This window comes from Entelurus aequoreus, linkage group LG14 (assembly GCF_033978785.1).
Source record: "Entelurus aequoreus isolate RoL-2023_Sb linkage group LG14, RoL_Eaeq_v1.1, whole genome shotgun sequence".
NCBI classification, from domain to species: Eukaryota; Metazoa; Chordata; class Actinopteri; order Syngnathiformes; family Syngnathidae; genus Entelurus; species Entelurus aequoreus.
Window position 1 is genome coordinate 59,699,993 of NC_084744.1, and position 72,089 is coordinate 59,772,081.

General features: G+C 39.7%; 1 protein-coding gene across 2 annotated transcripts; it reads left to right on the forward strand.

The window, feature by feature from the left end:
* The first annotated feature begins 768 nt into the window (after positions 1-768).
* On the forward strand, positions 769-36,075 carry LOC133665144 (myosin-7-like). 2 transcript variants are annotated; one of them, XM_062070367.1, is made up of 38 exons: positions 769-870; positions 1,362-1,573; positions 1,654-1,797; positions 1,871-2,027; positions 2,109-2,136; positions 2,215-2,326; positions 6,056-6,148; positions 6,230-6,293; positions 11,471-11,569; positions 11,650-11,753; positions 11,830-11,968; positions 15,092-15,210; positions 17,397-17,546; positions 17,657-17,827; positions 17,901-18,210; positions 18,307-18,383; positions 18,706-18,911; positions 19,008-19,131; positions 22,397-22,533; positions 22,633-22,888; positions 22,964-23,206; positions 24,526-24,702; positions 24,782-24,927; positions 26,187-26,277; positions 29,736-30,125; positions 30,971-31,097; positions 31,172-31,290; positions 31,361-31,557; positions 31,628-31,811; positions 31,893-32,058; positions 32,143-32,267; positions 32,600-32,908; positions 32,988-33,191; positions 33,274-33,570; positions 33,702-33,806; positions 33,881-33,976; positions 34,170-34,304; positions 35,971-36,075. In XM_062070367.1, the coding sequence occupies exons 2-38, from the start codon at positions 1,373-1,375 to the stop codon at positions 35,989-35,991; spliced, it is 5,823 nt and encodes a 1,940-aa protein (XP_061926351.1). In that variant the 5' UTR covers positions 769-870; positions 1,362-1,372; the 3' UTR covers positions 35,992-36,075. The 2 variants fall into 2 exon arrangements, with proteins under 2 accessions (XP_061926351.1, XP_061926350.1); XM_062070366.1 differs by lacking the exons at positions 769-870; positions 1,362-1,573; positions 1,654-1,797; ... (3 more) ...; positions 6,056-6,148; positions 6,230-6,293 and having other exon boundaries at positions 11,485-11,568; positions 11,641-11,753.
* The last annotated feature ends 36,014 nt before the right edge of the window (positions 36,076-72,089 follow it).

Here is a 72,089-nt window from a genome sequence, read left to right on the forward strand (position 1 = left end):
TCAGTATCATGCTTCAAACCCTGCTTGGAAAAACCGTGCACTACAAAATGTGTTTGTAGCCATTAATCCATGAATTCATCAAATTAATAATAAAATCAGCACAAATCGTTTTTGTTTTGTCAGCTAAACTATTTTATATATTGTGTTAATGTTACGGATATTATTGATATGTATTGAGTTTATTCAAATTTAGTAACAGATGTTTCAAGTTGGTCAAAATATTTTTGAAGTTTAAATAAGGATTTTCGAATTTTGCATTTTTTTCCACTTTAAATCTTTTCTTTTACAGTTAAAAAAACATTAAAAGTTATTCTTTGTTGTAAGTTGATCTAAATTTCTTTTTTCTTTTGTTTCATGGTGATAAGGATGCAATGTTATGCAGAGGCGTACTTATTATAACAATTTTATTGACAAATGATGCTATTTGTTAGGCGTGCACAACAAAATGAATTTGCATCAGAATCGCAATCCCGATTCATCCTGATTCTAAATCTATTAATTTCTCAATAAGAATCCATTTTGAAAAATATGTTTTTTAAAAAACCAGAACGAGCTTTTCTAACATGAATGATTTGAATTGTTGTACCAAATATTACATTGTGAGAATCGGTTTTGATATAAGAATCGGTTTATCGTCACCCAAGGAATCGGAATTGGATGGAATTGTTTAGGGACCAAAGATTCCCAACCCAACTATTTATAGTCGGGGCTGGAAATGTCTTCTACTCCTGTTGTATATTGGATGGTGGTGTGATGGGTGATGAGCCAAGGAATCGTGGAACAAAAAGCTGTATTTGTTTCAGCGAGCCTCCGACTAGAACTGCAGCTCTAGGAGAAGAAGTGTGCCAACTCTCTTCATTCTGCTGTCCTGTGAAATAGCATTCTTGTAGACCTCCTCTCCTTGTGGCTCTAATCTTGATGCCAGACCGCCTGCATACCACTCACTTTATTTACTTGTGAAATAGCATTCTTGTAGACCTCCTCTCCTTGTGGCTCTAATCTTCATGCCAGACAGCCTGCATACCACTCACTTTATTTACTTGACTAGTCAACCTGTGATCCATTTGGGTCCGGTGACCTCCGACCCCTATCCCCTGATCCTATGTGTGGACCTTCTACCAGATGTTACTTTCCTGCAGCGCCGCAGATGGACACGTGCACTTTGACCTTAGTAGCAGAATGCTTTTAAAGGATTATTACACACACATGCTACGTCCAATCATAGAAGAAAATGATACATGATATAATTAACCACACTCCCTCGGGGGCGTGACAAGCACTGGCTAAATGTCTTTTTTACCTGACATACTTTGAAAAAAGCTGGAATATACTATACTGTACTACCATGTTTCTCTTCTCAGAAGGCAGGAAAATGGGTGACGCGGTAATGGCGGAGTTTGGGCCAGCTGCTCCTTTTTTGAGGAAGTCGGATAAGGAGCGTTTGGAAGCTCAAACTCGTATTTTCGACATGAAGAAGGAGTGCTTTGTTTCTGACCCGGTGGTGGAGTACGTGAAAGCGTCTATAACCAGTCGAGATGGTGACAAGGTCACGGCTGAGACTGAGTTTGGAAAGGTAGCTCCCTTTCTTTAAAGGTCCAATGAAAACACAAAGTCCAGATCTTCATCCAATTGTCCGTCATTTTGGTTCGACAGACGGTGACGGTGAAGGAGTGTGACGTGCACCCTCAGAACCCGCCAAAGTTTGATAAAATTGAAGACATGGCCATGTTCACCTTCCTCCATGAGCCCGCGGTGCTGTTCAACCTCAAAGAGCGTTATGCAGCATGGATGATCTACGTAAGAACCGCTTGCGATCCATGGAATGCTCTGAGAATTCATGGTGATGTCTCAAACATTTTGTCTTTGGCAGACGTACTCTGGGCTGTTCTGTGTCACCATCAACCCCTACAAGGGTCTGCCAGTCTACAACCAGGAGGTGGTTGTTGCCTACAGAGGAAAGAAGAGGAGTGAAGCTCCTCCTCACATCTTCTCCATCTCTGACAACGCCTACCAGTACATGCTGGCAGGTAGCAAACATTCTCTCTCCTATTTCAATAGTTCCAATGTCAAAGTTTGTAATTGCATCATTTTCAACTTTAAACTTGCAGACAGAGAGAATCAGTCAATTCTTATCACGTAAGAAACGAAGAAAAAGCACACTTCCATGTTGTTCTAGATCTTTGTCTAAAAGGGTGTTGTCTCCCTTGTACTCAGCGGAGAATCTGGTGCTGGAAAGACTGTCAACACCAAGAGAGTTATTCAGTACTTTGCCAGCATTGCTGCAGTTCCAAGTGCTGGAAAGAAAGATGCAGCCATTGAGAAAAAGGTGAGTAACACTTTGGTTTTGGAAGACCCAACACAATCCATCCAACACTCCTCCACCTTCCCCAAATCAAACAAGGTCAATGGAAATACAATCAATTGGTCACAGAATCCAACTGTCGCCATCATAGAGTTCAAACGTTCTCGGTAAAAGACAGTTTCAACATTTTAAAAAAGCAGTTCCCACTTTTAAAATGTCATTTCAACATGTAAAAGAGGAGCGGAGAGTGAATCCTCTTACATGAAGTTAGAGCAGGGCAGTTAGAGCAGGGCAGTTAGAGCAGGGCAGTTAGAGCAGGGCAGTTAGAGCAGGGCAGTTAGAGCAGGGCAGTTAGAGCAGGGCAGTTAGAGCAGGGCAGGGTGATTCAGGGTACGTTCAGGGTATTATGACATGATGTTATGCAGGGGTGTCTAAAGTACAGCCCGCATCTAGTCTTCACATCTAGTCTTAGACTTAGATTGCTCACATCTAGTCTTAGACTTTGATTGCTCACATCTAGTCTTAGACTTTGATTGCTCACATCTAGTCTTAGACTTTGATTGCTCACATCTAGTCTTAGACTTTGATTGGTACGATCTAGTCTTAGACTTAGATTGGTACGATCTAGTCTTAGACTTAGATTGCTCACATCTAGTCTTAGACTTTGATTGCTCACATCTAGTCTTAGACTTTGATTGCTCACATCTAGGCTTAGACTTTGATTGGTACGATCTAGTCTTAGACTTAGATTGGTACGATCTAGTCTTAGACTTAGATTGCTCACATCTAGTCTTAGACTTTGATTGCTCACATCTAGTCTTAGACTTTGATTGCTCACATCTAGTCTTAGACTTTGATTGGTACGATCTAGTCTTAGACTTAGATTGGTCACATCTAGTCTTAGACATAGATTGGTCACATCTAGTCTTAAACTTTGATTGGTCACATCTAGTCTTAGACTTTGATTGGTCACATCTAGTCTTAGACTTTGATTGGTCACATCTAGTCTTAGACTTTTATTGGTACGATGTGGTCTTAGACTTTGATTGGTACGATCTAGTCTTAGACTTAGATTGATCACATCTAGTCTTAGACTTACATTGGTCACATCTAGTCTTAGACTTAGATTGGTCACATCTAGTCTTAGACTTTTATTAGTACGATCTAGTCTTGGACTTAGATTGTTCACATCTAGTCTTAGACTTTGATTGGTCACATCTAGTCTTAAACTTTGATTGGTCACATCTAGTCTTAGACTTTAATTGGTACGATATGGTCTTAGACTTTGATTGGTACGATCTAGTGTTAGACTTAGATTGGTCACATCTAGTCTTAGACTTTAATTGGTACGATATGGTCTTAGACTTTGATTGGTACGATCTAGTGTTAGACTTAGATTGGTCACATCTAGTCTTAGACTTTGATTGGTCACATCTAGTCTTAGACTTTGATTGGTCACATCTAGTCTTAGACTTTTATTGGTACGATGTGGTCTTAGACTTTGATTGGTACGATCTAGTCTTAGACTTAGATTGATCACATCTAGTCTTAGACTTACATTGGTCACATCTAGTCTTAGACTTAGATTGGTCACATCTAGTCTTAGACTTTTATTAGTACGATCTAGTCTTGGACTTAGATTGTTCACATCTAGTCTTAGACTTTGATTGGTCACATCTAGTCTTAAACTTTGATTGGTCACATCTAGTCTTAGACTTTAATTGGTACGATATGGTCTTAGACTTTGATTGGTACGATCTAGTGTTAGACTTAGATTGGTCACATCTAGTCTTAGACTTTAATTGGTACGATATGGTCTTAGACTTTGATTGGTACGATCTAGTGTTAGACTTAGATTGGTCACATCTAGTCTTAGAGCGGTATGGCGTAGTGGGTAGAGCAACCGTGCCAGAAACCTGAGGGTTGCAGGTTCGCTCCCCGCCTCTTACCATCCAAAAAAAAAAAAAATCGCTGCCGTTGTGTCCTTGGGCAGGACACTTCACCCTTGCCCCCGGTGCCGCTCACACCGGAGAATGAATGATGAATGAATGAGTTGTAAATATGAATGATGGGTTCTCACTTCTCTGTGAAGCGCTTTGAGTGTCTAGAAAAGCGCTATATAAATCTAATCCATTATTATTATTATTATTATTATTAGATTTTGATTGGTACGATCTAGTCTTAGACTTTAATTGGTACGATATGGTCTTAGACTTTGATTGGTACGATCTAGTGTTAGACTTAGATTGGTCACATCTAGTCTTAGATTTTGATTGGTACGATCTAGTGTTAGACTTTGATTGGTCACATCTAGTCTTAGACTTTAATTGGTACGATATGGTCTTAGACTTTGATTGGTACGATCTAGTGTTAGACTTAGATTGGTCACATCTTCAGCCTGACCCACGAGACATGACAAGTTTAGTCATAAATCTGGCCCGTGTGGAGCCTCCAGCCGATTCTTCAATATTTTACGATGTAATTGCTGTAAATGTGACGCCATCTTGTGGACAACATGAGTAAATCAATTCACTGACCATGAATTTGTCTTCAAAGTCTACACAGCACACCATGTACCTATATGATCCAATGCCACAAAGAAAGTGCAACCATCACAGAAAGTCAACACAAATGGCCATTCTTAACACAACCTGCTCACTGAACTTTGTGGATATTATAAAAGATGTCCAATCACCAAACATCATTCCAAAATGCACCCATTTAAAAGCACTACAATGCATGATGGGACAAACACTGTCCACACTTATCCATGTTTGGCGCGTTTCAGCTGCTTGATATTTCTAATTGACTACACAACTTTAAAAAGGTCGTCCTGGAAGTAAACAAGGTGGTAGTTACTTTACATGCAGTCCACTTTTGGCCCCGGCCATATTTTCTTAGCTTAATGCGGCCCCCGAGTCAAAAAGTTTGGACTCCCCTGAGTTGGACATATACTTGTCTCCCCCTTGTTCAAATCATTGAAGTTGTACACAAATAGGGACAAGGTTTGGATTTTTGAAGTAGAGAGGGCATGTTTTGAGGGGGCGTGGTTTAAAGGATTGTTATGTTTGTAAAAGTATTTCAGAACTGTTTGAGTCCAACTTGAATTGACTTAGATGCATGTTTTACATGGTTAGGAACACATGATCAACAATTTGTGTGCAAAATAACATATCCAATAAAAGAAAGAGTTGTGGGCAAGACACAATGAACTTATTTTCTGCCTTTGACAGCATTTGAACCCAGAACCATCCAATCAACATCATGATTATGTACATTAACTGATAAACCGCCACGGTCTAGGTCTGAAATGTCATTTATCAACATGAAGTTGAAAAGAAATCCTAATGGTCCCTGTAATCTGCTCTCTTCCTGGTACTGGAAACTACACCCGTAATATTACAAAAGCAGTGCTTGAAAAGGTTTATGATCCCACTCACCAGTTTTAACAGCACCTGTTTTTAAATCAGTTCTATCCTAAATATCTCTATCCTGTGAAAGATTTCCCCTCGCATCTGACCGCTGATTGGTCAGATTGCCAGAAGGCAGCCCTAAGAAGCCAATCAATGCAGGCGGTCTAAAGGGACAGGCAGCAATCTGAGCTGTGCTTTTCCGCCTGGCACAAGTGTTTGACTTCCCTCCATTCAATAGTGTTAGATTATTTAAGGACATTAAAAAGCACAGGGCACAAAAATTGTCGGAAAAACCGCTGAACTGAAGGAACAACAGGAATGTTTTCTTTTTTGTCTTCAGGGGACCCTGGAGGACCAAATCATCCAGGCGAACCCTGCTCTGGAGGCCTTTGGTAACGCCAAGACCATCAGAAATGACAACTCTTCCAGATTCGTGAGTGTATTTTTACATTCCTTTTGGCCAATTTTCTGCCCACATGAATACTATATGTTCAATGTTTGCTTTCCTTCTCAGGGAAAATTCATCAGAATTCATTTTGACAACCGAGGGAAGCTGGCTTCTGCTGATATCGAGACTTGTAAGTGAATCCTGACTTCTCCACCAACATGTTGCCAATTTCAAGTGTTTGTAAGCTGCTCTCCATACAATAAGGGAAAGTTGTAAGACAAGACGTCTACAGTCTAGTGACTGCGATAGCAACCTAGGAGAGGGTTGGACTTGTCAGTCATGAGGTTACCACAGACCTTCACCCTCACATGTTCTGTTCTTCAACTGACCTCACATACTCTACATGTAGGGAAGGCTGCCCTTCACCTTTCATCCAATACAGTACCAATTCCCTGTACCTGAGAATCCATACCAGTACTCAACATCATCAATTTCCCGTACTTTTGTGAGTGTTGATAAATATTGTTTTTGATTGTAAAATATTTTTTTCTTTGAAAATAAGCTGATTATGATAACGGCTGTCCAGGTGTTGTATCTTACTATCACAATTCCAAGATGTTTGATGGCAGTAGTGTATGCTTTATGGTGTGTTGGATAGTCACGTTGCATCCTACAACAAGTCATCAATCAATGTTTATTTATATAGCCCTAGATCACAAGTGTCTCAAAGGGCTGTACAAGCCACAACGACATCCTCGGTACAGAGCCCACATAAAAAGTATTGTACTTATTGTTGCTCACCAGCTGTTTGATTGTAACACGCATCTTAGTTGTCATCCTCATTAACACATGTGAAGGCCTTGAAATCGCCATGTAAAATTGCTAATGCTAATTAGTAGCATGTCAATAGCAAAGCCAATGTACAAACTACAAAAGCAGTGAAGTTGTGTAAATGGTAAATAAAAAGAGAATACAACAAATCCTTTTCAACTTCTATTCAATAGAATAGACTGCAAGGACAAGATATTTCATGTTCACTCTGACAAACTTCATTTTTTTTTGGCAAGTAATCATGAACTTAGAACTTAATGGCAGCAACACATTGTAAAAAAGTTGGCACGGGGGCATTTTTACCACTGTGTTACATGGCCTTTCCTTTTAACAACACTCAGTAAACTTTTGGGAAATGAAGAGACCAACTTTTGAAGCTTTTCAGCTGGAATTCTTTCCCATTCTTGCTTGATGTACAGCTTAAGTTGTTCAACAGTCTCCCTTCTCATATTTTAGCTGCCACACATTTTCAATGTCTGGACTACAGGCAGGCCAGTCTAGTACCCACACTCTTTTACTATGAAGCCACGTTGATGGAACACCTGGCTTGGCATTGTCTTGCTGAAATAAGCAGGGGCGTCCATGGTAACGTTGCTTGGATGGCAACATATGTTGCTCCAAAAGCTGTATGTACCTTTCAGCATTAATGGTGCCTTCACAGATGTGTAAGTTACCCATGTCTTGGCCACTAATACACCCCCATACCATCACACATGCTGCCTTTTACACTTTCACCCTAGAACAGTCCGGATGGTTCTTTTCCGGCAGCACAGTGGCAGAGGGGTTAGTGCGTCTGCCTCACAATAAGAAGGTCCTGGGTTTGATCCTGCGCTCGGGATCTTTCTGTGTGGAGTTTGCATGTTCTCCCCGTGACTGCGTGGCTTCCCTCTGGGTACTCCGACTTCCTCCCACTTCCTAAGACATGCACCTGGGTATAGGCCCCTCCCACCTCCAAAGACATGCACCTGGGGATAGGCCCCTTAAGGCTCAGCGAAGCCGACGGCGTTTCTGGGTGTTGTTGATAAACGGTGTTCGCCTTGCATAGGAGAGTTTTAACTTGCACTTACAGATGTAGCGACCAACTGTAGTTACTGACAGTGGTTTTCTGAAGTGTTCCTAAGCCCATGTGGTGATATCCTTTACACACTGATGTGGCTTTTTGATGCAGTAGCGCCTGAGGGATCCAAGGTGTGTAATATCATGGCTTACCTGCAGTGATTTCTCCACATTCTCTCAACCTTTTGATGATATTACGGAGCGTAGATGGTGAAATCCCTCAATTCCTTGTTGAGAAATGTTGTTCTTCAACAATTTGCTCAGGCATTTGTTGACAAAGTGGTGACCCTCGACCTGTGACCCTTGACCTGTGACCCTCGACCCGTCCTTCTTTGTGAATGACTGAGCATTTCATGGAAGCTGCTTTTATACCAATCATGGCACCCACCTGTTCCCAATTAGCCTGTGGGATGTTCCAAATAAGTCTTTGATGAGCATTCCTCAACTTTATCACTCTTTTTTGCCACTTGTGCCAGCTTTTTTGAAACATGTTGCAGCCATCAAATTCCAAATGAGCTAATATTTGCAAATAATAACTAAGTTTACCAGTGTCTATATTGGCTATATTAGCCTACTATCAAAATGACTTTAAAAGTCTTATATAAGTGTTATAATGAAGACAACACATGATGTAAGTGTCTATATTAATTATATTAGCCTACTATCAAAATGTATAAGTGTTATAATGAAGACAACACATGATGTAAGTGTCTATATTAGTTATATTAGCCTACTATCAAAATGACTGTGTCGCACGCTGATGCAAATATTCGTTGACAGTAATGTTCAAATATAATATTTATTCTACACATTTTTACAACATTGGAAAACATGAGTAAAATGGAGGCTTCTCAGAGTTTGAGATAACTCCTGGAAATGACCGGCCCAGAATGACCAAAAGTATAGATGTGTGTGTCCAAGTTAAAGGTATAGATGTGTGTGTCCAAGTTAAAGGTATAGATGTGTGTGTCCAAGTTAAAGGTATAGATGTGTGTGTCCAAGTTAAAGGTATAGATGTGTGTGTCCAAGTTAAAGGTATAGATGTGTGTGTCCAAGTTAAAGGTATAGATGTGTGTGTCCAAGTTAAAGGTATAGATGTGTGTGTGTCCAAGTTAAAGGTATAGATGTGTGTGTCCAAGTTAAAGGCATAGATGTGTGTGTCCAAGTTAAAGGTATAGATGTGTGTGTCCAAGTTAAAAGTATAGATGTGTGTGTCCAAGTTAAAGGCATAGATGTGTGTGTCCAAGTTAAAGGTATAGATGTGTGTGTGTCCAAGTTAAAGGTATAGATGTGTGTGTCCAAGTTAAAGGTATAGATGTGTGTGTGCAAGTTAAAGGTATAGATGTGTGTGTGCAAGTTAAAGGTATAGATGTGTGTGTCCAAGTTAAAGGTATAGATGTGTGTGTGTCCAAGTTAAAGGTATAGATGTGTGTGTCCAAGTTAAAGGTATAGATGTGTGTGTCCAAGTTAAAGGTATAGATGTGTGTGTCCAAGTTAAAGGTATAGATGTGTGTGTCCAAGTTAAAGGTATAGATGTGTGTGTGTCCAAGTTAAAGGTATAGATGTGTGTGTCCAAGTTAAAGGTATAGATGTGTGTGTCCAAGTTAAAGGTATAGATGTGTGTGTCCAAGTTAAAGGTATAGATGTGTGTGTCCAAGTTAAAGGTATAGATGTGTGTGTGCAAGTTAAAGGTATAGATGTGTGTGTCCAAGTTAAAGGTATAGATGTGTGTGTGTGCAAGTTAAAGGTATAGATGTGTGTGTCCAAGTTAAAGGTATAGATGTGTGTGTGCAAGTTAAAGGTATAGATGTGTGTCTCCAAGTTAAAGGTATAGATGTGTGTGTCCAAGTTAAAGGTATAGATGTGTGTGTCCAAGTTAAAGGTATAGATGTGTGTGTCCAAGTTAAAGGTATAGATGTGTGTGTCCAAGTTAAAAGTATAGATGTGTGTGTCCAAGTTAAAGGTATAGATGTGTGTGTCCAAGTTAAAGTATAGATGTGTGTGTGTCCAAGTTAAAGGTATAGATGTGTGTGTCCAAGTTAAAGGTATAGATGTGTGTGTCCAAGTTAAAGGTATAGATGTGTGTGTCCAAGTTAAAGGTATAGATGTGTGTGTGTCCAAGTTAAAGGTATAGATGTGTGTGTGTCCAAGTTAAAGGTATAGATGTGTGTGTGTCCAAGTTAAAGGTATAGATGTGTGTGTGTCCAAGTTAAAGGTATAGATGTGTGTGTCCAAGTTAAAGGTATAGATGTGTGTGTCCAAGTTAAAGGTATAGATGTGTGTGTCCAAGTTAAAGGTATAGATGTGTGTGTCCAAGTTAAAGGTATAGATGTGTGTGTCCAAGTTAAAGGTATAGATGTGTGTGTCCAAGTTAAAGGTATAGATGTGTGTGTGTCCAAGTTAAAGGTATAGATGTGTGTGTCCAAGTTAAAGGTATAGATGTGTGTGTCCAAGTTAAAGGTATAGATGTGTGTGTGTCCAAGTTAAAGGTATAGATGTGTGTGTCCAAGTTAAAGGTATAGATGTGTGTGTCCAAGTTAAAGGTATAGATGTGTGTGTCCAAGTTAAAGGTATAGATGTGTGTGTGTCCAAGTTAAAGGTATAGATGTGTGTGTCCAAGTTAAAGGTATAGATGTGTGTGTCCAAGTTAAAGGTATAGATGTGTGTGTCCAAGTTAAAGGTATAGATGTGTGTGTCCAAGTTAAAGGTATAGATGTGTGTGTGCAAGTTAAAGGTATAGATGTGTGTGTCCAAGTTAAAAGTATAGATGTGTGTGTGCAAGTTAAAGGTATAGATGTGTGTGTCCAAGTTAAAAGTATAGATGTGTGTGTGCAAGTTAAAGGTATAGATGTGTGTGTCCAAGTTAAAGGTATAGATGTGTGTGTGCAAGTTAAAGGTATAGATGTGTGTGTGTCCAAGTTAAAGGTATAGATGTGTGTGTCCAAGTTAAAGGTATAGATGTGTGTGTCCAAGTTAAAGGTATAGATGTGTGTGTCCAAGTTAAAGGTATAGATGTGTGTGTCCAAGTTAAAGGTATAGATGTGTGTGTCCAAGTTAAAGGTATAGATGTGTGTGTCCAAGTTAAAGGTATAGATGTGTGTGTCCAAGTTAAAGGTATAGATGTGTGTGTCCAAGTTAAAGGTATAGATGTGTGTGTCCAAGTTAAAGGTATAGATGTGTGTGTCCAAGTTAAAGGTATAGATGTGTGTGTCCAAGTTAAAGGTATAGATGTGTGTGTCCAAGTTAAAGGTATAGATGTGTGTGTGTGTCCAAGTTAAAGGTATAGATGTGTGTGTCCAAGTTAAAGGTATAGATGTGTGTGTCCAAGTTAAAGGTATAGATGTGTGTGTCCAAGTTAAAGGTATAGATGTGTGTGTCCAAGTTAAAGGTATAGATGTGTGTGTCCAAGTTAAAGGTATAGAAAGCTTTATTTCATTGACTATTTTACTGTATAACTTAGCTTGGTTGTACATTGAACAGACCTTCTAGAAAAGTCTCGTGTGACCTACCAGCTCAAAGCTGAGAGGGACTATCACATCTTCTACCAGATCTTGTCCCAGGTGAAGCCTGAACTTCTGGGTGAGTAGAACTACTCAGTTAACTCAGCACATTCAGTACAGAAAATGTCTAAGTGATATATTTCAATAATTGTATTTGAGAAATGTTGCTGATCACCAACAACCCCTACGACTACGCCTTCATCTCCCAAGGAGAGACAACCGTGGCCTCCATCAACGACTCCGAGGAACTCATGGCCACTGATGTGGGCGCATTTGAAGGCCAACCATGGTGAAAGACGACAAGTGCCTTCATTATTCTTTGTTTTTGCTTCATACAAGGACGCCTTCGATGTGCTGGGCTTCACTCAGGAGGAGAAGAACAGCATCTATAAGATGATTGGAGCCATCATGCACAACGGAAACATGAAGTTCAAGCAGAAGCAAAGAGAGGAGCAGGCCGAGGCTGATGGAACTGAAGGTGAGGAGGATTTCATGTCGTCACATCCTTCATTCACTCATCTGTCTACTTTTTCATCCACACAAAGCTCTCTTGAAGTCGCCCAGAAGGTTCTCTACAGGCTTTAGATCTGGGCTCAAGCTAGGCGTTTTATGTCAAAACAAATCCCAATTGACCTTAAACACATCTATAAATCACATTTGATACACATTACAGATGGGCTGTTCCAACTACGGCCCGCCAGCATCGCACCGTCAATTGACCTTAAACACATCTATAAATCACATTTGATACACATTACAGATGGGGTGTTCCAACTACGGCCCGCCAGCATCGCACCGTCAATTGACCTTAAACACATCTATAAATCACATTTGATACACATTACAGATGGGGTGTTCCAACTACGGCCCGCCAGCATCGCACCGTCAATTGACCTTAAACACATCTATGAATCACATTTGATACACATTACAGATGGGCTGTTCCAACTACGGCCCGCCAGCATCGCACCGTCAATTGACCTTAAACACATCTATAAATCACATTTGATACACATTACAGATGGGGTGTTCCAACTACGGCCCGCCAGCATCGCACCGTCAATTGACCTTAAACACATCTATAAATCACATTTGATACACATTACAGATGGGGTGTTCCAACTACGGCCCGCCAGCATCGCACCGTCAATTGACCTTAAACACATCTATGAATCACATTTGATACACATTACAGATGGGCTGTTCCAACTACGGCCCGCCAGCATCGCACCGTCAATTGACCTTAAACACATCTATAAATCACATTTGATACACATTACAGATGGGGTGTTCCAACTACGGCCCGCCAGCATCGCACCGTCAATTGACCTTAAACACATCTATGAATCACATTTGATACACATTACAGATGGGCTGTTCCAACTACGGCCCGCCAGCATCGCACCGTCAATTGACCTTAAACACATCTATGAATCACATTTGATACACATTACAGATGGGCTGTTCCAACTACGGCCCGCCAGCATCGCACCGTCAATTGACCTTAAACACATCTATAAATCACATTTGATACACATTAAAGATGGGGTGTTCCAACTACGGCCCGCCAGCATCGCACCGTCAATTGACCTTAAACACATCTATGAATCACATTTGATACACATTACAGATGGGGTGTTCCAACTACGGCCCGCCAGCATCGCACCGTCAATTGACCTTAAACACATCTATAAATCACATTTGATACACATTAAAGATGGGGTGTTCCAACTACGGCCCGCCAGCATCGCACCGTCAATTGACCTTAAACACATCTATGAATCACATTTGATACACATTACAGATGGGGTGTTCCAACTACGGCCCGCCAGCATCGCACCGTCAATTGACCTTAAACACATCTATAAATCACATTTGATACACATTAAAGATGGGCTGTTCCAACTACGGCCCGCCAGCATCGCACCGTCAATTGACCTTAAACACATCTATAAATCACATTTGATACACATTAAAGATGGGGTGTTCCAACTACGGCCCGCCAGCATCGCACCGTCAATTGACCTTAAACACATCTATAAATCACATATGATACACATTAAAGATGGGGTGTTCCAACTACGGCCCGCCAGCATCGCACCGTCAATTGACCTTAAACACATCTATAAATCACATTTGATACACATTACAGATGGGGTGTTCCAACTACGGCCCGCCAGCATCGCACCGTCAATTGACCTTAAACACATCTATAAATCACATTTGATACACATTACAGATGGGGTGTTCCAACTACGGCCCGCCAGCATCGCACCGTCAATTGACCTTAAACACATCTATAAATCACATTTGATACACATTACAGATGGGGTGTTCCAACTACGGCCCGCCAGCATCGCACCGTCAATTGACCTTAAACACATCTATAAATCACATTTGATACACATTAAAGATGGGGTGTTCCAACTACGGCCCGCCAGCATCGCACCGTCAATTGACCTTAAACACATCTATAAATCACATTTGATACACATTACAGATGGGCTGTTCCAACTACGGCCCGCCAGCATCGCACCGTCAATTGACCTTAAACACATCTATAAATCACATTTGATACACATTAAAGATGGGGTGTTCCAACTACGGCCCGCCAGCATCGCACCGTCAATTGACCTTAAACACATCTATAAATCACATTTGATACACATTAAAGATGGGGTGTTCCAACTACGGCCCGCCAGCATCGCACCGTCAATTGACCTTAAACACATCTATAAATCACATTTGATACACATTACAGATGTGGTGTTCCAACTACGGCCCGCCAGCATCGCACCGTCAATTGCTTTCAAATGAATCTTAAATTCTGGGCGACCTCTAAATGCTACATATTTGCTGCCATCTTGTGGACAATTTGAGTAAATCAAATCAATGACCCTTGAAAGTACTTTGATACAATTGCACAGCATTTACTTATATGACACAATCCAAGCAACCTTCCCTAGTCATGGTGTGAAAAAACCAAAACATAAATGTCCACACACTTGGTTTGCACATAACACAACCTGCTCACTGAACATTGTGGATATTTTAAAAAACATCCGAACAACGCAAAAATAAAGAACAATTACAAATTATAGTGCATGATGGGAAAAATGTCCAACTCTCTCTCCACACTTATTCATGCGCATTTCAGCTGCTTGATATTTTGGATTGATTCCAAAATTTTAAGAAGGTTGTCACGGAAATTAACAAGGTAGGAGTCAAACTTTCTTGTAAATTATATTTACGTGAAAGTTGGATATATATATATATATATATATATATATATATATATATATATATATATATATATATATATATATATATATATATATATATATATATATATATATATATACACACTGTATATTTATATAGTCAGCATTCTGCCCCGGGCCACATTTTTGGAGCCCAATGCTAAAGTTAGGACACCCCTGAACCCCCGGAGACCGTGTAAAATGGTGCGTACAATACATCGCAGAAGAATTGTATAAAAAGGTCTTTAGAACATGGCTCTAAGTTTCACAATAGCACCAGAATGGACGAGTGGGCAGTTGAAGAAATACTTGAGACATAAATGGAAGTGTTCTTCTTCCAGACGCTGACAAAGTTGCTTATCTGATGGGCCTGAACTCTGCGGACCTCATCAAAGGTCTCTGCCATCCCAGAGTTAAAGTGGGAAACGAGTGGGTCACCAAGGGTCAAAATGTTAATCAGGTAAGTTTGTGTTAGCGATGTGCGATACCACTGGTTTTCTTTTTACGATCCGATACCAGGTGAAATTGAGACTTGTATTGGCGATACCGATCCGATGTCAATACTTTGTGCAACCATACTTATTGTGTCTGCTAACATTTTAAAAAGTTGTGTATTTTCTAATAACGTATCTATCTAAAAAAGCAAGGGTACAAATGTAAGAAAAAAGCAAAAAATTGGAATGTAATCAGAAAAAGCTGACATTTTTAAACTAATAATTAATATTAATGTACTTAGTCACCTATAAAACACATTTCTGTCTTTTAATATATATAATATCTGTTTTTAGCTTTATTTCTTTTTTTTTTTTTTAAATAAACTTGACTTTTCAGTTTGCAGCCCTTGATGGAAAAAGTTAAGAAACCCTTGATTTAAAATATTAGAAGCTCTCAAAATAAAAATAAAACATAAACAAAGATTTGTTAGGTAATTTAAAAAAAAACAAAAAAAAACGTATTAATAATTTGAAAAATTACAACAACAATAATAAACACTGTTAAATATGTAACTGAATATTAGTATTTTTGTGCAGGTAGAATTTTTGACACACTAGATTATGCAGTTACACAATTGTATTATTATTATTTTCTTATTCTTACAGGGGGAAAATAACAACAGTAAAAATGTAAAGAAAAAAGCAAAAAATCGGAATGTAATCAGAAAAAGCTGAAATTTTTAAACTAATAATTAATATTAATGTACTTAGTCACCTCTAAAACACATTTCTGTCTTTAAATATATATAATATCTGTTTTTAGCTTTATTTCTTTTAAATAAACTTGACTTTTCAGTTTGCGGCCCTTGATGGAAAAAGTTAAGAAACCCTTGATTTAAAATATTAGAAGCTCTCAAAATAAAAATAAAATATACTTAAAATATAAACAAAGATGTGTTAGGTAATTAAAACAAACGTATTAATAATTTGAAAAATTACAACAACAATAATAAACACTGTTAAATATACATCCATCCATCCATTTTGTACCGCTTATTCCCTTCGGGGTCGCGGGGGCGCTGGAGCCTATCTCAGCTACAATCGGGCGGAAGGCGGGGTATACCCTGGACAAGTCGCCACCTCATCGCAGACTGTTAAATATGTAACTGAATATTAGTATTTTTGTGCAGGTAGAATTTTTGACACACTAGATTATGCAGTTACACAATTGTATTATTATTATTATTATCTTATTCTTACCGGAGGAAAATAACAACAGTAAAAATGTAAAGAAAAAGAGCAAAAAATCAATATGTAATGAGAAAAAGTTTAAATGAATAATAATTACAATAATATACTTAGCCATCTATAATACAAAGCTGACCCAATATCTGTTTTTAGACATTTTTTTAAAATAAAAAAATGTCAATATTGCGCCCCCATACTTGACTTGTTGGAAAAAGTTAGTACACCCCTGATCCAACACATTGAAAGCTCTCAAAATAAAAACAAAATATACTTGAAAAATAAACAAAGTTTAGTGAGCTAATTAAAAACTAAAACAATGTTAGCTTATGAATTAGTTTGGAAAAAATACAACATCCATAATAAAGACGGTTAAATGTGTAACATTAATATTTTTGTACAGGCAACAATCATATTAAATTTAGTATTATTTTTATTTTATTCTTACATTGGAGAAAAAACACATTAAAAATGTAAGAAAAAAAGAGCAACACATTGGTATGTAATGATAAAAAGTTAAAATGTTGCAACTGATAATGAATAATAATATACTTAGTCACCTAGAATACAAAGATTTTTGCAGGAAGAATTGTTGACTTTCTGGGTTATGCAGTCACACAATCGTATTATTATTATTATTTTGTTCTATTCTTACATGGGGAAAACCAATATAATAATATACTTTGTCAACTATAATACAAAGCTGACGCAATGTCTGATTTGATCATTTTTTAAATAAAAAAATATATAAATACTGTCCTTGCCAAATTGGACTTTTCAGTCAGCAGCCTTAGGTGGAAGAGGTTTAAACACCCCTAGAGTAACAAAAGTATGGATATTTTCATTTGAGAATCTATATTAGAGCATAAAGATGTTTCAATATCGATCCACACATGGCTACTTTTTGTGGCTTCTAACGTTTGGAATCTTGTGGGTTCAGTTTAGAAGTTTACCAATCCCTTTGCAGGTGTACTATGCTATCGGTGCACTGTCCAAGTCAGTGTACGAGAAGATGTTCCTGTGGATGGTGGTGAGAATCAACAACTCTCTGGAAACCAAGCAGGCTCGCCAGTACTTTATTGGCGTACTGGACATCGCTGGATTTGAGATCTTCGACGTGAGTCCAGTCCCTTGTTGGTGGACAACACAGTGTCTGACTTTGATCTTGTTGCACATTCGAGGTTGGAGCGGAAAAAAAGAAAGCCATTTTGTTGCTTTTCATTGCAGTTCAACACCTTCGAGCAGCTGTGCATCAACTTCACCAATGAAAAACTGCAACAGTTCTTCAACCATCACATGTTTGTGCTGGAGCAGGAAGAGTACAAGAAAGAGGGCATTGAATGGACTTTCATTGATTTTGGTATGGACTTGCAGGCGTGTATTGACCTGATTGAAAAGGTAAGACTTGCTAATGAGAAGCTAACATTGATTTATCATAGAATTTGAATGACTCAAACGTTGGTGTCCTCAGCCCATGGGTATCATGTCCATCCTTGAAGAGGAGTGCATGTTCCCCAAAGCCAGTGATACCACCTTTAAAGCTAAGCTTTATGACAACCACTTGGGGAAGTCCAACAACTTCCAGAAGCCCCGGGTGGTGAAAGGGAAACCTGAGGCCCATTTCTCTCTGGTCCACTACGCTGGAACTGTGGACTACAACATCAACAACTGGCTGGTGAAGAACAAGGATCCTCTCAATGAGACTGTGGTCGGACTTTTACAGAAGTCCAACCTCAAGCTGCTATCCATACTATTTGCTGGCTACGCAGGAGCCGACGCAGGTACTTTAAACGGAAGATTTGAATAGAATTGAACATTCTAGCGTTTGTATTGCTTCCAGTGCATCGTACTGTACTTTGCAACTCATGTGTGTTTAGCTCAGGAGTCCGGCAGCAAGGGCAAAGGTGCCAAGAAGAAAGGTTCGTCCTTTCAAACGGTGTCTGCTTTACATCGGGTAAGACCTGTTTAGACTTCAAAAATACAAGTTCTAACTACGTTTGTGCAATAATTGATGTCTTTGCGAGGGAATCACCGATGAACCTGGCTGATAATCCAAAACAGCAACATTTTGTTTTTTATAGTTTACACACGCTATTTATTTAGCAGGTGTTAGGGTTAGGGTTAGGGTAACCTTAACCCCAGCCCAACTTGTGACGTCTTGCCCGATAATACATCATAAAATCTGGCCAGTACTAAAACACCAATGCTTGAATTGTCATAGATAACCAAGCACAAGATGAATTGGTGTTTTAAAGATGACATGTCCCAACCTGCAGGAAAATCTGAACAAGCTGATGACCAACCTGAGGTCCACTCACCCCCACTTTGTACGCTGCATCATCCCCAATGAGTCCAAGACTCCTGGGGCCATGGAGAACCCTCTGGTGATGCACCAGCTGCGCTGTAATGGTGTGCTGGAAGGCATCAGGATCTGCAGGAAGGGCTTCCCCAACAGGATCCTCTATGGAGACTTCAAACAGAGGTTTGTGTTTCAAAGGCACATTTGAACAACTCAATCAGCAAAACATCTTTGGATTCCTATTCGCACATTTTTACTCCTGGCTTGCATCTTCAAAAGATACCGAATTCTGAACCCCAACTCGATTCCTGAAGGGCAATTCATTGACAACAAGAAAGCTGCAGAGAAACTGTTGGGCTCTCTGGATATTGACCACAACCAGTACAAGCTCGGCCACACCAAGGTTGGTATCTTGAACATTGCTTGGGAAAATATGACTTATTGCCGTTATTATTGATTTGACACTTTGTGCAAATGTACCTAAAGATTCCATTCTCAGGGGTAACGATTCGATTCAGAATCGATTCTTGATTCAAACTAATTCTCGATTCAAAATCAATACTGTGCCCGCATGATAACAAAGACTCCTTCTTACTGCCACATCACCCCCATCATCCAGCAACTCCGCTTTCCGTACAGTACCGGATCAACTACAAACTCTTTCTCTACACCTTTATGGCCACCCACAACCCCGCCCCGCCCCTCCATACATGTCTGATCTCCTGCACTTCACCATCCCCACTTGTTCCCTCGGATTCTCCTCCTGCATCCACCTCTCCGTGCCCCCTGCCTGCCTCATCACTATGGGGGGCAGAGCATTCAGTCACTCTGCTCCCCAGCTCTGGAACTATCTACTACCTGGCCTTCGTAACTGCGACTCTCTTCCCACCTTCAAATCTAAACTCAAAACACACCTTTTCCGGTCTGCCTGCTCCGTCGAACTCACCATATACCCTTGCCTTATTTTTATTCAATTGTGTTGTTTATTTATATGCTTTGGTTTTATTGTATTTTATATTGTTGTAACGCAAGCTTGAGTTTCCTAAAAGGTGCTATGAAATTAAATGTATTATTATTATTATTACACTTGTTGTTTAAGGATACTGAGTGGCTTACTGTAAGTGGCAGGGATTTTAATGCTCGCTCATTACGTACTTACCTAGGCAGAAGAAAAATGAGTTCCCCACAATGACGTTTCATTTAGACAAGAGCCCAGTTATTTAGTTACCGTATTTTCACGACCATTGGGCACACCGTATTAAAAGGGGCAGTCTCAGTTACCGGTGCTATTTCTCTATTTAACACATACAGTAAATAGGGCGCACCATATTTTTGGGCGCAACATGGTAAAACATACGCTAGCTTCAAACATACGCTAGCATGCATGCACATTGTTTTAAAAAGGCAGCAGGAGCAAAGCAAAGTATTTAACAATGTACTCACATTATTTTTCATCAATCCTGTGTCCGAAATGAACAACTGGGCAAGTTGTGGTCATTTTAAGAGTCTCGTTGCCGTGGGCCTCCTCAGAAACGATGCTGGCTTTTGCGAAAGCTGGAACAAGCAGACACGTTAGCCCGAGCATCCGCAATCCATTCACAAATTGTGGCGTAATTCGCTGCCTCCCAGTTTTCATAAAGCTGTGTTCATTCACCATCTGTCATCCATCGCTCCCATGACGCTCGCAACTTCACTTTGAAGGCCCTGTTTACCCCCGTGTCCAGCGGTTGGACTTCCTTGGTCATACCTCCTGGAACGATGGCAAGCTCTGAGTTGGTTTGCTGCACTTGGTTTTTCACAGCGGGTGTGAGATGGGCGTGCACGGAGTCACAGATCAACAAGGACGTGGAAAAAACCATCCGGTCTCTTGACGTAGACCTCACTCAGCCACTCTCTCATTTTCTCCTCGTCCTTCCAGCCCTTTTGATTCGCTTTAATGATGACTGCAGGTGGAAACTTTTCTTTAGGCAGCGTCTTCCTCTTGAAAATCACCCTAGGTGGCAGTTTATGTCCGTTAGCATGGCAAGCTAGCACGGCAGTAAAAGCCGACTTCTCGTGCCCCGTTGTGCGTATCGTTACTGTACTGGTCCCCTTCTTCTCGACGGTGTGCTTCACCGGGATGTCGAAAGTGAGCGGCACCTCGTCCATGTTGGTGATGTGGTTGTGCTGGATGTGTTTGTCGGCAATTTTTTTATTGCAGTAGGAACGGAAGATGGCCAGTTTTTCCTTGTAATTGGCCGGACGTAGCTGCGTAGGATAGATAGTCCTTGCGTGGATAGATAGATGGCGCCGTTTCATGAAACGAAAGCACCAAGACGGACCTCCTCGAAAATGCTCAATTTTCATTTCTTCTGCAAGCTTCATTGCCCTCAGTGGAACGGTGACTGTAGAGACGCTTCTCCAGGCTGTTCTTTGATTGGGAATCCTGTGCTGGAGTTGGTCTTCCAACTCAGGCCACCTTGCCTTGTTTCCGCAGAAACTCGACTTGGCGATACTCGTTTTCCTGCTTCCTCCACTTGCGAATCATAGATTTGTTGATCTTGAATTCTCTCGCGGCTGCTCGATTTCCACGTCCCTCTGCATAACTGATAGATTGCAGTTTGAACTGTGCTTCGTACGCTTGTCTCTTCGTGGGTGCCATCTTCGGGGGTCTTTTGCCAAACCCATGTTTTGTAAAACACACATCCCAGCACTTCCGTATATACCTATTGGGGGCGTGCCTTTAGCGTCGTCTCTCACGTGAAACCTTCACCCTTTAACGTCCACATGCTGTCCTCAGTCACGTTCGCCTTTCTTCTATATAAACAGCGTGCCGACCCAGTCACACAACAACATCTACAGATTTAGGAACTCAGCGCACACATAAGGCGCCCTGTCCGTTTTGGAGAAAATGTAAGACTTTTAGGTGCACCTTATAGTCGTGAAAATACGGTACTTTACACCAGGGGTGTTCAAACTTTTTGACTTGGGGGCCGCAGTGGGTTAAAAAAATCTAGTGGAGGGCCGGAAGCTTATACATATATGTGTACATTTTATGTAATATAATGGATGTATAATTAATAATGAATATAATTGGATATTAAGAGTATGTGAAAAGTATATGAACGTTTTGGAATCAATCAGAAATATCAAGCAGCTAAAATGGATAAGGGTGGAGAGAGCGTTTTGCTTTTTTCCCCATCATGCTTTGAAATGGATTTATAGGTGTAATTTAGAATTTTCTTTTTAATGTCCACAAAGTTCAGTGAGCAGGTTGTTACGTCTGACCATGTCTGTTGACATTTTGTGTTGGTTGGAACTTTAAAAAAAATCAAAAAAATCAGCATGACTAAGGAAGGTTGTTTGCATCGGGTCATATAATTTAATGCTGCACATATTTTTCATCCAAAGTCACTGACCTAAATTACTCATGTTGTCCACCAAATGGTGGCTTGTCAGACTGTTAAAATGAATGCAATCTTCCTGTGGGTGAGATTCCTGGCGGGCGGGCGGTGGTATGACCGCCCCTGCTTTACACTACAGATACATTATCTCAAGAACAAAAAAATCAAAAGTATCAACATTTTGATTTGAGGGTGGATATTAGAGCATAAAGATCTGGTATCGATATTTCAGTATTGATCCGCACATCACTAATGCACACACCAATAATTCTTTTTTAAATGAAGGTGTTTTTCAAAGCCGGGCTGTTGGGTCAGCTTGAAGAAATGAGAGATGATCGATTAGCGCTGATCATCACTGGAATCCAATCTCGGTCAAGAGGTCTTCTAGCCAGAATTGAGTTCCAGAAGATAGTCGAGCGGAGGTAAAGTCCAAAATGATTCTTCACGACTAAAAAAAGTAGTACCACCTGAATTATCCTTGTAAAAGCCAGATTCAAACCACGACCTTCTGTTGTCCACAGGGATGCCCTCCTTGTGATCCAGTGGAACATCCGTGCCTTCATGGGGGTCAAGAATTGGCCTTGGATGAAGATGTATTTCAAGATCAAACCTCTCCTCAAATCAGCAGAAACGGAAAAAGAAATGGCCAACATGAAGGATGAGTTCATGAAACTGAAAGAGGCTTACGCCAAATCAGAAGCCCGGAAGAAGGAACTGGAGGAAAAGATGGTCTCACTTCTCCAAGAGAAGAACGACCTGCAGCTCCAAGTTCAGGCTGTAGGTCTACTAATGGTTTGGTACTGACAACACAGAGCATGCCAACTCATCACAATGTGCATTTGATGGTGACAGGAGCAAGACAATCTGTGTGATGCTGAAGAACGATGTGAGGGCCTGATAAAAAACAAAATCCAACTGGAGGGAAAAACCAAAGAGTTGACTGAAAGACTGGAGGATGAGGAAGAGATGAATGCTGAACTGACGGCTAAGAAGAGAAAATTGGAGGACGAGTGCTCTGAGCTGAAGAAAGACATAGATGACTTGGAGTTAACCCTCGCAAAAGTGGAGAAGGAGAAGCATGCGACTGAAAACAAGGTACAATTTCATCTACTGTATATACTGTGCTGGATTTTCTGGACCGCTCCCGACTATAAGGCGCATTAAAGGGCTCATATTAGGATTTCTACATGTAAACTCTTCCTTGTGGTCTACATAACATGTCATGGTAGTTCTTTGCTCAAAATGTTGCTTAGATTATGTTTTTCAGGCCATCTTCAAGCCGCTTTTTGGGCAGTCTTATTCACGTGCCTCCACTTCGACAGCGTCTTTTCCCTGTCGTCTTTATTGTACCGGTAGTTTTTAGCGCTTCCATAGCGAGTCTACTGACGTAAGACTCTTGAACGCATCATAATTATCCCCCCAATTCCCCCCCCAAATGGATTAACTCGCTGGAATAAAAAGACAATATAACATACATCCATAAACGTGGATGCCTATGAAAAAGTGCAATATATTTATGTGCACAGTAATCTATTTATTTATATCTGCACCTTTATTGCTTTTTTATCCTGCACTACCATGAGCTAATGCAACAAAATGTCTTTCTTATCTGAACTGTAAAGTTCAAATTTGAATGACAATAAAAATGAAGTCTAAGTCTAATTGCAACAGTGGAGGATGAATGCCCCACAATAAGAGGACAAAGAAAACAAAGGAGCTAATTGACTCCAAGGCGGACTACAATGGCGGACACGAGCACATTTTCCGGATTTATGCAGATCCCGCATACACATCAGCAGGTACGAATATGTAAGAAAAGTTGCTTTTGCATAATGTTGCGAATCAAAACGCCAGATAAAGCTATTTTGGGGTCTTTATACACACACCATAGTAGATAGATAGATAGGTCTTTATTGTCATTGCACAAGTACAACGGAACTTTGTTATCTATCTATAATATGTTGAAGCACAGTACGTCTGACTATGGTAGCCGTAATGCTCTGCGTTCCATCAAGCGGTGTGGCTTCGTAGTTTACCGAAGTCTTACTGAAACATTTTGACAAATTTTTGAGTAATGTTCTCTATTCTCAATAAAATGTCATAGTTTTGGTGTTGCTTGCTTACGGGTACTTATTGAACAGGCGTCAACCCGCAGTCCACACATATCTCTTGCGAGTGACTGCTCACACTTATCAGTACATCTTGCACCAAATAAAATTGCTTCCAGGTCGGTAAGCATGACCAGAATGAATCCGTACATTAGCCGCACCGGGCTATAAGATGCATTGTCGATTTTGGAGGGAAAAAAAGGATTGTAAGTGCGCCTTATAGTTGAAAAACAATACTGTTATGGTTTCATCTCCAAAGCACATTGACGCATGAGCTAAAACTTGAAACTGCTGCATTGCTCGCAGGTGAAGAACCTGACCGAGGAAATGGCAGCTTTGGATGAAATCATTGCCAAGCTGACCAAGGAGAAGAAAGCCTTGCAAGAAGCTCATCAGCAAACCCTGGATGACCTTCAGAGTGAAGAAGACAAAGTCAACACTCTGACCAAGGCCAAGTCCAAACTGGAGCAGCAAGTGGACGACGTAAGGAACATACCCGATGCAAGGTCAACTGTGGTAACAATCAATGGCAACTAAAGCAGTCGTGTCTGGCCTCCAACAGCTGGAAGGGTCCCTCGAGCAAGAGAAGAAAGTGCGGATGGACCTTGAAAGAGCAAAGCGAAAGCTTGAAGGGGACCTTAAATTAGCTCAGGAGAGTATTATGGACCTGGAAAATGACAAGCAGCAACTCGAAGAGAGGCTGAAAAAGTAAGCGGTTTGGGCTTACAGCTCGATTTATGAACCTCATTTGTTTTTAAACAGGGTTTTGTATAATGACGCAGGTGGATGTTTGTACACTAAGAAAACAACACTATTCAGTACTGTAAATAAACACACATAAGGAAGTGATGGATCAACTGTCTCTATTAACAAGAACAATCTGAACTGTCCTGTATGCACACACACCACAAGTCCCTCACAAAAGACCAGAAATGACAAAAACCCTTCACTTTAACAACCATATTCTATGATTGTAAACATTTTAAAAAGCCAAATCCACTTTACTGTAACAATGGCAAAAGAGCCAAGAGGAGAGAAAGGAGCAGGGAGGTTGGCCGTGTGAACAACAGGTTGTATTTTTTCAATCAAACTCATTCTCAATTTTCATACATAGAAGAAATGCAACAAAGTGCTTTACAGACTTAAAAACAATATCCCATTGTCACACATACACACAAATACCCGACACACACACTCACACACACATGTAAGAACAAATGAATACATGGCAGAGTACAGAGGAGCCAGGTGAGCAAACACCATCACAGGAGCCGTCTTTACCAGGAGGTCATCAGACCCCTGGTGGGTGCAGACGGCTCCCTCTGAGGAACACTGGAATGTAAAAATAATAACAACTTTAACATTGTGGGAACCCTGAGTAGGAAGACAGGACAAAATCCAGGTAGACATACTGAGATAAAACTGTGATATAAGTCGGCTTTGGAAGTGTTTTCCAGGAAAGTCCGGTCTCATCACAACTAAAAAGTTGCTGTGGTGCGAAGCCCGCTTCGTCGCTCTCTTCAACACCAGCAAGCGCAAAATGGCTGCCAGCACACAGAGACATAAATCGAAAAGTTTGCATACAGAGGGTTTGGTAAATGGAGGCTCCACGGCACAGGTCTTGAATTACTGACCTAGTGGTTAACTCGTTGACCCCACAGTTAGGAGGAGGATTAGTTTGGGCATCTCTATGTGGAGTTTGGATCCCTGTGAATGTTTGTTTATGTGTCCCTTGCAAATGGCTGCCGATCAGTTCAGGGTTCAGTTCAGGGTGTAACCCGCCTTCCACCCAGAGACAGGATTTCTCCTTCCGTGACCCGCACATAACATGGATGCATGTCTGGACTGAGCACTTCCTGAGCCTTCCTCCGACCAATAGGCCTGAAGCTACTTTGCCACGCCCCTTTCGGGGCTCCAGACCAGACCCCCCATTTGTACACTCCCTTGATTTGTCTGTGTCTCCACAGGAAGGATTTTGAAATTAACCAGCTTTCTGCCAAAATAGAGGATGAGCAGACCATGAGTGCTCAACTCCAGAAAAAACTGAAGGAGTTGCAGGTAAAATTTCCATCCTTTTAAAAATATGGTGTCATATGATATATTTCATAAATGAAATACAAACATATGGTTTTGAAAAAACATGTTTATGAGCCTTTATTAATAACGAATACACTTTATTAGGTCACCGATCAAAATGCTATAAAACTCCTCTGTTGTTAGCCAGCCAGGTTTTCTTGACAATAACAATACTTCTTCCTGTTTTGTTCTTTACAATTGTTCTGTATATAAAAAGGCTCAAATAGCTCAGCTAAATAGAGACGAGAAAAGACGTAAACAGCGTTAGCACGATCAACTGATGCGTCTTTGCTAGCAAAATAATGGCTAACGTCCTTCCACAGTCCAAAGCTTCTTCAAAGTCAGTAATCTGTGGCAGCAAACAAGATAGGTTTGTTACGAGTATGGATGAGAGCGGATAAACATGCTACGTTAGCCGTTGTAGGGGGATACGATAAGCCATGCTAACCGGCGCTAGCAGCTAAAACAGAGCTCGAAGCGGCGGGCGGATCGACACAAATGTTGATGATAACGACGCCAAGTACTATTCAATTAGTACTACAGTGATTAGATCAATATCCATATCACAAAATCTTTATTGTTATTGTCTACAAACTCTGCAAATAAGTCCCTGGACAAGGGAGGACTATAGGGGCAAAAAACCCAAAGGTTTTAAATCAGATCCAAAAGTAGGAAATAATTTTAATATTTAATTGACAATGTTTTTGTCTGATTGTAATTGTCATCAAAAATGGTATAATTGAATAATCTTGAACTTATTAAATATCAGCATTGGTATGACCAATACTGCCCTACTGGATTCATAGTTACCCAGATTTGTAGCATCACCCAAAACTAAAGTATTGAAAGAGAAGAGAGTGCATTACATTTGAACAGAAGTGTAGATAGTACCATGTTATAACTACAAAATAACCAGATATTAACAGTACATTAAGAAGTAGATGATCATATCGATCCATGAAATGACACAATATTACTGCATACAACAGTAATTAGGGGCCTTTGTAACCCCTTTTAAAATGGTGTCATGATTACCAGATACCAAATAAAATAATGTTTAAAAGAAAGATTTTAGGCTATATGGCCATTACCAAGGTCATCAAAAAGGTTAACCAACGAACGAGATTTCTCTACAGAATCTCCTCTCTGGTCAACAAAAGCACCTTGAGGATTCTGGCGGGAACTCTCGTTCAACCCTTTTTCCATTACGCATGCACCTCCTGGTACCCTAGCACCTCCAAAACCCTCAAATCTAAACTCCAAACATCTCAGAACAAGCTAGTCAGGTTACTTCTAGACCTCCACCCCAGATCCCACCTCACTCCTACCCACTTCTCCAAAGTGGGCTGGCTCAAGGTGGAGGACAGAGTTAAACAACTTGCACTGAGCCTAGTCTATAAAATCCGCTACACCTCCCTGATACCGAAGTACATGTCAAACTACTTCCTTAACGTAAATGACCGCCATAACCACAACACCAGGGGGAGCTCCACTAACCACGTTAAACCCAGATTCCCATCTAAAAAAGGTCTTAACTCATTCTCCTTCTATGCCACATCAATGTGGAATGCACTCCCAACAGGTATAAAAGAAAGGGCATCTCTATCCTCCTTCAAAACCGCCATAAAAGTTCACCTCCAGGCAGCTACAACCCTAAACTAACACCCTCCCCGGATTGCTAATAATCAAATGTAAACAATCAAATGCAGATACTTTTTCTTTTTCTTATGCCTTCTGATCTCTCTCTCTCTCTCTCTCTCTCTCTCTCTCTCTCTCTCTCTCTCTCTCTCTCTCTCTCTCTCTCTGTCCACTACTTGATGTCCATACCCCCCCCCCCCCCCTCCACACCCCTGATTGTAAATAATGTAAATAATTCAATTCTCCCCGGATTGCTAATAATCAAATGTAAACAATCAAATGCAGATACTTTTTCTTTTTCTTATGCCTTCTGATCTCTCTCTCTCTCTCTCTCGCTCTCTCTCTCTCTCTCTCTCTCTCTCTCTCTCTCTCTCTCTCTCTCTCTCTCTCTCTCTCTCTCTCTCTCTCTATGTCCACTACTTGATGTCCATATCCCCCCCCCCCCTCCACACCCCTGATTGTAAATAATGTAAATAATTCAATGTGATTATCTTGTGTGATGACTGTATTATGATGATAGTATATATGATAGTATATATCTGTATCATGAACCAATTTAAGTGGACCCCGACTTAAACAAGTTGAAAAACTTATTGGGGTGTTACCATTTAGTGGTCAATTGTACGGAATATGTACTTCACTGTGCAACCTACTAATAAAAGTCTCAATCAATCAATCAATCAATCAATCAATCAATCAATCCTCACTGCAGGATGTTTTGTTCTTCATAATTGTTCTGTATAAAAAAGTTAACTTTATAGCATAAAATTGTTGGTCATGATCTTGAAAAAAAATGATAACAAAAAAAGAAATACTTTAACCCTTTAAAGCCGAAACCACTAATTAATTGACAGAAAATGGCAATTATTTGAAACTAGTGTTTTATTGGTCCTTCTGAATTTTGAAATTGTTTTATTTATACTTTTTTGTATCATATTTGACACAGTCGGTCACAAAATATTATTTTTATTACATTTGTATACCAAACCAAAACATAATGCGATACAGAGTTCTATCATGTTATTTCCAAACATAAACAGAACATCATCATCTTCCCCTAACTGCTCCAGATCACTTGAACTCACATTCGTTATCATTTTGAAAGCATCTTCCATGTTGTAAATATCTTTAAAAAAAACACAGACAAAGTCAACATCATTGTGTATTTTTTTTATGTGATTGATTTCTTTTCTCTCATACAAAATCAGAAAGCTATAATTTATCATCACAACTCACACCAAGTGATCCCCACAAAATAATTCATATGTATATTTTACCTCAAAATATACCATATTGTGTAATGCAAACCTTCTGTTTTTAAATCAAAAGACTGTATGATGCTCGATTATTTATAATGAATAAAATGCCAATTGACTAACTCAGAGTTCCATTACCTAGATACCTGTTGTTTCAAATTTGATACACACATTTTAAAAACAGTTTTGCCATAAAATATAATATACAATATTGAGTAATTTCATATTGCATCCACAGATTATTTGTTCATACTTATGTGTCAGTAAAAAACAACCTTTTTTTTATCCCTTTCAAATTTGGCAAAGTTTCTCTTCAAAAATCAGGTGTCACTCGTTTCTTCTTTGTGTCAATCTTGTGGAATCATTCTGTTACGACACATACTGCCCTCCTGTGGATTATGCATTTATTGCATGCATCTGATTGGATACGTCAAGCTTTTTAGGAAAAAACTAATTACATTGATGATGTAGAGGGCTCAAAAACTGTGGTATCACTTATGATCCGTCTAGGGTTAAGAAAGTAGTAATCAAGTTCCATTGGCACAGGCCCGGATCGAAGAGCTGGAGGAAGAGCTTGAGGCAGAGCGAGCTGCTCGGTCCAAGGTGGAGAAGCAGAGAGCAGACCTGGCCAGGGAGCTGGAGGAGATCAGTGAGAGGCTGGAGGAGGCTGGTGGAGCAACATCTGCCCAGATTGAGATGAACAAGAAGAGGGAGGCCGAGTTTCAGAAACTGCGCAGAGACCTTGAAGAGGCCACTCTGCAGCATGAATCCACCGCCGCCACACTGAGAAAGAAACAAGCCGACAGCGTCGCTGACCTGGGGGAGCAGATCGACAACCTGCAGAGAGTCAAGCAGAAACTGGAAAAGGAGAAGAGCGAATTCAGGCTGGAACTGGATGACGTTGTTTCCAACATGGAACACCTTGTCAAAGCTAAGGTAAGTTTTATAACATTGAGTCTGTCATTTACTCATCTGCAACATTTGTTTATATCAATTCTTTGGGAACATCAAACCTATCAAACACAACGTAAATGGGTAGTCTGGAATCTCCTAATGTGGTGGATTTATAATAGGTCATGCTGATCAAGGTAGCTGCGGTATCTTTTAAAATCACGGGACCCCAGTCTTGGGGGCCACATGGTTGGTATGCTAACTTTTACACAACGTTTGAATCAAGTTGGAGGAACATCAGCAAAAACGCTCAACTAAACCAATTTTTGAAAAATATCACAGCCACTAAATGGATGTATGTAAATTTAAGCAACCAGTCTGAGACCAGCATAAAATAATTTGTAATATAATTTTATAAAACACAACACTAACATTTAGCATTTAGTTTGTCTTCCGCTGAACTTCACCACACAATCAACCTTTTCCAGAAGTAAAAAGATGTATGCACATTTTCACATCTACAGTAACCATCATTTAATTTGACTGCAACATAACAGATGTACAGACAATATTATATAGTTTTATATTCTAAAAATAAAAATGACAAAATTATTGTTGCTCGTATTTTTTTTCTGGCCCCAAACTGAGCCGGCCCTCCCCATAGAAAGTTAGTCTGGAGATCCATCGGTGTTCATGTTCTGTCTACACTGTACAATGTCTGCCTGCTCTCGAACAGGTTTCTTTATGTCAAGCCCAGAGTTTAAGAGGTTGCGTCAATGTTCACTATTAACAAAGTCAAGATACCTCAGTAGTGATGTTTTATATTGTTTTAGTTGCTCCCAACCAACAGTTACATATTTCAATAGAATTTGCTGTATTTTTTTTTCTAGAACAATTTGGAGAAAATGTGCAGGTCACTGGAAGATCAGATGAATGAATATAGAACAAAGGCAGAAGAAGGACAACGTACCATCAATGACTTTGCCATGCACAAAGCAAAACTCCAAACTGAGAATGGTATTTTAAGAATACAAAAACAATTTGTTGCTTCACAGAAATCAACACCTAAATGAATCTTCTCTGAAAATTAGGTGAACTTTCTAGGCAACTGGAGGAGAAGGATTCCCTAGTGTCTCAACTAACTCGAGGAAAACAGTCCAACACTCAACAAATTGAAGACCTGAAACGACAACTGGAAGAGGAGGTCAAGGTAAGACATATCCTTGTGGGGAAAATTTGGTATTGCAACATCATGAAGCATATCAAATGTATTTTCTTAGGCCAAGAACGCCTTAGCCCATGCTGTGCAGTCTTCTCGCCATGACTGTGACCTCCTCAGAGAGCAGTATGAGGAGGAGCAGGAGGCCAAGGCTGAACTGCAGCGTGGCATGTCCAAGGCCAACTCTGAGGTGGCTCAGTGGAGAACTAAGTATGAAACTGATGCCATCCAGAGGACTGAAGAGTTGGAGGAGGCTAAGTATGTCAAATCACTTTAAATAAATGGCACAACTTGTACTGTAAACTAAAGACTGTCGATGACAATGTAGGAAGAAGCTGGCTCAGCGTCTGCAGGATGCCGAGGAGGCCGTGGAAGCAGTGAATGCTAAATGTTCCTCTCTGGAGAAGACCAAACACAGACTGCAGAATGAGATTGAAGACCTCATGGTGGATGTGGAGCGGTCAAACGCCGCTGCTGCTGCCCTGGACAAGAAGCAAAGAAACTTTGACAAGGCAAGGTTTAAACACATTTCTGCCAACAAGTGTTATTGAAAGTAATTCCAACATTTGATTGCACTGACTCTCTGTTGTCAGGTCCTGGCAGAGTGGAAACAAAAGTATGAGGAGTCTCAAACAGAGTTGGAAAGCTCTCAAAGGGAGGCAAGGTCTCTGAGCACAGAGCTCTTCAAACTGAAGAACTCCTATGAGGAATCTATTGAGCATCTGGAGACTATGAAGAGAGAAAACAAGAACTTACAAGGTCAGTCAGTTTGAATTCATTTTTTTTTAAATGTATTTGGAAAACATTTAATATGAATGATAAATATTTGATTTCTATGCAAAGAGGAAATATCGGATCTCACTGAACAAATCAGTGAGGGTGCAAAGAGTATCCATGAGCTTGAGAAGATTCGAAAGCAGCTGGAGCAGGAGAAGTCCGACATCCAAACAGCTCTGGAAGAGGCAGAGGTATGTTGTCTAATGCAGAACATACAACTCTCCTTACTTTAAATAGCTCAATCTAAATATGCATGTTGTTGACCCTTGGAGCAGAGCCGCCTATAGAGAGAGTATGGATGCTCGGTTTCCGACAAGATGCCCTGTAGTCACGTGACAGGCTTTTGACCATTTATTTAAGGGATCATCTGGTCATACTCTCTCTGATTGGTCAAAAGCCCCTCACATGACTACAGGGCGCCATGTTTTGGACCAACTCTGAAACACAGTTGTCCATACTGTCTTTATGCACAGTTCTGCCCTGGACTAGATGCCACTACAAAGTATTGTTTTTATTTCTGTAGGCCTCTCTGGAGCATGAAGAAGGAAAGATTCTCAGAGTCCAGCTTGAGTTCAGTCAGGTGAAGGCCGACATTGAGCGCAAGCTGGCTGAGAAAGATGAAGAGATTGAACAAGCGAAGAGAAACCAACAAAGAGTAGTGGACAACCTTCAGAGCTCACTTGAGGCTGAGACCCGAAGCAGGAACGAGGCACTCCGTTTGAAGAAGAAGATGGAGGGAGACCTCAATGAGATGGAGATTCAACTGAGTCAGGCCAACAGACAGGCAGCTGAAGCTCAGAAACAACTCAAATCTGTTCATGCACACCTGAAGGTATGAGTTAGGTGAAATAAAACTAAATAGTACACCATATGCTGCAAACAATTTTCACAAAAAACATTTCACCTTCAAGGATTCTCAAATCCAACTTGATGAGTCTCTTCGTGCCAACGATGATCTTAAAGAGAACATCGCCATTGTGGAGAGACGTAACAACCTCATTCAGGCCGAGCTGGAAGAACTGAGGGCTGCTCTTGAGCAAACTGAGAGAAGTCGCAAACTTGCTGAGCAAGAGTTGCTGGATGTTAGCGAGAGGGTGCAGCTACTGCACTCACAAGTAACTCCTATCCCAAATGTATCTCAGGTCTTTTTCTTTTTGGTGAACTCAACCTGAAACACACACCTCTTCTTTTAATCAGAACACCAGCCTGTTAAACCAAAAGAAGAAACTGGAGGCTGATTTATCTCAACTTCAGAGCGAAGTAGAAGATGCAGTCCAGGAGTGCAGGAATGCTGAAGAGAAGGCCAAGAAGGCCATCACTGATGCTGCCATGATGGCAGAGGAACTGAAGAAAGAACAGGACACCAGTTCTCACCTGGAGCGTATGAAGAAGAACATGGAGCAAACCATCAAAGACCTGCAGCACCGTCTGGATGAAGCCGAGCAAATTGCCATGAAGGGAGGCAAGAAGCAGGTGCAGAAACTCGAGGCCAGGGTAAGAGTCACAACTTTTAGAACATTGTTTGTAAAAAACAATACATATGAAACCCTAAACACAAATACAGACCATATTACAAATAGAACATTAAAATCCTGAAACCCTGCATCCTCCTGTCCTTCTCACAGATCAGAGAACTTGAGGGTGAAGTAGAAGTTGAGCAGAGAAAGTCTAGCGATGCTGTGAAGGGCATGCGAAAGTATGAGAGGCGCATCAAAGAGCTAACTTACCAGGTACGATTAGAATCATAAGTGCATGAATCATTTCCGTACAAGATGACAAACATTTGAGATTCCTTTGTCTTCAGACTGAAGAGGATCGTAAGAACCTTGCCCGTCTGCAAGATCTGGTGGATAAGCTGCAGTTGAAAGTCAAATCATACAAGAGGACTGCTGAGGAAGCTGTAAGCACAACTGTGTATACAAATGTGCAGTCTAACTGTAGAACTGATGTTTATGGATGCATCATGTCAATGACATCCAGCAAGTAGACATGCACATAAGCATTCATAACATAATGTTCTACCAATTGGATTCCTGTGACCTCTTGGCTGACTATTGACTGTTAGTAACACAACGATGACAATGTTTCGATAGGAAGAACAAGCCAACAGCAACCTTGTCAAGTCCCGTAAGATTCAGCACGAACTGGACGAGGCTGAGGAAAGAGCTGACATCGCGGAGTCTCAGGTCAACAAGTTACGGGCCAAGAGTCGTGATGTAGGGTCCAAGGTCAGTCCTTGAAGTTCTCTATGTTCTTGAATGATTAGCTTGAATTATTGCAAACTGTTTATGACCTTTTTTTTTTGCACCATGACTAGAGAAAGTTGTTAGGATTGTGTCGTATGTGTAAATGCTCTGCTATTATTTCTAATTACTTTCAAGGGAAATGATCTGATTTACTCACATTGCCCACAAGATGGCAGCTAACATGTAGCATTCAGAGACTGCCTGATGTTTAAGATTCATTTGAAAGTACTCCGAGGTGCCATGCTTCCTTTAACTCATGCCGTCTCGCAGCCAAGTTGAAGAGGCTGGCGGGCCGCACTTGGCCGCCGGACCGCAGTTTGGACACCACTGATACAACCCATAAAGGCATCCATTCATCCATTTTCTATCCTGTTCCGGGTCATGGTTGAAGTGAATCTAACTTTTAGTGAGAGAGACAAGGTTGGGGCTGCACGGTTAATCAAATTTGAATCCCGATTTTGGATGATTGTACCACAGAGCAAGTTCCGGCATATCAAATCGCACTTTTCACAGTCCGCGGTAGCATTAACAGTGTGAATTCCAGGAAAACCAAGAATTTTGGGAAAGTGAAAATATGTTTTGCGTTCGACATATCGGTAGAGTAGTGTGGGTTGAAGGTTGAAAGGTCAGAATCGGATAAAAAATAGCGCAACATTTTGAGAATTTATGGCATTGTATAATTATGAATACGTCCAATCATTTCAATGGGAAATTCCTGGAAATTTCGGGAAAGCCAGATATTTTTGTAAATATTGATACGAGCACAATTGTCCCAGAAGATATTAATAGGTCAGTGTTGGAATTTTTCGATTAAGTTGAAAAATGGCGACATAGTAACAGTTTGAAATGACAAGGGGTATTTCGGAATTCCTGGAAAACCGGGAATTTGTATGAAAAAAATAAATGCAATTTGTTGTCCTGACTAAAACAAATGTTTTCAAAGTGGAATGGTTGGAATAGTTTGAAAAATGTGGACTTTAAAACATTTCCAGGAAGAGGTGTAAATAGAGCTTTTGAAAACAGGGAAATCTGGAAATTCCTGGAAGGTTTTTGAGCTTGGAAATTAGTAGTGTGATTGTCCAAGGTGAGTGAAGTGTATGGCTGGTGGAACGGTTCCAATCGGTTGAAAAATGTGGGAATTTTGCAAGTTCGAAAAATGGCCCATTCATTTTCAATAGAAAAATGTCCAGGAATGCCGGGTAGTACCGGATATTTTTTTTTTAACCTTTTGATGCAGCTCACGTTTCCTGGTCGAGCCAAATGTTTGGATACTCAAACCGTTCTGTTCGGATGAAAACTGTGGGCTGTGGACTACTAATGAATACAAATAAATAATAATAAAAAATAATAAAAATGGATAAATATATTGTTTTGGTGTACAATCTTACATGTGTGAATGCCTTGTCGAATTCACACACTTATTAAAAACAATCCTGTTGCCCGTGATGGTGCACGAAGATGACTTGACTCAAAGGGAGCAACTCTAAACACTTGGACGAGCAGGGAAATGGAGAGAAATTGTTTTTACAAAATGTCTGCAGTAAATCACAACGTCAGACTATATGAAGAACAGTCCTACCAGTATTCTCAACAAAAAAGTGTAAGTAAATTCCTCAACTAATATTTTATTTTCATTCTCTTAACAAAGAAAGGGCAGGATGAAGAATGAAGACCCTGGAACACCTCTGAGTTACCTGTGGTCTCCTGTACCTGATGGTGATTCTCCTATTGGGCTATCAAGTCAAATAAAATCATCTGCAGTTTAAATGTCCTTCTTTTTTGCCAATCATGCCTTGTGTGCTTGGGTTAGGGTTAGGGGTAGGGGTAGGGCTAGAGAAGCCAAAGAATAAGGGAAGAAAAATGGTTAGGGTTAGGCACAAAGGGGGTGGGAGGATAGAAGAAAAATAAAGAAAATAAGTAAATGGGGGATGTGCACGGTCCATCGACAATCCGACGGGCTCACATTCACGCCTCATTGAGGCCTCCCGGATGCCTCGTGCCCAACCTGGTGATCCAAAGAAGCTCCGCCCTATAGCATTGGGCGACGCTCCATTTGGGATCAGTTTCAACGACTGTTGCCCGGACGGAAGACCACCCGTGTCGGACAAAGAGCTGAACCAGGTGAGTGTTCATATTTTTCTGTCGAACGATGTTGTACTTGTGCTGGGCGACTCTCATGGCAAGGGTGTTGCCAGTCTCGCCCATGTACATACTACCACATCACTGACAACGAACCACGTAAACACAGTTTTTAGTGTGTCGGTCACCTCGGCACAACGGCTGAAAGACTTTGCCGTAGTGGGGGTTCAAAAACCATGGTGAGTGGCAGAAAAGGGAGTTCCTCCGAGTAGAGGGCGGGTCTCTAAATGAGCTGACCCGGGCCCTGATCAGCAGATCACTCAAATTGGGGGTTTTTCGGAAGGCCGACACCACATAGTGCTTCAGCAGCCTCCCACTACTCTCCACAAAGGTCTGAAAGTTGATTTTTACCTTCCTGGTGACCTGTACGGCTGTGGGAGAGTAGGTGGTGATCAGAGGAATCATGGTTGTCCCAGGGGGAGGCCTCTTCCGGTCCAAGAAGATCCTCACCTGTCGCCTGACGAAGGACCTGGAATAGCCCCTCCTCTTCAGGGCATAAAAGAGGGCCCTCAAGGCCTCCAAAAAGTCCTCCCGCCTGGTGCAGATCCTATGAAACCTTAAAAGTTGTGATTTCACCAACCCCGCAAAAGTGTGCTTGGGGTGGAAGCTGCTTTTGTAAAGGAGCGCATGGGTGTCGGTCTCCTTAAAGAACACATGATGTCTAAATGATGCGTGTTGGCAAACTCTGGACCCTTAAGATTCAACATTGTTTATTGTCATATGCACAGTTAAAACAGACAGTTTGCCGTACAATGAAAATCTTACTTTGCTAGTCCACCCTTCAACAAGTCACACGGTACTTAGCTAAAATAAAAATAAAAGGAAATGTTATATACAAGGCACAGTAAGTAACATAACATTATTGCACATTCTGATTGCAGTATAAATATGCAGGTGACATTTGGTCACAGCAGCAGTTAAAAGTGTCTTTAGTGATGAAAGGTGAAAAGTGTCTACAGTGATGGTTCACAGTTCAGGGGTGGTCATGGTACCTGTCTTTTGTTCAAATAATAAAAGTAAAACGGGGGGTAGCTAGCATTCACAAGTTAGCATTCACAAGCCTGATGGCCTGTGGGTAGAAAATGTTTGTCAGTCTCGTAGTCCTGGATTTCAGGCTCCTGTATGGTCTGCCTGATGGTAAGAGGCTGAAGAGACTGTGCTGGGGGTGTGTACTGTCCTTTGTGTGCTCTCCTAGTGGCCCTGGTAGAGTACATGTCCTGTATGCTGCTCCGGATATGTACTGAGCAGTTTTAATCACTCGCTGGAGTGCCTTCCTGTCCTTAGCAGTGCAGTTTCCATACCAGACCGTGATTGAGCTGGTAAGGACACTCTCAACCGTACTTCTATAGAAGTTGCTGAGAATTTTGGGTGGCATGCCAAATTTTCTCAGCCTTCTTAGGAAGTACAGTCGCTGCTGGACTTTCTTTATTGTTTGTTGGGTGTTGTGATCCCAGGTGAGGTCCTCGCTGATGTGGGTCCCGAGGAATTTAAAGGTTTTCAGCCTGTCCACCTCTGCCCCCCCTATGTGCAGAGGTGTGTACTGTGCAGTCCTTCTCCGTGGGTCAATAATCATCTCCTTGGTCTTCTCTGTGTTCAAGGAGAGATTGGCCTAACCCTAACCCTATATACATATATGTTTATATATATATAATATATATATATACACATATATACACACACACACACACACACCCTCTGGAGCCAGGCCCGGAGGTGGGGCACGATGGCGAGCGCCTGGTGGCCGGGCCTGTCCCCATGGGGCCCGGCCGGGCACAGCCCGAAGAGGCAACGTGGGTTCCCCCTCCAATGGGCTCACCACCCATAGCAGGGGTCATAGAGGTCGGGTGCGATGTGAGCTGGGCGGCAGCCAAAGGCAGGGCACTTGGCGGTCCGATCCTCGGCTACAGAAGCTAGCTCTTGGGACATGGAACGTCACCTCGCTGGGGGGGAAGGAGCCTGAGCTAGTGCGCGAGGTGGAGAAGTTCCGACTAGACATAGTCGGACTCACTTCGACGCACAGCAAGGGTTCTGGAACCAGTTCTCTCGAGAGGGGCTGGGCACTCTTCTACTCTGGCGTTGCCGGCAGTGAGAGGCGACGGGCTGGGGTGGCAATTCTTGTTGCCCCCCGGCTCAGAGCCTGCATGTTGGAGTTCAACCCGGTGGACGAGAGGGTAGCTTCCCTCCGCCTTCGGGTGGGGGAACGGGTCCTGACTGTGGTTTGCGCTTACGCGCCAAACCGCAGCTCAGAGTACCCACCCTTTTTGGATTCACTCGAGGGAGTACTTGAGAGTGCTCCCCCGGGTGATTCCCTCGTTCTCCTGGGGGACTTCAACGCTCATGTTGGCAGCGACAGTGAAACCTGGAGAGCTGTGATTGGGAAGAATGGCTGCCCGGATCTGAACCCGAGCGGTGTTTTGTTATTGGACTTTTGTGCCCGTCACAGATTGTCCATAACGAACACCATGTTCAAACATAAGGGTGTCCATATGTGCACTTGGCACCAGGACACCCTAGGCCGCAGTTCCATGATCGACTTTGTAGTTGTGTCGTCGGATTTGCGGCCTCATGTTTTGGACACTCGGGTGAAGAGAGGGGCGGAGCTTTCTACCGATCACCACCTGGTGGTGAGTTGGCTGCGATGGTGGGGGAGGATGCCGGACAGACCTGGCAGGCCCAAACGCATTGTGAGGGTTTGCTGGGAACGTCTGGCAGAGTCTCCTGTCAGAGAGAGTTTCAATTCCCACCTCTGGAAGAACTTTGAACATGTCACGAGGGAGGTGCTGGACATTGAGTCCGAGTGGACCATGTTCCGCACCTCTATTGTCGAGGCGGCTGATTGGAGCTGTGGCCGCAAGGTAGTTGGTGCCTGTCGTGGCGGTAATCCTAGAACCCGTTGGTGGATACCGGCGGTGAGGGATGCCGTCAAGCTGAAGAAGGAGTCCTATCGGGTTCTTTTGGCTCATAGGACTCCTGAGGCAGCGGGCAGGTACCGACAGGCCAAGCGGTGTGTGGCTTCGGCGGTCGCGGAGGCAAAAACTCGGACATGGGAGGAGTTCGGGGAAGCCATGGAAAACGACTTCCGGACGGCTTCGAAGCGATTCTGGACCACCATCCGCCGCCTCAGGAAGGGGAAGCAGTGCACTATCAACACCGTGTATGGTGAGGATGGTGTTCTGCTGACCTCAACTGCGGATGTTGTGGAGGATCGGTGGAGGGAATCAATCAATCAATCAATCAATGTTTATTTATATAGCCCTAAATCACAAGTGTCTCAAAGGGCTGTACAAGCCACTGTAGTAGAATTTCTGACCTTTTGACCTATATTTCTTGTCTTTTAAGAATGTCCGCTCATTTTCAATACTCTTGTATTTTTGTGCCATTGAATGGAGCAGTTGTGGGACAAAAGTGAATATTAAGTCGTGCCAACCTGTCTATAGAATGTGTTGACTGTCTACAGAATTCGAGTTGTTATGGAACAGATAGGAAAAGCAAAACAAGACATTGACGCATTTGATAAGGAACGATGACGCACAACCAGGGGCGGATTAAGAAATTTTGGCCCCCTGGGCCTGACATGGTCTTGGCCCCTCAACCCCCCGCGCGTGTGGGCGCACACACACGCACGCACTATGCAAGAAATACTGTATACTGTGAACAGACATGCACACTGTACTGTACAGAAGAGTGCACATACTGCACACACACTATTAGGTATACCACTCAGACACTGACAAGCACAGGTTTCACACAGACACAGGGGGAGGGGATAAATGGCCTAAAAATAAACATTTTGGAAAATGATTACGCCCACTTCAGTGATGGTGCATTGGGTCATTTGAGAGATATTATGTATTGGAAGTTGGTAGCTATCATGAAATAAACCCCCCAACCCACCCAAAAAACTAAATCGGACATGATTTTTGCCCCCTTTTCCTCCCTTCTATCATTAAAAATAAAATAATATCTTAGGAAAACACATTGGCATAACGGCAGCTGTGCAGCAAATTGAGGCTCAAAGTCTGTATCTATTTGTGGTTAAGCTTGAGGAGAAGGAGAAAGGTAAAATGATAACATGCATCGGAGAGCACCACAAAGAAAGGTGTAGGCCAGTTCATGGTACAAGGGCTGCATGCAGGTCAAAATAGCCCATTTCCAAGAATGCTATAGTGGCTGGACAGGCACTGGACATGTCCTGAACTCAGTGTCAGACGTGGCTGCCGAATACTTGGATGAAGTGAAGCAGCTGACAGATCTCATGCTGCCCCATCTGAAGACTGTCCTGGCCAGGCAGAGGATGGATGAGGAGACCTTCCCAATGGACCCTGTCAGTGAACAGGCTAGTAACATTGATGGCACCCCTGTGCACAACATTGGGATGGAGAGACAATGTGGCAAGGTGGACTACAAACTGAAGAAGTTGGGCACACTGAACGCAGTCAATAGGTCAATAATTTTACAGAAGAGCCAGGAGCTTCAGAGGTTTCAAGGCAGCAGCACAAGCAAAAAGGGAGGTTGAACTCAACTGGAGTAAATTCATGAAGGCAAAATTCGAGAGTAGGGCAAATGAGAAACAAGAGATGGCTCAAAGAAAGGAGAGTAAGAGACTAGACATGCTGGACACACTGAAATCTTTTGATGGCCCCTTCACGATAGTGGGGAAGTTGAAAAGTTCCTTGTGGATGAAAGTCTGCACAAGAATGCAAAGCTGCAGAGAATGAAGCTTGAGGTTCAGTTTGCCAGAGAAAGCACCAAGCTTCTGCCTAAAGTCAATCCTATCTTCACAATCCAGGTGACACTTCCCAGAAATGGCAAAAGTGCAATTCTCCAAGTCATAATGGATACTTAGAATTTTATGGTGGTGGTAAGTATTCATGAAAACAGGTAGCCTAACATTAGTGAATGGGTGAATTCTGGAAATAACCTAAAAATCTTACACAGTGCACCTTTAAGCAAGGGGTTTCTTTCGTGCTTTCAATTTTGCAAAATCATCCACCACATCATTGAAGTCCAACTCTCTTGTCAGCTCACTCTCAATTGCCATTAGAGATAACGCATTTAATCTTTTCTGAGTCATTCTTGTGCGCAGCTCATTTTTTACTCTTGACAAAAGAGAGAATGAGCGTTCTCCCTCACAGTTACTGACCGGTAGAGTGAGAAAAATCTGTAGCGCAATGTATGTATTAGGAAACGTAGGCTGTAGTCCAAAATGTATTATTGTTTTGAGCAGTCCTGAAGGGGTCCTCTCCTCATCAGTGTTGTTGAGCTGTATAAAAGATTTGAACTTTATAACCTCCTGTCCAAGACTTTCATTGAGGTCAGATGGGTATGATTCAGTGAGAATCTTGGCCTTGTGAAGGACTGAAGCATTGGACTCTGTATCCAAAGAGAAAAGGACACTGAACAAATTGTTCAGATGTTTGTAGGCCTCCAGACGGTGATTAAGGCTTGAACTCAGTTGATCAATAGAGGCAATAAATGTCTCTATTTGAAACAGTTGCCTTCCCTCAAGCACAACATCTGGGGATGCTGATTCATCAGCAAACTTTTTACGTTTCCTCGTCCGTTCAGCCCTGTAAGATGGGGTGCCACCCAACATGTTTAAGGCTTTCTGCTCAAAATGATCAAATAGATCTCTTTGGGAGAGAACAAAGGTGCGCAGAGATTCCAGCAATCTAACTGCTGTACCAAGGTCCATGTCTGCTTTTTGAAGTTGCAGACTTGTGGCCTGAAATCTGGACAGAACAGTGTCCCAAAAGCCTGCCATGAAGGCCATCTCAAGTGAATCCAGCTTCCGCACTAGACTGTCAGCTTCAGTTCGTGTGTCTCGTTTCTCTGTGTCATCAGTGGAAATAACCTGTAGTGCTGCTTTTATTTTACTGTAGTTCTGCCACAGTGCTTTGGTAGATTCTGCACGGCAACTCCAACGCGTGTTGGATAAAGCTTTAAGTGTGAGATCTATGTTGGAATTGCCAAATACCCTGTCCCATCGGTGTGTGGATGCAGTTGTGAAGTTGTAAATAGACTGAATCAAGTCAAAATACTTAGAGACTTCATTTCCACATCTGTCAATGCTGTTGACTCCCACCAAATTCAAAGAGTGAGCTGCACATGGAATATAGTGTATTAATGGGTTGCTTTTCTTTAAGTGAGCCTGCAACCCATTATACCTCCCTGACATGTTGCTGGCATTATCATAAGCCTGCCCCCTGCAATTTGACAGCTCTAACCCTAGATTTTCCAACACAGACATGACACAGTTAGCCAAACTTTCACCTGTATGGCTAGTAATGGGCTCAAAACCCACAAAGCGTTCAACAACACTGCCCTCTTTGCTAACAAAACGGAATATGAATGTCAATTGGTCCACATGAGATAAATCTGGGGTTGAATCCACAATGATAGAGTAGTATTTGCTTGCTTGCAGTTCATCTGCTATAGCCTGTTTGGTTTTTGCACCCATCAATTCAATGAATTCCTCACAAATGGTGGAGGACAGATATGAGGTATTACCTCGACCCATCTGCCCAAACTTTCTGATGTGATCCTTTAGAAAGGGATCAAATTCAGCCAGGACCTCCAGAATACCAAGGTAGTTCCCATTGAGAGGAGACCCTAACGATTCATTTTTACCCCTAAATGCAAGGCCCCTTTCTGCAAGGAATTTAATGACTGCAACAACTCTTTGTAACACCTGCCTCCAATAGCTGCTCTCTGCCTGAAACTGTTTGAACAGGTCTGCATCAACTGTGGCACCTTTGGCGCGGTTCAAGACTGCTTGCATGCAGGTTATGTGCTCAGCACTTCGCTCATGTTCACCAAATCTTTCTGAGTGTTTCCAATCACAATAGCCTGTCACAAAAGAATGCGTTTTTGGGGAAAACAGTTTGCATGCAAAGCAGTAAACATTACCAGTAGAGGGAGAGTACATCAGCCACTCTCTTTGTACTCGTTGTCCATTGGGCAAGTGTGAAGTAAAATGTTCATTGTTTAGGCATCGGGTTTTGCCTCCTAGCCCACTGTTCCTCACAGAAGCTGGATAATGGCTGTGACGGTTGTGAAATGATTTTGCACCTCTTTGAATAAGAACTTCCTTCATTGACTCAGTGAGGGTCTCAGCCCATTTAGCGGGATCACTAGGTAGAGTTGTCACTGTAGATGGTGTTGAAGAAAGATTCAGCTCATTTTCTATGCTGTCCAGAGGTGCAGTGACCTCACATTCATCCGAGCAACTGGCTACTGCTGAATTGGTTGAATCATAAGCATCAGAAGCATTTGGTTCAGTGTCTACACTTGTAGTGGTCTCAGGATCTTGGGAGCTACATGCTAGCTCAGGTGCATTGCTAACCTTAGCTGAATTTGCAGTAGCATTTATAGAATTGCTTTCAGCAGATGTCTTTGTACTGAAGAAGCTGGAGATATTTGGAACACTCTCAAGTAAAACTGATTCCTTTTTTTTCTTTTCTTGCTGAATTTTTTTTCTAGCTCCTCCACTTAAACGTTTATGATCCATATTTCCCTTCTTTCTTTGCACATTGGCTCTTTGCCTATCACAACAGATAAACCAACTATGTGTGTGTGTGTGTGTGTGTGTGTGTGTGTGTGTGTGTGTGTGAGTTTGTTTGTGTGTTTATGATCGGTGCTGCTTCCTTCAAGTGTGTGAGGTGATTTAGAAAACTAGCAACCCAGCATCAACACTCCAAAGCAGAGAATAACAGCTTACTAGCATAGACAATTGAGAGCAGAGAATCAACTGATTCGTCTGATAGACAGCAGGAGAGCAGAGTGGTCAGTGATGATCGAATCAAGAAAATGTCTAAATGGCAAGGGAACAGACTGATTTGTACTGAGGAGAAAGAGAGAGAGAGCCAATTACAGTGAAATATATTCCAAAAGAGCCAAGTGACTAGCTGAAGGCAGGGACAAATGCCTTGGAGTGACCAACAAGAGTGCAAAGTACCAAATGGCAAAATGTGGAAAGACCAACAGGCAGATCTGCTTTTACCTCTTATCTTCACAACCAAAAAGTTGCTAAATGATGTTTTCAGTCGCTAGCCAGGTATGGCCAAAAGACGCGAAATCTAGCGGCAAAGTCGGTCAATCACACTGACAGTGAAACAAATATTTTGAAAAGATAATAATTGTACACCTTTGTGCACTTTAGTCTTCTATCTAAATATTTTCACAAAGGACACCAAGGCAGCTTGCTAGCTATGATGGGAGCAACAATGTCTGATAGACAGCAGGAGAGCAGAGTGGTCAGTGATGATCCAATCAAGAAAATGTCTAAATGGCAAGGGAACAGACTGATTTGTACTGAGGAGAAAGAGAGAGCCAAGTACAGTTAAATATATTCCAGAGCCAAGTGACTAACTGAAGGCAAAGACAACAGCCAGATACCTTAGCAGAGACCAACAAGAATTCAAAGTACCTAATAGCAAGATGGCGAGACCAACACAATAAATTGTATTAGGATTTAATTTATTAACGTTAATCTTAACAGCCAAAAAGTTGCTGAATAATGTTTGTAGTCGCTAGCCAGGTATGCCCAAAACAAGAGTCGCTAAACCTAGCAGCAAAGTTGCTTAATTGCAACACACTCTAGGATTCAGGGGAATTAAGGATAATAAAGATATTAATTGTACAACTTTTTGTACTTTTTTTCTATTTTTTTGAGTCGCCAGCCATGTATGGCCAAAAGTCGCTAATTGAATGCCAACGTTGCTTAATCGCCAACACACTGGGACTCACTGAAGGACTGACTGAATAAAAAAGATAATTAAGATAATTGTGTACTTTTCTCTTCTGATATTTTCTCTAAGGACCCCAAGCTATCTGCAAGCAGCAATAATGTCTGACAGACAGGAGAGCAGAGTGGTCAGTGATGAATGGCAAGGGAACAGGCTGATTTGTACTGAGGAGAAAGAGAGAGAGAGAGAGCCAATTACAGTGAAATATATTCCAAAAGAGCCAAGTGACTAGCTGAAGGCAGGGACAAATGCCTTGGAGTGACCAACAAGAGTGCAAAGTACCAAATGGCAAAATGTGGAAAGACCAACAGGCAGATCTGCTTTTACCTCTTATCTTCACAACCAAAAAGTTGCTAAATGATGTTTTCAGTCGCTAGCCAGGTATGGCCAAAAGACGCGAAATCTAGCGGCAAAGTCGGTCAATCACACTGACAGTGAAACAAATATTTTGAAAAGATAATAATTGTACACCTTTGTGCACTTTAGTCTTCTATCTAAATATTTTCACAAAGGACACCAAGGCAGCTTGCTAGCTATGATGGGAGCAACAATGTCTGATAGACAGCAGGAGAGCAGAGTGGTCAGTGATGATCCAATCAAGAAAATGTCTAAATGGCAAGGGAACAGACTGATTTGTACTGAGGAGAAAGAGAGAGCCAAGTACAGTTAAATATATTCCAGAGCCAAGTGACTAACTGAAGGCAAAGACAACAGCCAGATACCTTAGCAGAGACCAACAAGAATTCAAAGTACCTAATAGCAAGATGGCGAGACCAACACAATAAATTGTATTAGGATTTAATTTATTAACGTTAATCTTAACAGCCAAAAAGTTGCTGAATAATGTTTGTAGTCGCTAGCCAGGTATGCCCAAAACAAGAGTCGCTAAACCTAGCAGCAAAGTTGCTTAATTGCAACACACTCTAGGATTCAGGGGAATTAAGGATAATAAAGATATTAATTGTACAACTTTTTGTACTTTTTTTCTAGTTTTTTGAGTCGCCAGCCATGTATGGCCAAAAGTCGCTAATTGAATGCCAACGTTGCTTAATCGCCAACACACTGGGACTCACTGAAGGACTGACTGAATAAAAAAGATAATTAAGATAATTGTGTACTTTTCTCTTCTGATATTTTCTCTAAGGACCCCAAGCTATCTGCAAGCAGCAATAATGTCTGACAGACAGGAGAGCAGAGTGGTCAGTGATGAATGGCAAGGGAACAGGCTGATTTGTACTGAGGAGAAAGAGAGAGAGAGAGAGCCAATTACAGTGAAATATATTCCAAAAGAGCCAAGTGACTAGCTGAAGGCAGGGACAAATGCCTTGGAGTGACCAAGAAGAGTGCAAAGTACCAAATGGCAAAATGTGGGAAGACCAACAGGAAGATCTGCTTTTACCACTTATCTTCACAACCAAAAAGTCGCTAAATGATGTTTTTAGTCGCTAGCCAGGTATGGCCAAAAGACGCGAAATCTAGCGGCAAAGTCGGTCAATCACACAGTGAAACAAATAATTTTAAAAAGATAGTAATCGTACAATGTCTTGTACTTTTGTCTTCTTTCTTAATATTTCTCAAAGGACACCAAAATGTCGCTATCTGCAGGCAGCTTGCTAGCTATGATGGCAGCAACAATGTACCTTAGAGTGACTGACCAACAAGAGCTCAAAGTACCTAATGGCAAAATGTGGAGAGACAGACACAATAAATTGCATTAAGATGAAGAGAACTGTTGCTATTATTAATCTTAACATCAACCAGAAAGTCGCTAAATGTCACCAGCCAGGTATGGCCAAAAGTCGCTTCATTGGCCACACACAGTAACAGAGAAACTAACAAAAAAAAAGATCATAAAGATAATAGTTGTACAACTGTGTGTACTTTTGTCTTCTTTCTAAATATTTTCCCAAAGGACACCAAAATGTTGCTATCTGCAGGCGGGAGCGTGCCTATGTTCCCCGGGTCCTATGTTCCCCGGGTCCTATGTTCCCCGGTTGTTCCTGGGTCTTTGTATGCGACCGGGGAACTTAGGACCCTTTTTCTAAAAAAGGGTCCTATGTTCCCTGCATTGTATCTGGCGAAATTGCGAAATTGTGCCCTGACCAAAACCATCCCTAAACCTAACCTGTCACAGGGCGTTGTGGAGCACTTTTTTGGCGAAATTGTGCCCTGACCAAAACCATCCCTAAACCTAACCTGTCACAGGGCGTTGTGGAGCACTTTTTTGGCGAAATTGTGCCCTGACCAAAACCATCCCTAAACCTAACCTGTCACAGGGCGTTGTGGAGCACTTTTTTGGCGAAATTGTGCCCTGACCAAAACCATCCCTAAACCTAACCTGTCACAGGGCGTTGTGGAGCACTTTTTTGGCGAAATTGTGCCCTGACCAAAACCATCCCTAAACCTAACCTGTCACAGGGCGTGCGGCAGCAGATAGAGCAACTCAAACGCGAACTTCCTTCCTTCGACAACTTAAACGCGTCTCTGTCATGCGTGTCTGCGTGCGTCTTACTTAGTCGCGCATTGGAAGCAGCGGGGAACATAGAACCCTTTTCTGGAAAAAGTGTTGTACGTTCCCCGCAGCGGGGAACATAGAACCCTTTTTTTTAAAAAGGGTCCTTAGTTCCCCGGTAGAGGGGAACATAGGACCCGGGTAACATAGGGACGGGGAACATAGGGATGACCCGCTGCAGGCAGCTTGCTAGCTATGATGGCAGCAACGATGTCTGCCAGACAGGAGAGAGTGGTCAGTGACGATCGAATCGAGAAAATGACAAAATGGGTCAAAGACCAAAAAGTTATTAACTGACAGCAGTGACAAATGTCAGACTGTAAACTTTCTCGAAAGAAAAGGACAAAATGGGAAGATGCTGATAATAACAGCAAAATGGAAAATATAAGAATTTCCAAGTAATGCTCAACTCAAGTGTGTGTGTGTGTGTGTGTGTGCGCGCGTTAAACTTCTTGTTGAATGATTTCAAATTATCTCTGAGTCTGAACTGAGGGAAAGGAAACCAAATTTTGAGCAGTCTCTCACGAGTTCAAAATACCAAATGAGGAGATTCTAAAAGAACAGACCGGTTTATGAAAGACTCGATGGGGGAGGGGCACAGCTAAGAATACTTGAGTGAGATTCTGTGATCCAAATTCGAGATAGAGCTTTTTGATAATGATAATTTGTCAGAGTAAGGTTGTGTAATCAAAATTTGAGAATGAGCTTTGTCAATCAATCAAGAATATTTGCATTAAGTTCTGTGATCAAAATTCAGAAACAACCTTTAATAATTGATAAAGAATATGTGAGTGAGGTTGTGTGATCCATCCAATTTGAGAATTAGCTTTGATAATAATGATTGAGAGCCTCTGGCCCTCTGTGGATCATGGCCGCGGGGCCAATTTTGCCTGGCCCCTTGGGGCCTCTGTGGGTCGTGGCCGCGGGGCCAAGTTGGCCTGGCCCCTTGGGGCCTCTGACCCTCTATGGATCGGGGCCAAGTTGGCCTGACCCCTCGGGGCCTCTGGCCCTCTATGGATCATGGCCGCGGGGCCAAGTTGGCCTGACCCCTTAGGACCTCAGGCCCTCTGTGGGTCGCGGCCGCGGGGCCAAGTTGACCTGGCCCCTTGGGGCCTCTTACCCTCTATGGATCGTGGCCGCGGGGCCAAGTTGACCTGGCCCCTTGGGGCCTCTGGCCTTCTGTGGCTCGCGGCCGCGGGGCCAAGTTGGCCTGGCCCTTTGGGGCCTCTGGCCTTCTGTGGGTCGTGGCCGCGGGGCCAAGTTGGCCTGGCCCCTTGGGGCCTCTGACCGTCTATGGATCGTGGCCGCGGGGCCAAGTTGACCTGGCCCCCTGGGGCCTCTGACCCTCTATGGATCGTGGGCGCGGGGCCAAGTTGGCCTGGCCCCTTGGGGCCTCTGACCGTCTATGGATCATGGCCGCGGGGCCATGTTGGCCTGGCCCCTTGGGGCCTCTGGCCCTCTGTGGGTCGCGGCCGCGGGGCCAAGTTGACCTGGCCCCTTGGGGCCTCTTACCCTCTATGGATCATGGCCGCGGGGCCAAGTTGGCCTGGCCCCTTGGGGCTTAAGATTATTATTTTTGCAAAAGTAGTTTTGCTTGGGTCGCGGCCGCGGGGCCAAGTTGGCCTGGCCCCTTGGGGCCTCTGGCCCCCTGGGCCTGGGCCCGGTAGGCCCGGTCATTAATCCACCTATGCGCACAACAGACATATAATAAATGGGAGAAGACCGGAACTCGGGGGTGATTTTGGCTTGTGTGTGTCTTGTTGGCTCCGGAGTAACTTGTGGTTTGTCTGCACGGCCAACTCAATTCAACCTGCACTTCTGATAATGGGTAAATAAATTTGTTGTACTAAACTACTTTTGTTGCCTGTTTAAGCTTCGGACAATCCACTACACAAATTGGCGTCACGAACAGGATGGTTTAGAAGCTACAGGTCGACAGCCGCTCTCGCTCTCTCTGTCAGGCAGACAGTGTGCTGCACGCGCGCATCTAATACAAGGTAAGCAGTTTTGCTTAAAGTGTAAACATTTTCTGCCTGGAGAGAGCCAGATCGATAAGACTAATTGCTGAATCTATTTTGATAAAAGATAGGTTTAGTCAGGTTCTCCAAAAACAACCTGGACTGGGGTAAATTATGGTTGGATTGAGTTGTTTTATATGTGATCATTTGTCTGTGTGTTTGTTGAAAACTTGTGATTTCTTGTTTTTAACATCAGGGGATTGTTGATAGAATTTTGGTGGTTTGGAGTGTAGAAGCATAGACTATGTGAGACGAAACATTTCTCTTAACCTCTTCATCCTCTGTCGTTGCTGGCAGAGGATGCTTCTTTCTGCAAGTGCATCAGAAGTAGCCAGAGTTGGATACAGCTAAATTTAAGGCAGGGTTTTGCTAACTGGTGGCACATTTGGCCCATACAAATTTATGAAGTCTATGAATGTGCGACATATCTCTCTATGTGGAAACTGCAGCGGTGGAAAAGCCTCATTTTGGGTGACCGTTTGGTGACTCCGGTAAAGGAGATCAACTGAGCTGTATTTGTCACGACGTTCTGTTTAATTGGCTGCAGTATAGATGGATATTGATCGGGCTGCATATGGTAGAGCTTTGGTGGAGCTTTGGTGAAGCTTTGGTGAAACTGTATGGAACTGACCAAAACATGATGACTGTAGAGCATTGGGTGATTATCAGTGACTCTATGGTGCTTTTATGCTGTTGCCGTGTATTGGTCAGGGAGTAAAACCAGGAGCTGCTCTGCTGGAACGGGTTAATCGCCGTTGTATGAGTAATGATGGGACCTGTGTTTGTGATATGAGACGGCCGATTCCACAAAAGCACGCGTGCATTAGTTGTTTATATTGGTCCGGACCAGGGGGGAGTGGTTTGTGGGATAAAAATGTGTGTGTTTTTTTAATTTATATATATATATCTGCGTATTTTAATAACTTTTGTGTAGCACCTGGTTTCTTATCTGGTTTAATTCCCCCCCTTCCTTTTCCTCCCCCCCCTCTCGCAATCTCCCCCCTTCACGCTTTTTCTCACAGCCCCGCTATCTGTAAAAGTCTGGAAATTGTCTAAAATGTGTGTGCGTGTGAGAAAGTAGACAAAGTTTATGTACAGAAAACATATGAGTGTATGGTCTATCCATTTAATTATCTTATTCCGCTCTCGGAGGTTGGATCGCGGGGGCAGCAGCCTAAGCAGGGAAGCCCAGAATACCCTCCTTAAACTTGACTATTTGTCCATCTAAGAGTGAATGATAAATGTTGTTCTTATTATTAAGGTTCTGATATGATACAGCTGTGCTTCTGGATGAGAAAAGTAGTTGTCTATTGCATTTACTTTTAACTGTGCTGGTAAATTCTCTGTGTGTGAGTGACTGTGTGACGCATATAGTCTCAGCTGGGAGACATTTTGAGATAAGAGTGTGTGCGTGTGACGAGGCTGTGTGAGTGACAGCTGCGTGAGGCATTGGTTCGAAGAGGAGTGACACTGATAGCATTGAGCTAGGTTAGCATTGTGTTAGCAGAGCATTGAGCTAGGTTAGCATTGAGCTAGGTTAGCATTGAGCTAGGATAGCATTGAGCTAGGTTAGCATTGTGTTAGCAAAAGTTTGCTTACTGAGGCATAGTAAGGCTAAGTTAGCATCTAGCTTGGCATTACTAAGTGTGGTTGAACAGTTATTCTCGGTCTGTAGAGTGTGCTAGTAGTAGGTGCTTGCTAAATCCAGTAAAATAATAGATATATGGAAAATTACACGTTTAAATATCAATCAATAAATACGGATTGTGGGACATTGAAACATTGTTTAATTCATCATTAATTTATATGTCTAGTATACTTGTTTTTGGTACAGCCTTGTTGCTTATCTGATCCATCCAGTTTCTGTGTGGAAGTTGAGACAAACACACACATCATAGATTAGGACACATTGTAACTTTGAATTAATAGCTATACAACAAATAAATTAATAATATTGAATTTAAATTTGAGAAAGATAAATTGATTATACATTGACATTTTAATTTTTTTAGGAATAAACACACAATAAAATAAAAGTTAAATGTATATTCTAATACATCTAAGGGCATCTGTGAAACATAGAGTCTGAGGAAGTACAGATAAGAGCCACTCAGCGCCATTGTCAAAACAAAACGTAGAGAAGCGTTAAACAAATTCTAATCAGAAGGAAGACAGACCAAAATATGAGAACTTAAGTAAACAGACAGCAAGTAAACCAGAAATAATAATGTAAATAAATAACAAAGAAAGCACATTTTTATGTGACATTGGTGCATGTAGAATTACAAATAGAGAATAAAACTAAATGGAAATAACTGTCTGCAAGATGAGCATGACGTCATGAATTGTGCTCGGGTTAGTAATAGATAGATAGATAGACAGATAAAACGTTATTGATTCCTTCAGGAGAGTTCCCTTTGGAAGAAGAACTAAAAAGTAAACAGTAACTAATAAGGGTATAAATGGAAACAAAATAGATTGTATTAAAAGAGAAACTAGGCATTAACGACCATGATATAAAAAAGTATTGCACTGTTATTGTTTTGCATTCCCTGTCATCCTAGCCCCCCAAAGAGGAGTTGTACAGTCTAATGATGTATGAGACAAAGGATTTTTTATAGGCTAAACCAGTAGTTCTCAAAGGAGGGTATGGTGTTTCCGCTCGGACAAAAAAGGGAGGTACTTGAAGGTATGCCAAGGGGTACCTGAGATTTTAAATATTTTAAAATAGCGACAATTCAAAATCCTTTATAAATATAATTATAGAAGAATAATTCTTCAACAAAATAAATATTTAGAATTAAGTTCACGAGCCCAGATGGATCTCTATTGCAATATCCAAAGAAGGTTGATGATTGATTATATGTATAGAAATCTTTATTATAATTTAATCACTATTTTAATTTTTAAAACGTTTTAGTTATTCTTATTTTTTTGTTTGTCCAAATAAGTCAAGTAAGACCACAACAAATGAGCAATATGGTGCACTGTTATACAATTTAATAAATCAGAAAATAATGACATTATGCTGTATTTTATTTCTTTAATTTACTGGAAAAAAAAGGTTGAAAACCACTGCCCTAAATCATATCTAAAGCTAAAATTATTTTATAAGACTGATTATTTTGGATTCGTAAATAGTATGCTGTTGATTGTGGTTAGCTGCAAGTTTGTTTATTTGTTTGTTTACTTGCTTGAGTGAAATGGGAAGAAATCAATAGGAATAATTACATGCAAAATGGAATAAAACTATGAGTGCGATAGATAATGAATGAATAGATGAAATAAGTTTATTTTGGTCATGTAATCAACCATCAACCAATTTGTGTGAGCAGTTTAACAGTAAATTAGACATATTAACAATCATACACATTTACACACAGAAAAGAAAAGAAAAAAGAATGACCGAAAAAAGAATAGTCGGAAGCCAAAGCTTATATTGGCCTATGATATACAATTACTGAACATTAAATTACCTGGAACATCAACATTAAAAGATGAAAGTAATTGTTACTATATGTTATAATGTTCAAAAAACTTTACTTTTCAAGGGTCTCTTAAACCATAACAAAAAACTACATGTGTTCAGCTCATCACTGAGGATGGTACATCATTTAACTCCTAAAACTGAAATACATTTGTGTTTTTATTTTATTTTACTTGACCTATTTCAAAAATCGATATCCCCCGTAAATGATAGTTTTCTCCTCATAATGTAAACAAGCCAAGAATACAAACTGGAAGGCTGTTGTTCTTTACTCTGAAACATAATTGCCATTGTTTTAAAATTAAATTATCTGAACATTTAACACATTATGACTTAAAAAATGGATTGATATGATCATAATAATAATGCTTTGTGTATTATTGAAATGAGCCTTTTAAGTTTAAGTATTGGGTCTATAATTCTTCTATAAACATTTCCCCAAACTTCAAAACAATATTACATATGGAAAAATAAATGAATAATATAACATGTGCAGACATTTCTTATTCAGCATGTGTTTAACTTTATACCGAATAGCAATGGATTTGGATATTTTTCTTTAATATGTTCAATATGTGGCTTCCAACATATTAATGATCAATTACTATTCTCAAGAATGTAGTTCATATACTCTGTCAATTTCCACTTGATTCAACTTTAATTTTTGTTTCACAATTTGACTTTGCACCCTGGACAGGTCGCCACCTCATCAAAGGGCCAACACAGATAGATAGACAGACAACATTCACACACTAGGGCAAATTTAGTCTTAGTAATTTCTACATATTGAGATCTATTACTTAAAATAACTACTTAACCACTGTTGTGAAACACCTTTCTAATTTATGGGAGTATTGGGATAGGACTGAGGAAGATGTCTGCTGTGGTGGTGGTTAGTTTGGAAATTAATTTAATAAAAGTAACTTTAAAGTGCAGTCTGACATTTTAGTTTGGAGTAATTTATATTTTTATTTAGACATTACAGTACACCATACTTCTGGATGTTGAGCTAGAAGAGGATAATGGCATGACAGAATAAAGTTAGAATTAAAGTTGGGGTGCCAGTGATTGTCACACACACACTGGGTGTGGTGGAATTTGTCCTCTGCATTTGGCCCATCCCCCGTGATCGCCCCTGGGAGGTGGGGGAATCATGTTTGGTGATTTGGCTCCCAAATTTTTTGTAGTCTTTGGTGTGACTCGACCGGGGTTTTGAACTTGCGACCTGCCGATCTCAGGGCGGACACTCTAACCACTAGGCCACTGAGATGAAGGAGGCAAACCAAATCTCAACAGCTTTCAGTTAGCTATAGATTTTGAGAGTATAATGCGAATAACTATAACTTTACAACTGTTTGCTGTGAATAGTGTTGAATAATAATTACAAATAACAGCCTACATTAATAATTAGAATAAGAGCCGATATGTAAAGTTAAAAAAAAAAAAGAAAAAAAAAAGAGGAGAAGTGTGATTAGGGCTGGCGCTTAGAGCATGGCCTTGTATGTTTGTTGTGAATAGGTTAGATAACCAGTCGGAGACAGACAAGGCAAGGACAAGACTCAAAGTGCTTCACAGACAACAAAGGGAAATGAAAGAAAATAAAAGCAAAATTAAAATGCAGACAATAAAAATAAACACAGTGCGGACGTTAAAAGTTAAAAGATTAAAAGATTTAGCTGAAAGATAAGGAGAAACGTGAATAAAAACATTCCTTTGTTTTGGAGAGTATCACGCACAGCAGGAGGTCAGAGTGCAAGCATGACAGCTTGATCGCGCCTACTGATAGACAAATGATAGTTTAAATTAACTTATACATAATCTTTAAGTGAATTAAAAGGGTACTTAAATACACATGAAGTAGTACGTATAATCTTTGAATTAAGGTTATTGATTAGCAATTAATGGGATAGTTAAGACTGTAATTTTTAAAAAAAAAACGTGATATGCAAAATTGAACTAACCGAGAGGATATGAAAACGATGGGTGTACATGTTTTGAGTTCCAAATTCTGGAGGAAAAAACCTCAACAAAACGTAAAACCATTCAGACGGACTTGGGTGGTAGCCACGGTTGTGACAGGTCAAGCGAGGGTGGAAAGGATGTGCAGCCGGGGGACTGCCAACTTCTCTGAACAAGACAAGCTCCAAAGTTGTAGCCAGAACATGCTCACAAAAAATACAGGTGTGACAGCAGGACGAACAGCAGGATACAAACAGACCCCTGCTGGACATAAGTGTCAACGGACAATGTTCAACACAATCTTTGAAGCATTCCTTTGTGGTCAACCTGCACACACCTTGTAATGACCTGCTTACCAACTGTGCCCTGACAATTCAATACTGCACAGAAGGAACTTCCTGATGTTGCCTGACAGCACGACATCAGCTGACAACTACTGGGGACGCCTCCCAGGAACGAATGGAAGACGGGGACTGCTCCAACTGTCCTAGCGCTGGCTGACGGAGGTGCGTCCGTGTGTCCTGCCACCCAAACCGCCAAAGTGTATGATCACCAATTAGACCACTCATAATAGGAGCCTTTTGACTCTTATATATGGTGGGACTCAAGGTATGGCCGCTCATGTGAACTATCCTTACAACAATTAGAATGGTATAAGATGGACAACTAATGACCCACATTGTTCCCTCTGTCCTGCCTACGAAACCAAAAATGTAGGTCAAATGATAAAACAGGGCGTAGCTGCCGCTGATTGAACCGATACGCTAATACCACATTTTCAATTATTTCGGTTGTCTGTTAAAAACATAGCTATTGGCTGCAATTTGGACATTCCTGCTGTAGGCTACAAAGAGCTAGCAGCTACACAACAGCTGAGCTAAAACAAAATTTAAGCATCTCAAATATTTATAGTTGCTTATTACATACACAAAGTCGCAGAGAGACAGAAGTCTGTAGAAAGTAATCAGTAACAAACGTGTCCGCATTATTAAACTTTCTACCACAGGAAACATACTGAACAAATACAGCAGTTACTGTCAGACTCTAATCCGGATTACCTTGTCTATCAGAGACATGATTAAAACCCACAACACCTTTCGTTCTAATTAATGTCCCGGGGGACAAGATTACAGAAAAGACAGATCGAGTGACAAAGGGGGGAGGAATTATGATTTATGAAAGGGAAAACATTAAAAGTAGATCAATTTGAGTATGTTGAAATTAAAATCACATGTTCCTCAGAAATGTATTTCAAGGTAATTGTAGTATACCGACCGACCACAGCTAAAGACATTTTTTTTATTCATTTTCAGACATCCTCAAACAGCATAGTATGAAAGAAGTAACGTCATGGAGGACGTTAATCTGGACTGGTTAAATAAAACACGTAGAAAGAAACTTAAGGATATTATAAACGGCTTCTACATGATACAAATGATAAGCAGCTCTACTAGAATTACAATTGGATGACAAAAATTAAAGAGAACATCTGTAAATACACGAATACAAAACCAGAAAGAAGAGTGCTAAAATAAAAATACCATTGGATTAATAAAACAATTTGGATTCTAATAAAGACATCGGGACTCAGCTCTCAAAAGAGAAATCATAACAGGTCTAAATACAGATCGTATGATTTTAAAAGTTTGGGGGAACAAAGTTACAATGTTTATGTGGAAGTCTAAGGCTGACTTTCACTTAGAATTAATCAAAGCTGCAAAAGGGAACATTAGAAAGTTATGGAAAACCAGATACAAACTTACGGGAAGAGAGCAAACAAGAAACAACACTATAACATTAAATATCAATGGCGCTACTATCGCAGACAGTCTGGACATAAGTGGTAATTTTAATGAACATTTCATCAGTCTGTACAAACCCTGAATAAAAATCCCTCAAAATCAGTGCAAATAATTGTCATTTATTCAGGATGGACTCATTTTAGAAGTAACAAATGAAACAAAGTTAAACAAAATCTTCACTGCATTATCAGACTCACGATCTAGAGATATATATATGGGTTGGACACTATCTTCCTAAAAACATATAAGGATTGTATTATTGCTCGTATAACAACGATTGATAAATAAATCAATAACGGAAAACACTTTCCCTACCACGTCGAGAAACTGCTACTATGATTAAATCCACAAAGCAGGAAATAAAGAAGACCAGAACATGTACAGACCAATTAGCCTTCTCCACGTTAGAACAAAAGGAATAGAAAATTTGAAATAAAAAAAAAAGTGGCTTTGGAGCAATCAAGGCTGCTCACACGGTCACTAAGAGGGGCATTATGTTGACACATCAATTTAATGAGTATTATATTTATCCATGAGAGCATTTTTGTTGTAAATTTTGAGGTATGGCTGTTAAAATCTTGGTTGTTGTTATGAATGATGACAGATGTGAACAAGAGCATGCATTGTCTTTGTGTGATGATGTCAATAAGGTGTGGTTGTATTGTATGGTAAGTATGTGTCCATGAAGGGCATTTTAGGATTTCTCTTAATCTGATTACATGCTACAGTATGATTATTTTTGATTAATTATTGATTATTATGAATGTATATATTTATTATGATTAATTAGTGTCATAATTTTATTGCTTGATTTGTGGATCCCTTTAATTTAGGTAGCCAGGGACTACAGATGGAAAGTAGCTATTTAGATATAATCTGGTAAAGAACATATCTGTTTCTGAACTTAATGTTTCTGTGCATTGTCCCATCATAGATAGACTAAATTAAATACAACTATTTAGTGAATTATTGAGGCCACAATAATTCACTAGGTGTTGTAAAATATCAAAGTACTATTGCAAAAGCGAACAGTGACCTCAAACATGACCTGTCCTCCGCCTCTGTTCTTGCTGCGCTTGACTATCAGCTGTCTTTTCTTTTTCTTGGATGTTTCTGAAACTACTAATACTACTACTACTACTACTATTACTATTACTGCGACTAACACTGTCCCTGTGAGAGGGACAGAGGGGGGAGGTGAGTTTGGATTGGGTCAAGTTTGAGCGTGTTGAGGTTTTATTTAATCGATATGATCAATCAAGGATAAAGGAACGTAATGATTTAGATTGACAATTGCAGTGGTTGGCGAAAGCAACCCCAACCTCAAAGGAGGGTGCCAATTCAGTAAGTAAATATTTTGTGAATTATCTAATATCCCGACATGGTTTCCCTAAAAAGATTAGGTCAAACAACGGCACCTATTTTAAGAAAACAGGTTAATCTTCTTCAGTCACAAGATCAGCACTTCTCAGGACCAGCAGCTTCCTAGGAAGGTGGAAAGACCATGAGACCAAAATGGTAAGTTTGCAAAATGTAGAATTTGTGTGCCAGTTCCTCTGTGCAGATTTGAGGATGAAAGCAGCCACTCCAGATTCCCTTGCACTCGCTAAGAGGGGCACGGTCAAAGCCGATCCAGGACCAACACCCGATACCTGACTGGAAGGAACCGAGAGGAGAGACAACACCTTGCCAGCGATGACGAGAACAACTAAGGTTGCCAGCCAATGTGTCCACCGGGACTCCAGCAGCTGTGGAAAGAAGTGTCGGGAGTGCCGAAGCAGCGAGGAGGCCTGAAGCAAGCCGAGGGCCTGGACCAAAGCCCCACGCCCCATACTCTGCCCCAGCCTTCCCCAAAGCCCCCACAGCTCCAACTCTACCTGAGTTTTCCCCAATTTCGGCCAGCACGCACATGCCACTGAACAGTCTGCCCAATGGACTGAACCACACCCCAAAGAGAGACAGACTGTTTGAGTGGATCTCTTTCTTCACAAAGGCAGTCAAAAGCCCAACGAGGTGTCAGCAGGCCACCAGCCTGAGGCACCACCGAGCCATCTATACGAGCACTAATCGAACATGGACTCATACGAAATTCAGTTGTGTGTTCAAAATCAATTGATAATTAACAATATTGGTAACTACATTCATTGCAAATGCCGGGAAAAATATTTTTGCAAATGTCTTACAGTCATAAGTCTATATACATACATCTATTTATGTTCAATGATGTTCATGATCAAAGTATTTGTTTTTCCTTTACTAACTCAAAGGGTAGGCCACTAATTGTGTTCTGTGAGATGGTTTTACTGCAGGCTGGTAACAGCGATCGCTCTGAAGGAGGGTCATAGACGGAATTTTTGCCTCGTATAAAAACATTGAGGTTTTTGCCTCTATCTGCGGTAGAGATTTAAGTTAGTGGTCTATATCAGAAATTGTTTTGGTCCAGGGTCTTAAGACCCTGGAAGGCGGGTATGTAGTAGAATTTCTGACCTTTTGACCTATATTTCTTGTCTTTTAAGAATGTCCGCTCATTTTCAATACTCTTGTATTTTGTGCCATTGAATGGACCAGTTGTGGGACAAAAGTGAATATTGAGTCGTGCCAACCTGTCTACAGAATTCGAGTTGTTATGGAACAGATAGGAAAAGCAAAACAAGACATTGACGCATTTGATAAGGAACGATGACGCACAACAGACATATAAATGAATGGCAGAAGACCGGAACTCGGGGGGTGATTTTGGCTTGTGTGTGTCTTGTGTGCTCTGGAGTACATTGTGTCTGCTTGCACGGACAACTTAATTCAACCTGCACTTCTGATAATGGGTAAATAAATTTGTTGTACTAACTACTTTTGTTGCCTGTTTAAGCTTTGGACAATCCACTACACAAAAAATCCAATTTTTTTTTTTTTTTTCCCGTTTTTTTTCTAAGTGTCTGATCGAGAGAAGGAAAAAGAGGTGATTTTTAGCCTCTCTCGATTTTGTACTTAGAAAAAATCCAAATTTTTTTTTTTTTTTTTTCCGTTTTTTTTCTAAGTGTCTGATCGAGAGAAGGAAAAAGAGGTGATTTTTAGCCTCTCTCGATTTTGTACTTAGAAAAAATCCAAATTTTTTAAATTTTTTTTCCCGTTTTTTTTCTAAGTGTCTGATCGAGAGAAGGAAAAAGAGGTGATTTTTAGCCCCCTCGATTTTGTACTTAGAAAAAATCCAAATTTTTTAAATTTTTTTTCCCGTTTTTTTTTCTAAGTGTCTGATCGAGAGAAGGAAAAAGAGGTGATTTTTAGCCTCTCTCAATTTTGTACTTAGAAAAAATCCAAATTTTTTTTTTTTTTTTTCCGTTTTTTTTCTAAGTGTCTGATCGAGAGAAGGAAAAAGAGGTGATTTTTAGCCTCTCTCGATTTTGTACTTAGAAAAAATCCAAATTTTTTAAATTTTTTTTCCCGTTTTTTTTCTAAGTGTCTGATCGAGAGAAGGAAAAAGAGGTGATTTTTAGCCCCCTCGATTTTGTACTTAGAAAAAATCCAAATTTTTTTTATTTTTTTTCCCGTTTTTTTTCTAAGTGTCTGATCGAGAGAAGGAAAAAGAGGTGATTTTTAGCCTCTCTCGATTTTGTACTTAGAAAAAATCCAATTTTTTTTTTTTTTTTTTTCCGTTTTTTTTCTAAGTGTCTGATCGAGAGAAGGAAAAAGAGGTGATTTTTAGCCTCTCTCGATTTTGTACTTAGAAAAAATCCCAATTTTTTTTTTTTTTTTTTCCGTTTTTTTTCTAAGTGTCTGATCGAGAGAAGGAAAAAGAGGTGATTTTTAGCCTCTCTCGATTTTGTACTTAGAAAAAATCCAAATTTTTTTTTTTTTTTTTCCGTTTTTTTTCTAAGTGTCTGATCGAGAGAAGGAAAAAGAGGTGATTTTTAGCCTCTCTCGATTTTGTACTTAGAAAAAATCCAAATTTTTTTTTTTTTTTTTTCCGTTTTTTTTTCTTAGTGTCTGATCGAGAGAAGGAAAAAGAGGTGATTTTTAGCCTCTCTCGATTTTGTACTTAGAAAAAATCCAATTTTTTTTTTTTTTTTCCCCGTTTTTTTTCTAAGTGTCTGATCGAGAGAAGGAAAAAGAGGTGATTTTTAGCCTCTCTCGATTTTGTACTTAGAAAAAATCCAAATTTTTTTTTTTTTTTTTCCGTTTTTTTTCTAAGTGTCTGATCGAGAGAAGGAAAAAGAGGTGATTTTTAGCCTCTCTCGATTTTGTACTTAGAAAAAATCCAAATTTTTTAAATTTTTTTTTCCGTTTTTTTTCTAAGTGTCTGATCGAGAGAAGGAAAAAGAGGTGATTTTTAGCCCCCTCGATTTTGTACTTAGAAAAAATCCAAATTTTTTTAATTTTTTTTCCCGTTTTTTTTCTAAGTGTCTGATCGAGAGAAGGAAAAAGAGGTGATTTTTAGCCTCTCTCGATTTTGTACTTAGAAAAAATCCAATTTTTTTTTTTTTTTTTCCGTTTTTTTTCTAAGTGTCTGATCGAGAGAAGGAAAAAGAGGTGATTTTTAGCCTCTCTCGATTTTGTACTTAGAAAAAATCCAAATTTTTTTAATTTTTTTTCCCGTTTTTTTTCTAAGTGTCTGATCGAGAGAAGGAAAAAGAGGTGATTTTTAGCCCCCTCGATTTTGTACTTAGAAAAAATCCAAATTTTTTTTATTTTTTTTCCCGTTTTTTTTCTAAGTGTCTGATCGAGAGAAGGAAAAAGAGGTGATTTTTAGCCTCTCTCGATTTTGTACTTAGAAAAAATCCAATTTTTTTTTTTTTTTTTTCCGTTTTTTTTTTAAGTGTCTGATCGAGAGAAGGAAAAAGAGGTGATTTTTAGCCTCTCTCGATTTTGTACTTAGAAAAAATCCAAATTTTTTTTTTTTTTTTTTTCCGTTTTTTTTCTAAGTGTCTGATCGAGAGAAGGAAAAAGAGGTGATTTTTAGCCTCTCTCGATTTTGTACTTAGAAAAAATCCAATTTTTTTTTTTTTTTTTCCGTTTTTTTTGTAAGTGTCTGATCGAGAGAAGGAAAAAGAGGTGATTTTTAGCCTCTCTCGATTTTGTACTTAGAAAAAATCCAAATATTTTTTTTTTTTTTTCCGTTTTTTTTCTAAGTGTCTGATCGAGAGAAGGAAAAAGAGGTGATTTTTAGCCTCTCTCGATTTTGTACTTAGAAAAAATCCAAATTTTTTTTTTTTTTTTTCCGTTTTTTTTCTAAGTGTCTGATCGAGAGAAGGAAAAAGAGGTGATTTTTAGCCTCTCTCGATTTTGTACTTAGAAAAAATCCAATTTTTTTTTTTTTTTTTTTTTTTTTTCTAAGTGTCCGATCGAGAGAAGGAAAAAGAGGTGATTTTTAGCCTCTCTCGATTTTGTACTTAGAAAAAAATCCAATTTTTTTTTTTTTTTTTTTCCGTTTTTTTTCTAAGTGTCTGATCGAGAGAAGGAAAAAGAGGTGATTTTTAGCCTCTCTCGATTTTGTACTTAGAAAAAATCCAATTTTTTTTTTTTTTTTTTCCGTTTTTTGTCTTAGTGTCTGATCGAGAGAAGGAAAAAGAGGTGATTTTTAGCCTCTCTCGATTTTGTACTTAGAAAAAATCCAAATTTTTTATTTTTTTTTTCCGTTTTTTTTCTAAGTGTCTGATCGAGAGAAGGAAAAAGAGGTGATTTTTAGCCTCTCTCGATTTTGTACTTAGAAAAAATCCAAATTTTTTTTTTTTTTTTTTTTTTTTTTTCTAAGTGTCCGATCGAGAGAAGGAAAAAGAGGTGATTTTTAGCCTCTCTCGATTTTGTACTTAGAAAAAATCCAAATTTTTTTTTTTTTTTTCCGTTTTTTTTCTAAGTGTCTGATCGAGAGAAGGAAAAAGAGGTGATTTTTAGCCTCTCTCGATTTTGTACTTAGAAAAAATCCAAATTTTTTTTTTTTTTTTTTCCGTTTTTTTTCTAAGTGTCTGATCGAGAGAAGGAAAAAGAGGTGATTTTTAGCCTCTCTCGATTTTGTACTTAGAAAAAATCCAAATTTTTTTTTTTTTTTTTTTTTTTTCTAAGTGTCCGATCGAGAGAAGGAAAAAGAGGTGATTTTTAGCCTCTCTCGATTTTGTACTTACAAAAAATCCAAATTTTTTTTTTTTTTTTCCGTTTTTTTTCTAAGTGTCTGATCGAGAGAAGGAAAAAGAGGTGATTTTTAGCCCCCTCGATTTTGTACTTAGAAAAAATCCAATTTTTTTTTTTTTTTTTTCCGTTTTTTTTCTAAGTGTCTGATCGAGAGAAGGAAAAAGAGGTGATTTTTAGCCTCTCTCGATTTTGTACTTAGAAAAAATCCAAATTTTTTTTATTTTTTTTCCCGTTTTTTTTCTAAGTGTCTGATCGAGAGAAGGAAAAAGAGGTGATTTTTAGCCCCCTCGATTTTGTACTTAGAAAAAATCCAATTTTTTTTTATTTTTTTTCCCGTTTTTTTTCTAAGTGTCTGATCGAGAGAAGGAAAAAGAGGTGATTTTTAGCCTCTCTCGATTTTGTACTTAGAAAAAATCCAATTTTTTTTTTTTTTTTTTTCCGTTTTTTTTCTAAGTGTCTGATCGAGAGAAGGAAAAAGAGGTGATTTTTAGCCTCTCTCGATTTTGTACTTAGAAAAAATCCCAATTTTTTTTTTGTTTTTTTCCGTTTTTTTTCTAAGTGTCTGATCGAGAGAAGGAAAAAGAGGTGATTTTTAGCCTCTCTCGATTTTGTACTTAGAAAAAATCCAAATTTTTTTTTTTTTTTTTCCGTTTTTTTTTCTTAGTGTCTGATCGAGAGAAGGAAAAAGAGGTGATTTTTAGCCTCTCTCGATTTTGTACTTAGAAAAAATCCAATTTTTTTTTTTTTTTTCCCCGTTTTTTTTCTAAGTGTCTGATCGAGAGAAGGAAAAAGAGGTGATTTTTAGCCTCTCTCGATTTTGTACTTAGAAAAAATCCAAATTTTTTTTTTTTTTTTTCCGTTTTTTTTCTAAGTGTCTGATCGAGAGAAGGAAAAAGAGGTGATTTTTAGCCTCTCTCGATTTTGTACTTAGAAAAAATCCAAATTTTTTAAATTTTTTTTAACGTTTTTTTTCTAAGTGTCTGATCGAGAGAAGGAAAAAGAGGTGATTTTTAGCCCCCTCGATTTTGTACTTAGAAAAAATCCAAATTTTTTAAATTTTTTTTCCCGTTTTTTTTCTAAGTGTCTGATCGAGAGAAGGAAAAAGAGGTGATTTTTAGCCTCTCTCGATTTTGTACTTAGAAAAAATCCAATTTTTTTTTTTTTTTTTTCCGTTTTTTTTCTAAGTGTCTGATCGAGAGAAGGAAAAAGAGGTGATTTTTAGCCTCTCTCGATTTTGTACTTAGAAAAAATCCAATTTTTTTTTTTTTTTTCCCCGTTTTTTTTCTAAGTGTCTGATCGAGAGAAGGAAAAAGAGGTGATTTTTAGCCTCTCTCGATTTTGTACTTAGAAAAAATCCAAATTTTTTTTTTTTTTTTTCCGTTTTTTTTCTAAGTGTCTGATCGAGAGAAGGAAAAAGAGGTGATTTTTAGCCTCTCTCGATTTTGTACTTAGAAAAAATCCAAATTTTTTAAATTTTTTTTTCCGTTTTTTTTCTAAGTGTCTGATCGAGAGAAGGAAAAAGAGGTGATTTTTAGCCCCCTCGATTTTGTACTTAGAAAAAATCCAAATTTTTTTAATTTTTTTCCCCGTTTTTTTTCTAAGTGTCTGATCGAGAGAAGGAAAAAGAGGTGATTTTTAGCCTCTCTCGATTTTGTACTTAGAAAAAATCCAATTTTTTTTTTTTTTTTTTCCGTTTTTTTTCTAAGTGTCTGATCGAGAGAAGGAAAAAGAGGTGATTTTTAGCCTCTCTCGATTTTGTACTTAGAAAAAATCCAAATTTTTTAAATTTTTTTTCCCGTTTTTTTTCTAAGTGTCTGATCGAGAGAAGGAAAAAGGGGTGATTTTTAGCCCCCTCGATTTTGTACTTAGAAAAAATCCAAATTTTTTTTATTTTTTTTCCCGTTTTTTTTCTAAGTGTCTGATCGAGAGAAGGAAAAAGAGGTGATTTTTAGCCTCTCTCGATTTTGTACTTAGAAAAAATCCAATTTTTTTTTTTTTTTTTTTCCGTTTTTTTTTTAAGTGTCTGATCGAGAGAAGGAAAAAGAGGTGATTTTTAGCCTCTCTCGATTTTGTACTTAGAAAAAATCCAAATTTTTTTTTTTTTTTTTTTCCGTTTTTTTTCTAAGTGTCTGATCGAGAGAAGGAAAAAGAGGTGATTTTTAGCCTCTCTCGATTTTGTACTTAGAAAAAATCCAATTTTTTTTTTTTTTTTTCCGTTTTTTTTGTAAGTGTCTGATCGAGAGAAGGAAAAAGAGGGGATTTTTAGCCTCTCTCGATTTTGTACTTAGAAAAAATCCAAATTTTTTTTTTTTTTTTTCCGTTTTTTTTCTAAGTGTCTGATCGAGAGAAGGAAAAAGAGGTGATTTTTAGCCTCTCTCGATTTTGTACTTAGAAAAAATCCAAATTTTTTTTTTTTTTTTTCCGTTTTTTTTCTAAGTGTCTGATCGAGAGAAGGAAAAAGAGGTGATTTTTAGCCTCTCTCGATTTTGTACTTAGAAAAAATCCAATTTTTTTTTTTTTTTTTTTTTTTTTTCTAAGTGTCCGATCGAGAGAAGGAAAAAGAGGTGATTTTTAGCCTCTCTCGATTTTGTACTTAGAAAAAAATCCAATTTTTTTTTTTTTTTTTTTCCGTTTTTTTTCTAAGTGTCTGATCGAGAGAAGGAAAAAGAGGTGATTTTTAGCCTCTCTCGATTTTGTACTTAGAAAAAATCCAATTTTTTTTTTTTTTTTTTCCGTTTTTTGTCTTAGTGTCTGATCGAGAGAAGGAAAAAGAGGTGATTTTTAGCCTCTCTCGATTTTGTACTTAGAAAAAATCCAAATTTTTTATTTTTTTTTTCCGTTTTTTTTCTAAGTGTCTGATCGAGAGAAGGAAAAAGAGGTGATTTTTAGCCTCTCTCGATTTTGTACTTAGAAAAAATCCAAATTTTTTTTTTTTTTTTTTTTTTTTTTTCTAAGTGTCCGATCGAGAGAAGGAAAAAGAGGTGATTTTTAGCCTCTCTCGATTTTGTACTTAGAAAAAATCCAATTTTTTTTTTTTTTTTTCCGTTTTTTTTCTAAGTGTCTGATCGAGAGAAGGAAAAAGAGGTGATTTTTAGCCTCTCTCGATTTTGTACTTAGAAAAAATCCAAATTTTTTTTTTTTTTTTTTCCGTTTTTTTTCTAAGTGTCTGATCGAGAGAAGGAAAAAGAGGTGATTTTTAGCCTCTCTCGATTTTGTACTTAGAAAAAATCCAAATTTTTTTTTTTTTTTTTTTTTTTCTAAGTGTCCGATCGAGAGAAGGAAAAAGAGGTGATTTTTAGCCTCTCTCGATTTTGTACTTACAAAAAATCCAAATTTTTTTTTTTTTTTTCCGTTTTTTTTCTAAGTGTCTGATCGAGAGAAGGAAAAAGAGGTGATTTTTAGCCCCCTCGATTTTGTACTTAGAAAAAATCCAATTTTTTTTTTTTTTTTTTCCGTTTTTTTTCTAAGTGTCTGATCGAGAGAAGGAAAAAGAGGTGATTTTTAGCCTCTCTCGATTTTGTACTTAGAAAAAATCCAAATTTTTTTTATTTTTTTTCCCGTTTTTTTTCTAAGTGTCTGATCGAGAGAAGGAAAAAGAGGTGATTTTTAGCCCCCTCGATTTTGTACTTAGAAAAAATCCAAATTTTTTTTATTTTTTTTCCCGTTTTTTTTCTAAGTGTCTGATCGAGAGAAGGAAAAAGAGGTGATTTTTAGCCTCTCTCGATTTTGTACTTAGAAAAAATCCAATTTTTTTTTTTTTTTTTTTCCGTTTTTTTTCTAAGTGTCTGATCGAGAGAAGGAAAAAGAGGTGATTTTTAGCCTCTCTCGATTTTGTACTTAGAAAAAATCCCAATTTTTTTTTTGTTTTTTTCCGTTTTTTTTCTAAGTGTCTGATCGAGAGAAGGAAAAAGAGGTGATTTTTAGCCTCTCTCGATTTTGTACTTAGAAAAAATCCAAATTTTTTTTTTTTTTTTTCCGTTTTTTTTTCTTAGTGTCTGATCGAGAGAAGGAAAAAGAGGTGATTTTTAGCCTCTCTCGATTTTGTACTTAGAAAAAATCCAATTTTTTTTTTTTTTTTCCCCGTTTTTTTTCTAAGTGTCTGATCGAGAGAAGGAAAAAGAGGTGATTTTTAGCCTCTCTCGATTTTGTACTTAGAAAAAATCCAAATTTTTTTTTTTTTTTTTCCGTTTTTTTTCTAAGTGTCTGATCGAGAGAAGGAAAAAGAGGTGATTTTTAGCCTCTCTCGATTTTGTACTTAGAAAAAATCCAAATTTTTTAAATTTTTTTTAACGTTTTTTTTCTAAGTGTCTGATCGAGAGAAGGAAAAAGAGGGGATTTTTAGCCTCTCTCGATTTTGTACTTAGAAAAAATCCAAATTTTTTTTTTTTTTTTTCCGTTTTTTTTCTAAGTGTCTGATCGAGAGAAGGAAAAAGAGGTGATTTTTAGCCTCTCTCGATTTTGTACTTAGAAAAAATCCAAATTTTTTTTTTTTTTTTTCCGTTTTTTTTCTAAGTGTCTGATCGAGAGAAGGAAAAAGAGGTGATTTTTAGCCTCTCTCGATTTTGTACTTAGAAAAAATCCAATTTTTTTTTTTTTTTTTTTTTTTTTTTCTAAGTGTCCGATCGAGAGAAGGAAAAAGAGGTGATTTTTAGCCTCTCTCGATTTTGTACTTAGAAAAAAATCCAATTTTTTTTTTTTTTTTTTTCCGTTTTTTTTCTAAGTGTCTGATCGAGAGAAGGAAAAAGAGGTGATTTTTAGCCTCTCTCGATTTTGTACTTAGAAAAAATCCAATTTTTTTTTTTTTTTTTTCCGTTTTTTGTCTTAGTGTCTGATCGAGAGAAGGAAAAAGAGGTGATTTTTAGCCTCTCTCGATTTTGTACTTAGAAAAAATCCAAATTTTTTATTTTTTTTTTCCGTTTTTTTTCTAAGTGTCTGATCGAGAGAAGGAAAAAGAGGTGATTTTTAGCCTCTCTCGATTTTGTACTTAGAAAAAATCCAAATTTTTTTTTTTTTTTTTTTTTTTTTTTTCTAAGTGTCCGATCGAGAGAAGGAAAAAGAGGTGATTTTTAGCCTCTCTCGATTTTGTACTTAGAAAAAATCCAATTTTTTTTTTTTTTTTTCCGTTTTTTTTCTAAGTGTCTGATCGAGAGAAGGAAAAAGAGGTGATTTTTAGCCTCTCTCGATTTTGTACTTAGAAAAAATCCAAATTTTTTTTTTTTTTTTTTCCGTTTTTTTTCTAAGTGTCTGATCGAGAGAAGGAAAAAGAGGTGATTTTTAGCCTCTCTCGATTTTGTACTTAGAAAAAATCCAAATTTTTTTTTTTTTTTTTTTTTTTTCTAAGTGTCCGATCGAGAGAAGGAAAAAGAGGTGATTTTTAGCCTCTCTCGATTTTGTACTTACAAAAAATCCAAATTTTTTTTTTTTTTTTCCGTTTTTTTTCTAAGTGTCTGATCGAGAGAAGGAAAAAGAGGTGATTTTTAGCCCCCTCGATTTTGTACTTAGAAAAAATCCAATTTTTTTTTTTTTTTTTTCCGTTTTTTTTCTAAGTGTCTGATCGAGAGAAGGAAAAAGAGGTGATTTTTAGCCTCTCTCGATTTTGTACTTAGAAAAAATCCAAATTTTTTTTATTTTTTTTCCCGTTTTTTTTCTAAGTGTCTGATCGAGAGAAGGAAAAAGAGGTGATTTTTAGCCCCCTCGATTTTGTACTTAGAAAAAATCCAAATTTTTTTTATTTTTTTTCCCGTTTTTTTTCTAAGTGTCTGATCGAGAGAAGGAAAAAGAGGTGATTTTTAGCCTCTCTCGATTTTGTACTTAGAAAAAATCCAATTTTTTTTTTTTTTTTTTTCCGTTTTTTTTCTAAGTGTCTGATCGAGAGAAGGAAAAAGAGGTGATTTTTAGCCTCTCTCGATTTTGTACTTAGAAAAAATCCCAATTTTTTTTTTGTTTTTTTCCGTTTTTTTTCTAAGTGTCTGATCGAGAGAAGGAAAAAGAGGTGATTTTTAGCCTCTCTCGATTTTGTACTTAGAAAAAATCCAAATTTTTTTTTTTTTTTTTCCGTTTTTTTTTCTTAGTGTCTGATCGAGAGAAGGAAAAAGAGGTGATTTTTAGCCTCTCTCGATTTTGTACTTAGAAAAAATCCAATTTTTTTTTTTTTTTTCCCCGTTTTTTTTCTAAGTGTCTGATCGAGAGAAGGAAAAAGAGGTGATTTTTAGCCTCTCTCGATTTTGTACTTAGAAAAAATCCAAATTTTTTTTTTTTTTTTTCCGTTTTTTTTCTAAGTGTCTGATCGAGAGAAGGAAAAAGAGGTGATTTTTAGCCTCTCTCGATTTTGTACTTAGAAAAAATCCAAATTTTTTAAATTTTTTTTAATGTTTTTTTTCTAAGTGTCTGATCGAGAGAAGGAAAAAGAGGTGATTTTTAGCCCCCTCGATTTTGTACTTAGAAAAAATCCAAATTTTTTAAAATTTTTTTCCCGTTTTTTTTCTAAGTGTCTGATCGAGAGAAGGAAAAAGAGGTGATTTTTAGCCTCTCTCGATTTTGTACTTAGAAAAAATCCAATTTTTTTTTTTTTTTTTTTCCGTTTTTTTTCTAAGTGTCTGATCGAGAGAAGGAAAAAGAGGTGATTTTTAGCCTCTCTCGATTTTGTACTTAGAAAAAATCCAAATTTTTTTAATTTTTTTTAGCCTCACCGTGCGTGACTGCTCGCCGTCTGTTCGCTGTTGCGAAAAAGCTAAGTAGCGCTCTATCTGTGTGCTTTTAATTGTTCTACAGCTTTCTTTATCACTTCTCAAACATTTTTAGTGGTACTATTTAACTTGCAAATCACCCGATCTCTGTCCCACCACCCTTTCCTCAGCTAGCTAACTGCTAAGCTAGCGCGGAGAAAGGCAGCGCCGGTCAGTAAGAAGCTACTCCTACAGACCGCGACCACTTCCCTGAGGACAGCAGGAACTTCACTCGGTGACAGAAAACACTGTGAGTAATGGCTTCCTGCGCGTCTTGCACCATACTCACGGAGAGGTTGGCTCTGCTAGAGGGCCGTGTCCGCCAGTTAGAGCAGAGTAATGTCGTAACTTTAGATGTTGCGGACACATCTGCTAGCGTTAGCTGTAGCGAGCTAACTAGCCCAGCTTGTAGCAGTCCTAAGCGGCCTACAAGCTACGGTGTACCGGTTGAGACGCATAATAGATTTAGCTCTTTAGCTAGTCCTACACCCCAGTCTACCGGGCACCACACCTTAGTTATAGGGGACTCCATCACCCGAAACATAAAGCTTAGCAAACCAGCCACAATAAAGTGTATCCCCGGGGCCAGAGCACCTGACATTGAAGCTAATCTTAGGGAGCTAACTCGCAACAGGCCTAGTAAACACGTACGACAGGCTAATCGCACCACTAATTATGCGAATATAGTTGTACACGTTGGCTCCAATGACACTAGAATGAGACAGTCAGAGATTACAAAGAGAAACATAGCCAGGACTTGTGATCTCGCCAGAAAGATGTCCAGGCATCGAGTAATTGTCTCTGGCCCCCTGCCTGCGAGAGGCAATGATGAGAGATATAGCAGATTAGTCTCGCTTAACAAGTGGTTGGCTAGCTACTGTAGGACGCAGGGACTAACGTTTATTGATAACTGGCCCTCTTTCTGGGGCAAACCAGGCTTGCTGATGAGAGACGGCCTTCACCCTAACCAGGAAGGCGCCATCATCCTGTCTAGAAACATAGACTACTATTTAAGTCTCACTTGACTGACTACACTAGAGCAAGCCCGGTCACAGGCAATTACAATGTCTGTTAGTCCGGGTGAGGAGTCAGTTAAGCTAGAACTAGCCAGCGCCAGGCTGGATAATCCATGTACGCATAGCAATTCTCTTAGAATAATACACAATTCACATAATGTTTTTTCTGTTGTGTCTGTGTCAGAGGTGGACATGCATTCTACTGAGGTGGCAAATTATGATATGTCCAGTCTATTGCAGCACCAAGCAAACAATCGGAAAATTCCCGTCATATCAATTCCTAGATATGGTCGAAACTATTTAAAGTGCACTACGCATAATAAACGCAACATTGTTAATATTGCCACTACGGATAATCTTAACAAAAACTCGTCAAAACAGCCCAATACCTATAATATGGGCTTTTTAAACATAAGATCATTGTCTCCCAAGGCGTTATTGGTTAATGAGGTCATTAGAGACAACAATCTTAACGTCATTGGTCTTAGCGAAACCTGGCTCAAACCGGACGAATTTTTTGCGCTCAATGAGGCATCTCCTCCTAACTATACGAATGCGCATGTTGCCCGCCCTCTTAAAAGGGGAGGGGGTGTCGCACTAATATACAATGAAAATTTCAACCTTACCCCTAACCTAAATAATAAATATAAATCGTTTGAGGTGCTTACTATGAGGTCTGTCACACCGCTACCTCTCGACCTGGCTGTTATCTACCGCCCCCCTGGGCCCTATTCGGACTTTATCAGTGAATTCTCAGAGTTCGTTGCTGATCTAGTGACGCACGCCGACAATATAATCATAATGGGGGACTTTAATATCCATATGAATACCCCATCGGACCCTCAGTGCGTGGCGCTCCAAACCATAATTGATAGCTGTGGTCTTACACAAATAATACATGAACCCACGCATCGTAACGGTAATACAATAGATCTAGTGCTTGTCAGGGGTGTCACCACCTCCAAAGTTATGATACTTCCATATACTAAAGTAATGTCCGATCATTACCTTATAAAATTTGAAGTTTTGACTCTTTGTCAACAAGCTAATAATAATAATAACTGCTATAGCGGCCGCAACATTAATGCTGCCACAACGATGACTCTTGCTGACCTACTGCCTTCGGTAATAGCACCATTCCCAAATTATGTCGGCTCTATTGATAAACTCACTAACAACTTTGACGATGCCTTGCGCGAAATTATTGATAGTATAGCACCGCTAAAGCAAAAAAGGGCCCCT

Bases quoted from the DNA above. Each gene is read 5' to 3' on its own strand.
- LOC133665144 (XM_062070367.1), top strand. From the start codon at position 1,373: ATGGGTGACGCGGTAATGGCGGAGTTTGGGCCAGCTGCTCCTTTTTTG. The intron at 31,291-31,360 runs GTAAGACATATC...GTATTTTCTTAG, and splicing joins AACTGGAAGAGGAGGTCAAG to GCCAAGAACGCCTTAGCCCA. The intron at 31,558-31,627 runs GTATGTCAAATC...ATGACAATGTAG, and splicing joins GAAGAGTTGGAGGAGGCTAA to GAAGAAGCTGGCTCAGCGTC.